General features: G+C 41.6%; 1 protein-coding gene across 1 annotated transcript; it reads left to right on the top strand.

The window, feature by feature from the left end:
• Positions 1-46,064: 46,064 nt before the first annotated feature.
• On the top strand, positions 46,065-51,023 carry btbd3b (BTB (POZ) domain containing 3b). Its single transcript, XM_034552260.1, has 4 exons — positions 46,065-46,372; positions 47,377-47,467; positions 49,204-49,322; positions 49,991-51,023. Exons 1-4 carry the CDS (start codon positions 46,065-46,067, stop codon positions 51,021-51,023), a joined length of 1,551 nt encoding a protein of 516 aa, XP_034408151.1.
• The last annotated feature ends 21,066 nt before the right edge of the window (positions 51,024-72,089 follow it).

Here is a 72,089-nt window from a genome sequence, read left to right as displayed (position 1 = left end):
TCAATAAACCATCAGACAAGGCATTTACACAGATTGTCATTTCTTCTGCAAAATAAGTCATTTCTACAAATAGGATCATTACAAGTTCCTGACAGGAACAGCACTTTGTAAGAGGATGAATGAGCTTGAGTTCATTTCAAAAGTCTATTCAGTGCAGGAAATGAGCAACTATTGTGTCGCCCTTTTTCTAATTTAGCTGCTGAGAAGGTTCCGGTTTCTGTCGACACTTCATTCTATGAAATTAAAGGCTCACTGCCCGGGTTCCTCAAATATTGGCAATCTGAACTGATGGTTGTCACAGGTGATTAATAAGTATACAGTATATTTGATCCCATTGTGTTTCCAGCTTTTGGTTAAAGCCATTCAAGGTGCTGATTATTTCTGATATTATCTCAAAGGTGGCCTTTGTGCCACTCTGATGCCAGACCTTCAGAAATAGCTTTCGGTGAGTGATGGAAGCAGAAGTGAAAAAGGAAGCGAGTGTGTGTCCCTTTCCTATTCAGTGACATATCAAATACAGATTGTGTGTTTTGTTTGTTGCCAGTCTTGAATGGGCTTTTCCCCGCGAGGTATATGCAGATATGCATGCAAACACACACATTAATCCAAAATATACACAGATGCATTTAATGACTATAGCATATAACATAATGCACCAATCAGACAGGTTGGTAGAGTGAGGTAGATAAACAAGCTCAAATTATTTCTCATTATCCATTTATTTTTAGATCTGGCCTAATTTATGTGAACAAAACAACGCCTATAGTTCAACCTCCTCTCATACTCTTGTGTACCACACACCCACAAACCCACACACACTCACGCACACACACATTTAATAGTGTTATATATATACGGCTAGATTATGAAAATGATCTGCATAACACAAATCATTTTTAATCATATCTTCAATACCACTGTTTTGCACTAATCAAAGCACTAATGACAGATAAAAGCATTCCTTATCGAGCTGACTGCCAATAACTGCAGGCAAACGGCAGGATCTTGCAAATACATTCACGTTTTCTTAAGGCATCGCTGACATGCCTGCAAACAACTCAACACTAAACCGAAGTGCACTGCTGATACAATGCCAAATGTTGACACTAATGAGGGATGATAAAGAATATGAATTAGACGGAAGACCTTTGCACCGGCTGCTTGGCTAAACACAGTGTAATATCATAACCAATTGTAACTCACTTAAAAGTCTTTTAGATATGGTGTTTGTTATAACCCTCTGAATCTTTCTTTACTTCTCCCTCAATAAAAGTTTTAGGAATACTCCCAGGTCCCATTTGTTTTATTTATGGCTATTTCCGAAAAAGTAAACACATTCCCATCTCATTCAGCCATGGCATGAATCTAATTAGAAGTTAAGCCTGTGCTCCCTCAGAAGGGTCACTGCCCGTCCAAAAGATAAGATTTATGTACCCTTAAATGGAGGTAATTTATTTGTGTTAAAACACTAGGTTGTCATTCAAATATGGCCCTCACTCTGCTCGCATAGTGGAAGCCAGCAGACAACTCAGAAGTGCCTCCAAGTCTTGGACTTCATAAATTCCTCCCATGAACTTTATAAACTACACATTTGTCATCTCATGACCTAATCAATCATCATCATGTACGCTTGTAACTTGGTTAGAAGGCGTTTACACTCTTCTAGATCATGATTCATGAAGATTATTTTTCCTGCATTGACCTACATGCCAACATGCATAAATGTTGGTCCACCATGTCAATACTTGCTTAACATGAAGTGATATGCAGTGAAGGAAGGAAAAGGACATTAAGCATATTTCCTGTAGAAACGACAACAACAAAAATCACTTTCCTTCCAAAGAATCAAACTGACAAAATGCAAGCAGACAAAGCAATCTTTTATAAAAAATGGTACCATGGTGTCAGAGGGAGTTTACATTAAATATTCTGATGCTTTGGGCCGCTGTCATGTCTCTAATGCTATTGACCTGTTGGCAAGCTTCACCTCCTAGTGCTAACACTTCAATGAAAACCTCATGAGGCCACGGTAAATTTGTCCCAAAGAAAAGATGTCCATGAGCAGTGCTGATCCGGGTGAGGCCCGTGACTATTGTTACCATCTGCTCACTATTTCCTCCTGCAAAGATGATAATTGAATCTGAAATCACTTTTTTCTCTCTTGCTTTGAGAGTGAGGGTCGTGTCTGTCACTGAAGTCTCCACCACAATAGTTTGAGCCCTTGTTTGTATTCTCTAAAGAGCTGTGTCCCCCTGGTTGTCTCTTGAAACATCTGCCTCTAACCCTCCAGATCAATATAGAGCATCTAATCACCTGCCACACTTAATTAAAACCCCATCACTGGCTTTAAGGGAGGCATCAAAGGGCACCGTACCAAAAGGGGGTCATGCAGATAAGACTTCAATGGTGTGCTCTGCAGGGCCTTTGCACAATAGAGGATGCTAAGAATCTTTAAGCTAGTTTGGTGAAAATAGGTCAGTGTTGGCAGCTGTGGGTAATGTGTCCCCGGCCTGGCCTGTGGTCCAGCATGCTGCTCCCCATATTTAACACCCTTTGTGCCATCCTCTCGGCACTAATCTGTCTTTTCACTGAGTGTTAAAATTAATTTGCTGTGATTTCTATGAGGGCACAGGCATCGTTAGGAAACCTCAAAGGGGCTACAAAATGGACAAGTTGCCAATAGCCGGCCTTTGTCCTTGGTCTGTCCCTTTCTAAATACCCATGACAGCAGCTTTGAAATGCCTGTCTGATGAGGCTCAGATGCTCTGGCTGTGGACATCACAGTGACCATACTTATCTGGCTGTGAAAAACATCTCATGACAAAGACAAACCCACAGCAGCAAACAATACCACAGACTGGATTCCAAAACTCAGTCAGAGAGTCCAGCCCACATTGCTCACTGATGTATTATGATACAGTAATTCATCGTTGTTGGCTCTGAAAGTACAGATAAAACATAATTTGATTTTACTTTATTACTTTAAAGCTATCTCAACAGAGCAAGTCCCGAAGGAGAACCGTATCACTTCAGAGCGCTTGGCATCTACACAAAACTGTGTTCCCCTGGGAAGACTGTAGACACAACTGTTTAGTTGAAGCTTCCCAGAGGTGCTCATAATGCCATTAATTGTGTGATGGGAGAGTTGGAGAGAGGGATAGCCGTGGAGAGCTCCGGAGGAAGCCACAACTTGTAAAGCAGGTTTGTGTGAGCTTGCTGCTGTGCTGTATGAGGTTGGAGCATCTCTGGCTCATATCTTCTGTCTTTTATTCTTTCTTCCTCTTTTGTCTTTCTTTATTTAATCTTTCACTCTGTGTTTATCTCTCTTACTCGCTCCTCCTCACACACACATACTGTCTCTCCCCGTCTCACCCCCGACCATGAAACAAGAACGGAGAATTAATGACACAAACATTTCTGACGTCTGCAGGAGTCTGGGCCCCCTTTTTTCTCTGTCGGACTCACTCTCACTCTATAAAAAAGATAAACCTATAAGCGAGAGACGGCAGAATCAGAGATGGAGAGAAAAAGAGAGCAAAAGAATAAAAAGTGAGAGGAGGCCAGTTGTGGTTGGGTGTGGTGGGAGAGTTTCTCCCATCAAACTAAACTTCCATCTCCCTCAAAGACATACTGAGATTCCAGCAAGCCAATCAGCCAATCTAAGACAAATGATTTTGTTGAGCTTTCCTGCCACACTGGGCGTGGGAACAGCACAGATTCTCATAAAAAAAAGAAAAAAGAGCCTGTAAATTATTTCCCTCCTGCTTCAAAGACCTGGACAACAAAAAAGGTTTGTGTTTATGTGCGGCGTTTCTGTGTTGTTGTCTTTGAGCTTGTCGGTCTCGGCTGGTTTCTACTGTGCATGTGCGAGTGTAAACACTATTTGGGATCTACAGCTGTCTGCTCACGTGCGACAGCCTGAGAGACAAAATACAAAAGGATGCCGTCTTTCATTCTCATAGATAAATAAAACTGTTCAAGGGTCATTTAAACCAGGGGGGTCCTGTTGCATTACGCTTTTTTTTGAGGCAGCGTTTTGATCAAAGTAGTTTGTAGGACCTCTTTCCTCTCCTTTTCCCCCACGCGCCACCCACCCACCCTCCCACATCCCACACTCCAACCCCCAAACCACGTCTGCCTTGCTGCTGCTAATCATTGGTGGTCTCCTGACTGCCAACAGTAATTGATTAGGGAGCACAGGACTAGCGAGGGGAGGAGGGGGGATTGAGGGGAAAGTTCAACCTAGAAGTTCTCAAGGTCACTGCCCCCCTCTCCCCACAAAACTCCTTTTCTCATGCTATTAGGTATCAGCCACGAGGGGAAACTGCAAATATTTGGCTCACTTGGTCCGACTTCCAAGAGGTTTGTTGGTGGTATGCACAAACAGGAAAATCTGTGTAAGCAACATGGATGCATCTGTTTAAGTGAAGCTTGGTTGTGAAAAGGCCCAATTTGTGATGTATTTATCTGTTGAATCGGGAACTCAACATCCCTGGTTGAAGGCGCTTATTTTTGTAGACCCCCCTGGCTGCTCTAAGAATGTCGCTGTGTCGTTTGGCACTCAGCGGTTGCTCAACATCCTTGACAATATAAAGTGGGTTGTGGATGTTATTCTGAAGCAATAACTCCCACCATTCCTCCTGGTTTCACAGGAAGAGGTGACATTCTTCCCCTCTGGAAAGTGACTCACGCTGCTGTCTTGTTTAGTAAATACAATTACAGACTAGTTGAAACATTCTCCTCTTCTGTAAATTAGAGCGGAGAAAAAAGCCTCTATTTCTTTCTCCTTGTGTGTGCCTGTGGGAGTTCTCTGTATGGACAAACAGGGTTATGTTCACCAGAGAGCCCACCAATGACTATGGACCCAGAGTCTTGACGCCCATGGAAACATGACTGTCACAGGAAATGTTCAACATGTTTCACTGTGCTGCAACTGAGCAAGAGGTGAGGGTGTTTTAGAGAGGAGCACCTCCCAGAGCTAAAGGCTGGTGTTGATGTTGGCTCCAAGGCCGTCTGGGGCCTGTCCAGAATCGACCACTCTCTGGTAGTGGGACCAGTGAAAACACACACAGAGCGTGCTCAGATACTCACAGATCTTTGTCTGGACATGTAGACTAACTCACAAGGTTCAATGAGGTCCGCTGATGTCACTTCACAAAGGCACAGAGAAAGTCAAACAAACCGAGAGTCGAAGGTAAGACAAATAATTGGAAACGTTTTTAAAATTCACATCGTCACTCAGAGAGTAGAGACTGGTGGGTTTCCATGTCTGCCATAGTCATCTCTCACACAGATGGCCCCAGGCTGAGACAGCTGTGAAACATTCATTTTTTGTCTGTCTGTCACTTACGCTGTCTCTCAACATTTATCACAGGGAAATCATTTTGTGATTTAAATCTGCCAGTAAAGGTCACGGATTTTTAGATAATTTCAAACATATCCTGTATAAAGGAGATGGAACATTAAGCCTACATATATCTTTTCGTTCCCCTACTGCTTATGTATATTCAAACAACATGTAAAAAGGATTATGACCAAACTTGATATTCTTGCAAATTCCAGATCAAGATATCATGAAAGTCGGCCTCACTGGGCTGCGAATGAAAAGCACTTGTGTGGTTTAACTTTATCCAGACTTGTGAATACCAAAGGAGGTCTTTCTAAGAAGTGGTGGGTTCTGGTTTATGTCCGTCAGTGTTGTGCATCTGCTCTCTACTGCCCCCCTTTGTTGGGCATGTAGTATTGACCAGGGTTATGTCACAGACCTGGACTTTCAAATACCCCTTTTACAGAGCTGTACAATGTTTTAACCATGCACACTTGTTCTCAACACTGCAGAATCAAATACTCTACATAAATAATTGATATTTTCTCTTTTAAAAGCTTCACTCCAAACAAATGTTTTCAAGTGGAGTGTCATGTCACCCTCACTGTATGTAGCTCTCAACTTGTGAGTGTCTTGGCCTCTTAGCTTTGCTGTGTCACGCTGACTGCTGAGCTAAAGTGAGCCCAAATAGTTCCTTATCTGCCACTAATTGCGAGGCAATGCTGTTCACTTCCTATCACCTTTTCTCCCGGTGCAAACAATCCTGTGGGTCTCTGAGTGACATGGGTATTTTTGACCCATGTCACTCAGAGACCTACAGGATTCATTCCACTACAAAGAGCTCTGCACTTAGTCAGTCAATAGTCAGCTGGCCTTTGTGACTGGCAAGAACTTTGCTACCTGAAAAGAAAAGTAGAAAAGTAGAATTAACTAGTTGTTCTTCTATCTGCTGCCAGTGAGCAGAGATTATTCTACTGCACGCCAACACATTGTTTAGCCGGATTTAAGAATAGTTACTGTGTCTGAGGTCAGCTTTTATTTGGGAAAAAATAGTCAGTGTAGTTAAAACCTCAATTAGGACAACCTTTGTGGTAGATTTTAATTTAAACATAGAGCTGAGTTTTCCATATGAATGTGGGTAATATATTGCAGTGGCACTTACTTTTATGACAGAAGAAATATATGTAGAAGAACAAAAAAAAGCTATATTTTACACAGTGTAGGCATTTAAACATCAGCCTTTTGGCAATAACTAAATGTGTTATTGGCTGATGATGGGGGTATAAATGAATGAAACTGAGGAAAGTAATGTTAGAGTTAAAGTAAGAAACAATGGCAGCTCCCTTTCACTCCAACAAGGGAGCGGTGGAGTGACTATTCCCATCAATCTACTTTCACTTTATGGGCATTACAAAAACACACGGATATCATCTTTTCATACAAGCTCTCAGTGTGGGTGGTGTGGCAAAAGGGTTTTAAGCTGATGCTGGATGACTTATCATGTAGCAGAGAACAGGACCGGGCCTGTGGAATGAAGGAAATGTTATCTGATGCCATAGGGGTTGTATGAGCCAAGCATCCGCCATCCCATATTCTCACCGGTTTCTATACATGCTGTAAGTCCCCAACAGATGACCCCCATGGAAATTGAACACTGACTTGTAATAAAATAATCACATGCCACGACACATGCACAATCATGCATGGATACGAGCACCAATATGAAGAACAGCGTAATCACACAAATGTAATTCTTGTTGTTATCTACATTACATACAGTTTATGTCAAGATTCTATTTTGGCAGGGTGTTGCTATCATATTAGAGCCCTTTGAAGTTAGAGCTGTATCCACAATGATGCTGCTTTACATATCAAAGCCTGCTGATGAAGCCCGGCATTCATTTCAAGTGTTCACCTGACCCGGAGCATGAACTGTTCTATTTATTTCAGTCCTCTCCTCAGCAACACGTGTTGCAGCTGAGTGTTTGTGTTGTGTCCGGATGCTGTGGCTTCTATCACGGGGCAGTGTTTTATTTCAGAGGTGTAGATGGTTGTTCATCTTCTGCAGTCTGCGAAGGTTTATCTGATTAAAGTGCAGAATGGTGCGTTTAGCAGTATAGCCAGGGTATTGTCAGGCAGCCACCGCTATGGAAGGTGTAAATGCGGGGAAACAGCGGTCTCGTAGGCGCCCATGGAGAAAGAACACTCAGCGTCTTTCTCGCAGGCTGCTCTGCTGCTCATGTTTGCGCGGCGAGGAGAGGGATCCTCTGCAGCAGCAGGCAGAGAAGATTAATGGGGACTCTCTACAGCCACACTTGGATCAACGGGGATCAGGTGAGAGGGAGGCTATCCAGATAACGGTAGAGGATCTGGGGATAGTTAACACCAGCTTCAGCCTGTTCGAGGAGGACCCCCTGACCTCGAGCAACAGCAAGGCCTGCTCAGCCGGCTCTGTGTCTGCCTGCATGAAGGCTCTGAAAAAGAAACGACTGAGGCCTCTGTCTTCACTGCCCATAGAGACCCAGGGAAAACTGGCCATCACTTCTACCAGTGGAGAAGATGATGAAGAAGAGGAGGACGACACGTTAATGTCTGAGAGTGGCACCGATACCACGCCAGCTCCTGGAAGCCTCCTGACACTGCCCGTCATTAATCTGATCCCACCCACACCATCTGATGTCGTTGACGACGATCAGTTCTTTGACATTAATTCAGAAGAAAGTGTGGCAAATACATCTGGCAGCGATGGAAGCTTTGGTGCTGGCGACCAGGAGAGCTATGAGGAAAAGATGGAGAGTGCTGAGGCAAAGGAGTCAACGGAGGAATTCACACTGGCTGAGAAAAAGGTCAGGTCAGCTGAGCCTGAAGAGGGCCCACGTGAAGAGTCTGGAGAAGAAAGAGAGGCTGGGACAACCAAAGAGGAAACAAAGCCCACACTCTTACGCTGTGCCTACCAGGTGGCTCCTCTCCCTAAGTACCCTCAGAACAGTGAGTGTAACAGTGATAACATCTCCACTGCTGTTTCATGGAAACTTGTTTTGCTTTCTTACTGGGAGATAGATGAGACGATTAATGTTGATTTAGTTTCTGCAATAACGAGGTTCCTCCATGAGGTTTGGCCTAGCTTAGCAAAAAACAATAGAAGCAGCTTAAGTTTTGTCATATCTCCCCTCCAACAACTCCAAAGCTGCCCTGTTTACTGGTTGTGTGTTTAACTTGTGTGGAAATAGATAATGAGACGTTGTGGTTTAAGCTGTGCCCAGTGACTGCATACAACGACTGAAACGTGTTCACCTATGAACCTACCCTACATTTGAACTACACCCACTGAATAACATCCCTGTGATTATAATTAGACATATTACTTCGACAAAGCTGTTGCATGGTATGATTTCTTTTATATAAGGAGGCTGCTAAGATTAGATTTTAACAGTAGGCTTTTTTTCCCCACAGAAGCATTTTTACATTTATACTCAGTAAGACAGTTCAGGTGTAAATAATGAAACTAATGATGATTTGGTATCATAAAGTCAACGTATAGTCCTTGTATAGTACATACTGGCTCACTGTCACACTAGCATGGCTTACTGGGACACTTGAATACAACTGAGCTATTGTTAATACTCATAACACCTGTGCTTTTCCTACTATGACAAGTCCAAATGTCTGGTTTGAAACAGGCCTAATTATTGATGGAACGCATAAAGATAAAGTTGACGCTGTTCTACTTCTCTAACTTTAGATAAAAGAAATATATTAAGTATATTTCTCAAAATGTTGGAATGTTTCTTTCAAAGGAAATTGTTGTCACAAAGGTTGTTGTGGTCTCTTTCTCTGTCATAGGCACTGGGATAAATACTTAGTCATTTACTGAGCACAACTTGGGTGAGCATTTGTGTTTAAACCTTAGTTTCCATTTAGGCAAACTCTAGGTGAGAGGTAAATGGCACCAGATGATGGTTCGCTCCATCCAGTTGTTGAGCTTATGTGTTGCCTCTTCGTTTTGATCTCAGTTCCCCATTCAGGTGAAATGGCAGTCATTATGTGACATGGCTACAGTACCTTGAACGCCTCCTTTGGGAGTTGCAGAAGTTCCCCTTTGTTGGAATCCCTTTTTAGCCATTGTGTGTGTATTCCCAGTGCGTGGCTGGGCAGGCGGTTCCCAGGTTTTGGGTTCCTGTGACTCAGCATGCTCTCCTCCCTCACTCGTCTCTCAAAGAGCTTCATTTCTTTTCAAACCAGAGGAGGACAATAATACTTGAAACGATAAGCATCGCTTTTGCCTATCCGTTACATAAATGTGCTGAAAAGTTCTGACTCTAAAGCTTTGCTTTGTCATTAAACCCTGTGCATGTCTGTGTGCGGCTGGTTGTCAAACGCTGTCAGGCACCAAACCTAGATTGCTCAGTGTGTTTGTGTGTGTCCATGCAAGGATGCACTGTTTGCTTGTATTAACCGGTCAAGGGTGAGATAACTCACTCATGCGTTGCCTCGTCCTGAGTGAGCCAGTTCAGACTGGGAATGATGTCCATCTCTCGGTTACTGGTGATTTCACCCTTCATGGCAACACCAGGCTGTGTCCCTGAGCCTGCCCAAAATGTCCTGTCCTTTCTTTTGATTGGGCTTTTCCTGGACTACAGCATGAAGTCTGAACAGGGCTGTGGTAGGGTGGGTGTACTGCTACCCTCCATTAACGTTCTCAGACAACTCTGCATCTTGTGTACCTTCTCCCATGCCTGGTGAGAAAAAGTCCCAGAGCGAGACTGGAAATGATTGTCTCAGGATCTCATAGACACTGTCGTGTATGAGGTCAGCTAGAGGAGGGTGCTCCTACGTGTCATCACATTGGGCCAAGCCCCATCGCATTTTTCACTTGGCGGTTCTAGTCGTTTTGCAAGGTGAGTGTGCTGAATTTGCTTCGCAGTAGACCAGACTCTATGATCCTCCACAGAGTGACTCACAGGCCAGCCAGGTGATGAAGAGAGTGCCAGCTCACTGCCCCCCTCCTTGTACTCCACTGTCTCTCCAGGAACCAGACAAGATTCCACTGCTGACACACATAAACCAATTACACTGTCTTATCTGATTCTGACTTCATCTAAACTCCCTTCCATGTCAAACCAGCCTTTCAGAAAGAAAGCCCCTGAAATGAAAAACATGTGTTTAAGAAATTAGACCACATTTTTCTGTTGGGTACACTATTTGAAAAGACTTCTGTTTTAATCGTCAGAGGGGTTTGTTAGGCTTCAACAACTTAAAGTAGTTACAACTTAGAGCTGCAAACATTCCAACATCTATCACATCACACCGTTGTGTTGCCTGAGAAAGCCAGGGCCGAGCTTGGATGCCATATTCTCAGCCCCATTCGTCTTGCTTGTTATGATAGCGGAAAAAAATATATCCGCTCGCTGACCAAGTGACATTTGGAAAATGTAATAATATGGTCTTTCTGTGGGAAAGAACTTGGGTTGTTGTCAGAGAAGTATGTCGTCAACCAGATTGACATTAGTGTGCGTGACGGGTTGCCAAGCAACCCCATGTAGCTGTGTCCAGTATCAGCACCATGTAATGCACTGGACCTGGTGACCTGCACACCAGAAAAGGGCAGAGAAGGACTAAAACTTAAGAATAGAGTGGCTTAAAAGGGTGAAAAAAAAGGACATAATGAAAGAGTTTCTCTCCCATTCAGTGAGTAAATAAGACAGGACTAACTGGGATCGATTCATTTTTTTGACTTACTGTTAATATTACCATGCAGATGAACTGAGCAACAGAGATGTGAACTGCTCCGACATGCTGAGAGCTGAACCCTGCCTGCTTCCTTGCGCTGCCAACATGGACACATTTACTCACCAAAGGGTATGAAGGTCATGCAAAGACCATTTTATTTTACCCAAATGCTTTTTAATATGATCTATTCTATACTGTAAGACCTATACATGCACCTATAATGTGCCTTTAATTTCCTGGGAAAAAAAGTGTTATTATCTGATTCATACTATGACTGCATATTATGACTTGAAAACTTCTTACTGACTGTGAATTGATTAGATGAGGCTGGATTATCAGTCTGATGTTTACTGAAACCTGTGTTACGTGACAGAGGCTCATAACGCGCTCCTGCAGTCTTGAGGACACTCTGACCAGAAGCGCCACTTTCCACACTTTAACCCAGACCACAGACCACCAGGAAGAGGAGGGGTCGCTACGACAACGACGCATAACCGTTGGTGAGTCTGGTAATATTATTTTACGGACAAACAAGATTGCTTTACGTAACACGACTGATGTATGATTAAAAAAATAACACATGTTTTTTTTTTTACGCCTTTCATGCAGCATCATATATGCCTCAGTCTAAGGATCAGAATGGAAACTTCCCTGAGAAGGTACTGTAAACCATCAAAGCAGGGCCTTCAGGGTGGCATCAGCACACAGCCCAGAGCCGCCACAATTACAGAATATGCTCTGTTTATATTTCCCAGCTCCCTTGATCTGTCAAAGCAATGACTCTGCAAATAGTCTTAGGATATTCATCTTTGCATCCAGGATTTGCCAAGCAAGATTGCTCATATCCTTAGCAATCCATGCGTTAGCTGTAACACAAAACGGAACGTTTTGAAGAAAATTGCTCACGTCCTGCATTTACTATCTCCATGCATTATCAACTGTTTTATTTGTTTAAAAGATTTTCTAAAAAAGATGAAATCGCTGAGACAAGGCAAAGCACCCACCTCAATGTATCTAATCACTCCACAGTCACCTTGTAAAGCCGTTAATGGCAGCAGGGAACACTGAACACTAAACAGAGAATCTGCGACTAAGGCAACAATTACATGGAAACATGTGTTTAGGTAAACACTTCTTTGTCCTTTCCAAACAATATTTTACAGTTAAAAACACAGAAACGTGTTTATTTGCTGCATGAAACACGGATATCCAACAGTCATGGTTACTTTGAATGAGTCAGCAACAGAAAATGGCCAAGTGCCTTGGAAGTTAACCATGCTTTGTGTTGCATCCTACTAAATACGTTTTCACATGCAGCCGTTTGAGTCAGAATCATCTCTGTGCGTCATGAGCCTCCCTCTTTGCTTTTACCAGCCTTTGCTTATCTTTTGGATTGACAAAATACAAACTAAAAAGCCCTTATACTGTACAGTACGTAACTATATTGCATCTCAAAACAAATGCTGGAAGAGTATGTTGTTTGTTTGTATATAGTATGCATGACATTATGTACAGGTCCTTTTTTTGTAGTGCGGTGTTAACAAAAGTATTTCTCACTTGTCACTTGATGTATGATGTGGAATAAGCAGCAGGTATGTAACCTCTCCTCCTCCTCAGGACATGGACAAGAGACAGCTCCCCACATGTCTTGGGGAGCTGAACACAGATGAAGTCTGCCAGTGGTTTACCAGTATTGGACTGCAGAAATGTCTTCCTTTCATCAGAGGTAAAGCACATTTTTCTGACAGTGTTCTCTCCCAGCCCTTTGGTGACATAACAAATGCAGACATTGCCAATTTAATTAATCTATACCACAGATAAAATTAAAAGTTAGTTTTATGAATGTCAATAACTTGACAGCAAAAGAAGACAAGGTTGATTTAAGATTGAACCTGGCCTAAAATATTAGTTATTTGTGTGATTGAGTTTCCTTGGCAATTTACAATTTCCACATTTTCCCTTGAAAAAAGGAAATAGGATTCAGGTATGCAAAGACTTGTCGTTTGCCTTCTTCATGTTTGTCTTTTACAAATATGTATTGTGGATTACAGTTTAGTGACCGCCGTACATCTCTATTTCAGTATGTAGGTGTGTGACTAAAAGTTTCTGTTTCAGAAGTGAAACTGTGTGGAGAGGACATAGCGTCGGTGGATGTGAACACTCTGGACATCCTCCATATCGTCACGCTGGAGGAGAGGGAGCAGCTACTGTCGGCCATTTATAAGGAACTGCACCCTTCCAGCACCATCACCCAGAGACTCGACTCTCTGCTTGGTACACTTTATTACTTCATGACAAATAGACCTTCACCTGCACAGCTGCCAACTGAAACGTTCACTGACGTTTCTTTTTTCTGCAGAATCCTTAGGCCCGAACAATGTTGAGACAATCACTGCGACATTAGCATCAATGAGCAGATCTAAGTCCTCTCCTCATGTGAGCTGCCTGAGCATGAATCGGCGTTCCCTCAAGCTCAGGTACTGCCACTCATATATACAATTAAAACAACTAAAACTATCTTTATTTTAATCTCTGGGCCTTTTTCCCTCAAAAGAAACAATAGCTACATGGCACCGAGGAATTCTCAGCTGATAGAGATTACTATTAATGGTGAGTAACTGATTGTTAATAGTTTAAATGCATGCAAGGTATTAATACATGAATACCTTGTACATTAAAAGCATACAAGCAGATATAAATATTCAACTGTGGTCACATATAGACACATAATTCGGTGTGCAGCATAGTGTGAGAATAAATCAGGCCCCCATACTATACTACTTTCCGATTGCTGTGTCATGTCGTGTTGCAGCATCAGAGCGGATAGTTCATCTCCGAACCCCAAAGGAAACAACAGTGGGAAAAATCATGGATTCATGCATCAAAATGTTGGGAACGACAGAAGATAAGAGCCTCTTCACACTGAGAGAGAAGCAAGGTGCTCCATCATATGGTCTTTATCTTAACAAAAAACAAACAGAAACAGACACATGTCTTCACTGTACATGTGTTTCGGTTTTAAGGTTCATCAGAGGACCTCCCACCAGATCAGCAGATTGGCAGCCTACTGACAGCGACATCAGATAATAGACAATTGGAGCTGCACTTGTGTAAAACGGTAACAATGATCATTTATACATAAGGTACCATGCTTTACCTGACATATATCATTTAACAAGACACCTTTCTGGGGCTTTTGCATCAAAGAAGAGGTCATCAGGTACCTTATCGCGAATAAATCCAGGAGTCCACAGCTCTAATGAGAACAGCAACATCAACAAAAATGTCCAGGTGAAGCAGCCAGCTAAAGAAGAGAGGATCAGAGAGCTAAACCAACAGGTGGACTCGCTCCAAAATGTCATCCTTCAGGTCAATATCTGTCTTCCACTACATGTATGAAAGCATGGAACAGAAAACTGCATGTAATGCTGCCATAACTGTGGTGAATAATGTTGTGATCTTGAACTGATCTTTTGAACACAAAGGTCCAGGAGCTCCACCACGGCCTGGTGGCATTTTGCTCAGAGATAAAGAACATGGACGGAGATGTGAATGTAGACAGGCTGAGCTCCGCTGAGCTGAAGGAGAGGCTGGAGCTGGTTCAAAGCCGTCTGAACGACAAGAGGCAGAGCCTGCAGAGCCTCAGAGACAACATTAACAACTCCACTGCACACAAGAAGAAGTAGGTGGACTGCCTCTGTTCATTTGTAGCTTGTTCAACACGCTTTCACCTTTCAAATACATAAACAGCAGTTAGATGAGAGACTACAAAATGCCCAATGATTTGAATGTACTGTAAAATTGACCATATGTCAAAATGTCTTGTTTGTGTTACTTGTTTGTGTTTGACTACCATCCACTGAAATATTCGACAGTATATGTGATGTTACTGGAAACCAAAAAGTAGGACAAGTTAATGAATAAGCAAATACAAAGTTAAGTTAGTAAATCATCTTTTGGGACTTTTAGGGGACTTTTTTGGTTTGTTTTACCAAATCACATGAGAAGTCCTATCTGCAGGTCTCCACAATGTCCATTTGTTAAGTTGATTTAACTCTTGGAAAATTAACATAACCGCAATTACATTTAAATCGTGTATGTCTATGTATAAAGCTGACCTTGAATGAAATGTGGTCTTTTTGCCATTCAGACAGTTGGACGTTCGTCTCTTGGAAAAGATGAAGCTGAACTGCCAAGTGTTTAAGGAGGAAATTTCCATGGTACATCTCAACCGGCAGCTCACTCACCTCCAAAATGCTTTGCAAGAAAGCCATGTTAAGGTACTACTGAAGAAAGATGACAACACCTTTCATGGATTATTTACACCACTGCAGAATTTAACCAACAGCTGATGGTCTGGAGCTCAGTCAATGGAGTTGAAACAATAGCATGTGAAACACACCAATATGTGGGAAAGCTGTATGGTCGGAGTCAAAGAATGTTTTGTTTGCTAAAAAAAAACATTGAACGCTCAAGCATTTGTGGTATGAGATACTAAAATCAAGCTTTTGCTGAAGAAAGTCACTCAATTTTTGCACAATATCTAACTTGTGCACTATACATCTATATTGCTGGCACAGAGGATACATTAATCCACAGGACATATGAAGTTCATATATTTGTTATTTAATTGTCCAACAGCAGAATTAGCACAAACTAGGAAAGGTGGTAACATCATGCGGTAGGTCATTATTTGACTCTATTATGTCCATCATCTTTGATCTTCTCTTCCCAGTTCTCCTGAGTGACAACACAATGCTCCATTCAGTCTACTCTGTTTCGTTAAGTTGTGCAGTTGAGAGTGGCTATACAAGGCTGAGGAATTTTCTTTGGATGAACGTGCACTTTTTCTGAGAAAATGATGTTTAGCGCTGACATCCGAGAGCCTGTGACCATACCAACAATGGAATGTGTGTGACAAAAGCCACTGGGAGAGTGCAATGGAGAACTGGGCCAGCATGTGTAAAACTATCTCCATCTATCCCCGGAGGAGCCTACTTCTTTTTTAATGTGGCTCTTTTATCCCGTTGGAGAAGCCCTAACGAGGTGCCATGAAAGGACACACGCGGCTTCGGCTTTGAAAGGTGCCCCGTGTCACGTTGCCGCCCCGGGGCCACGCTTTTTTAGGTGCTGAGTTTGTGGGAAAAGCAGCAGCGCTAATGTTTATCATATGACCTAATCAGAGTTAACACACAGGTCAGAGCTGAGGAGCAGCCTGGGAACTGATGGAGCTGCTTCTCTAATAAGGAGCAGACCGCCCCATGTTTGGTCTCGCAGGCTGCCCTGCATTACAGACAATGAGGAAATATTTCATCATTGGCAGTCTAATCTCCAGGATCTATTGCAACTGGAGAGCATCAATAAAACAGCCGAGAGGGAAGGAGAAAGAGAAACAAAGGGTGAGAGGGAAGGGAGGAGGGGAAGGACAACAAATGAATGAAATGATTTTAAATAAGCAGTTTAGCTTAGACAACTTAAAAACTTCGGACGGACTATATTAAAGAGGGGAAATTGAAAGGATTACTGTTATGCCCACACTTTAATCTCACATGTCTATTGAGTTCTGAGAAAACTCTCGCCACCTCTTTGCCATGGCATGCCGCTGAGTTTAAGAAATGGAGAGGATGCTTCCAGTGTTTGAGTCATGATACCAGTTGTGGTTGGTCAATAGGGTCAGATTGTCTCCCATTACTCTGGCCTCCATTTTCTACACCAAGGTTGATCTGTTAGAGCAGCCATGGTGTTCAGAACTGTCAGAGGACCATTTCCCAAACAAAGTTTGTTCACAGATCAAGTTGCAGCTTCCTATGATGGAGGCAAATTATTTTACTAAGGAAATTAGCAACTTAAGATATTTCTTTTCTCGCAGAGTGACCTTTATGATCTTTGTGAGCCCTGTTTAATTGGCTACTAGGAGTCCATGGGTTGTGCCTGGTGTGGATATGGGATTCATGCCCTGTGTCTGGCCAAGGTAGGTTAGGATTTGATCTGATCTTGTGGATAAACAAAAAGAATATGAAGAGAAAATTGCTTGGCCTCTTAGCGTGTGTCCAACGTTGAGGCAAACTAAAAGGAAAAATGATGCGCATTAGAGTGTGCCTCTCAAGGGGCTTCGGCTGCGTTTCCGTGGATATATCCTGTCTGGCCCACTTGTCTGAGGAGAGCAAAGCCTTAGCTTTGACCCCTGACCCTGGCAAGGCGGCATCTATTGCTGCAAGGCATTCACATGCCGTTCAGGGGGAGGGGGAGTATGCCAAGAGGCTGGATAAGGGGACATTGGAATTTAGTGGTCAGACTCACAAGTTATTTCTGATCCCTGCTAGCTACTTGTGGTGGTGTGATCTCTTCCAAAGCTAATCATTACATCTTGTGGTCTTTTGGCTTTGATGTAGCTTCAGTCATATCTCTCGTGGACCCCCATGTAGTGGTATCTGTAATCTTTTTCCAATAAATAATGTTTATCTCAAGAAAATTATAGTTTAATGTTTAAGAGGCAAAGAAACCCACACCTTTGAAAGTTTTAACGATTATATGACTCATTAGTGGTGTGCTAATGAAAACAATACAAGAGGCTGCACTGTAACTCTCTCTCTCGTTCTGCTTTTTAGAGTACCTTAAAGGAACAGTTCGACAATTTGGCAAACACACCTATTCGTTTTCTGGCTGAGAGTTATGTGATAAAGGCTGGAAACACAGGGGAATCAGCGAGCCTGGCTCGGTCCAAAGGCCAAACATCTGCTTACCTCCACCTTTAACATAAACATGTTACTTTTTTTGATTTTTATGATTCATACCAGAAATTACAAAAGATGTTGATGTTTGCCATTGAGGCTTCATGGCAAACTCTCAGTGATGAGAAGACTCCGGGAAGTCACTGCGCTTGGCCAAGTCCAGCACATAACTCACTGTAAAATCTCAATGTCATTTTTACATTTTTCGTACTAAATATACAAACAAGAAAAGCTTTCATTTCACTCCATAAAATGGACACTTGTTAACCCTCGTCTATAAACCCCTAGAGCAAGCTAGACTTTGAGATAGGGCTGTACCAAATGTCTTTTTTCCCCGCATATTTTTAAGCTTTAATAGGGTTTTCAAATGAAGCACTGAATGTCTGTCGTAATATTTTGTGATGATATCAACCTAAAGAACATATTAATGTGTCATTGTGGTTATATACATGTGATGAATGGTGCTGTTAGCCCCTAGACCGCTCCATTAAGCTACAGGTGTGTGCAGGACAGTAGACAGTTTTTGCCTGCAGTAAAAATGTTGTTTATGAGCAACATGGCATATAAAAATGTATTGAAGCAGAATATGTTGTGAGATAAGAACATTGAGAATTTTGGAAATGATTACATCTAATCTTTTTTCAATAAATGTAGACTTAATTGAGACAATTACAGAGTACATCTTTGCTATTGGGAGAGCCGATTTGTTTACTGTTCTGTCGTGAAAGAAATTCTGAAGTCAATCATTAGTTCTGCATCCCATTTTCCCCCAGTCACACTGCATATTTTGATTAATGTTTCATGCTAGGATAAGTTAACCCTCTCCTGATTATAGATATAACAGGGACATTGATCTTCTCATCTAACTCTCAGCTAAAACAATGAATCGGTGTATTTCCCAAAATGCTGAACTATTTACTTTGCTTTTATATACTATGAAAATACTACTTTTAGTGTCAAACTCTGTTTCCATGCATTTGTGAAAGTTTTCGTTGCTGTTTCTACATTCAGGAGAAACATCGGAATAAAAGTTTGGCCGTTGGAAGCCTGAGCCAGCTGGTGTCACTGCAGTCTCCTGCCATGTTGCTGGTTGTGCAAGAGAACCATAACCCTGATGGCCAGTATGGATTCTCGTTTCGCTACAGAGAAGGCAGCGGACTGGTGGTGGTCGAGGTGGACAACTCTCACCTCTCTGTGGATGACAGGTAACACACAGGCACATACAAACAAAACCAGGTCATTTATCCAGCCTTAATGACCAATACTTGGTAAGTGTTCACAGAGGCCACCTAGATAGTGAGAGCATTCAGCATGTCACTCATCCCACCCATTTCTTTCATCGCTCTATTGTTCTGTGCTTGGTAGCTATGGAAACCCATCAGATACTGGCCTCAAAGCAAGCACATACTGTAATGTAATAGTTGGATGCAGAAGAGAGTGAAAAGAAGCAGATTCAATATCTTCATATAATTAAGCAATTACTGCATTACAAGCACATGCTGATAAAACACAGCACTCTCAAACAGTCCAGTGCAGTTGACATTCCTCTTTGAGACAATCCCGCCAAAAGAAATAGAAATCTGCATGACGGTGCAGAGACCGAACCCCCAAGCTGAAGAAAGTCTTTGATCCTCACTGTGCGTGTTCACTCACCGTAGGATCTTTGCCAATGCTCTTCACACAGCTAATCAAAAAGACACAGTGTTGCTGTTTCCCTGTCAGTGTAAACACAAACTAATGAAGGGATTTTTTAAAATTAGCTCTGTGTAAAGGTGAGGTCTTCAATATTTCATGCACAGTGATTTGAGATATCTTTGATGTTGTTTGTTGCTTGTTAAATGAGCATTACATAGATCCTGCCTTTACCTGCAGAGAGAGTCCCGCTTTGAAAGAGGTCAAGAGAAAATTTTCCTGTCAGCTTCTTTATGATGTCATAAAATATATATATATATATATATTTTACAATCACTGTTTGTACATTGCTTGTTTGACTTTTTGTCATTTTGCATGTGTGTGTGTGTGTAATTGAACTGGTAGACTGGTGGAGGTGAATGGTGTGCCGGTGGTCAACTCTACACAGGAAGAGCTGACCGACATCCTGCTGCAGAGACCCAGCGCTACTATTGTTGTCCTTCGCCAGCCCCCGCCCACCCCCACCTGCCAGCCGCACCCTCTGGTCCTGCAGCGCATTGTCAACCCTGATCCCGTGCCAACAATCAACCCAGAAGGGGGTGTGGTCACCATGGAAACCCCTCCACAACGGAAGGTGATGGCTATTTGATGATACGATGAAGAGAAAAAAGACAACTACAGAGGCCGAGGGAAACAGTGTTGATGAGGATGAACCAAAGCGTTGCTGATATCTGTCTGTGGAATGACCCATATAGTGAATTGCCATGTCATCTTTTGTTAGTTATTTAAATGTCTATGTATTGAAATATTCTTCATAGATTATAGTTTTAGTTTGGAATATCAAATAGTTATATAGCTGCGTTGTTATGGGATGTTTTCTCTACTAAGCCTCCCACGTGAACATTGTTCTTGGTAGATACCAACTGTTTTAATGTGCGTGCAGAACACTGCCTATGAAAAAAAAAGTGGAAAGACACATCCGAGAGCTTTGTATCCTGATTTCTCTTTGAGGATTAGACACTAGGGTGGTCTGGAACAGTGTTCAGAGCAGAAGATTTCTTAAAACATGAGTCACGTCTCTTTTTTATATGTTGTAATGTAGTCCACTGTGCTGTAGAAATAAACCCTTGGGCCCGGAAATGCCTCATTTCTCAGCCTTGTTCTCCCTCGTTAAGTGGCAGTGGATCATGCAAGTCCGACAGAGAGACAGCACAAACGCTACCCAGCCCTGACTCAGACCCCTGGGGTCCAAAGAGCCTCAGAGGAGAAGTGATGAGACCAGTTTCAGCCAGTTGATGAGAAAGGTCACAGGTCAGACACCAAAACATTTGTGCATTAATACTTTTGCAATCAAAGGTAAATGAGCTCCTGATGATGAGAGGCATGGTATTTTATAGTTACGAAACAGGCCCACGGGGAGGGAGGTGTATGATACTGGCAAGCTGGAGATTTGAGAGTTGAAGACATGCAAAATTGAACCCATTCACCCATTGACACGGATAAATCATAACAACATACCTCGGGAAGCGGAACAATATAGTGACCACAAAACAATGCAATGTGCAGGGTGTAGGTGCACGTAGAGCCGGAGAGAGAGACGGAGGTAGATAGAGAGGTAGAGACGGTTTGTCGACCGACAATGATGATGATACTGATTGTCAAAATATCCACGGAGCAGGGTCTGAGGTCAATCGGTTCTGTTCTACCCTTCAGCACCGAGAGACACGGAGATACATTCATAGCTTGGTAAAGTAGAGCCCCACATGAGACAGTGGCCAGAGGAGAGAATGTGTTATGGCTGCCTTTATGGAAATAAATTAACACTGGAGAAAATGAGACACAATCCTATAAACACTGCTGCTGGCAAGAGTAGAAAGACACCGTGGTATTCCCAGTGACCAGCACACCACACATCACACTCACAGGCTTTGATACTCCAGCTATAAACCCTCTGCAAGTTGTCAATCTAAGACGCAGAGGAAATCCACCGTGGGTGAGTAATTGAAGTGACACCATGAAACCTTCAAACCGTTTTCAAAGACGCTGTCACGTCAAGAGGAAGAAACGCAGGACCCAACACTCTACTGTATGCTTGTCAGGAACATCTGCAGCGAGTTTGAATTGTACGGTGGCCTCGTCCTGCATTACCAAGGCGCCTCAGGTTGACCCAGGCTGTACCTGACACGTCGTGGCACAGAGCAACCTCCACTGCATCTGGTTTGCCTTAAGAGCCCCGGTAGAGCTCCATCCAGCATACACTGATAAGCTGTGGGCCGAGCCCGGTGTGGCTGGATTTCTCTCTTTCGCCCAGCGAGCCCCAGCTTCTCACCCCTCAACCCCCCTTCCCTCCCACCTCCTTCAACTCTCTAACCACCCCATGACATTTAAGGGTGCCTGGCATCCGTTTGAAGTGGGAGAGGGGGCATTAGCTCTGGTTTCCTGCCCAAATCCCACACAAGCCAATAAAATGCATGCAGGTCTGCAGCGAACCAAAGGAATTCCTGTCCACTAACCATTAAACAAAGAAGACTGGCATTGGCCCTATATAATACCGTACAGCATAAAGAAAGGATTGTTGCTTAATGCAGACAATTGTATCTTCCTTATCATAATCCCTCTGTGCGTTTGTGACTGTCTCACTGCTCCATGACACTCTTAATTACAGTTAATGAAGCAGTTAGCGAGATGTTAATTAGACAATACTCATTATCTATTCATGTAAATCATCTCACTTTTTCATGTAACTTTGGGCAGTAAACCCTTCTGCAGTTAAGCCCTACACCTTCTAGCCTCTTATATTTCAGTAATCACTCAGCGGCAGCGAGAGCCAGGAAGGTCAGAGTCAAATCCCAGGGGCTTCTGATTTCATTTTGCTGAGGTGGAAATGGGACTTCTGCCTTTTCCTCTGGCAAATCTCACACTAAGTAGCTGCACTAGGTACTTGAGAAACTCTCCGGAGATATTTACCCTCTCTTGGTCAACATGGTTGTGTTATTTGACCTTTGTCCTGGTATATTCTCACTGCATTCACTGCCAGCCCACACAAGCTGGGGAAGTACTGCCATCTATTGGCTGTCCCACAAACTCCACACCATTGCCTTAAATTGGTGCAAAGATGAGAATGCCTCTTTGATTATGAAGTGATTATGATTAGATCTTATTATTCATACAGAGCTTGAGATGTATAACAATTATCTTCCATGTGGGGATGAATGCCCAAGGTTCGAAAAATCCCATGCTTCGAACTGTAATCAGTAATGTTATCCCGTGGCAGAAATTCTGATTAATATGCAAAACCCAAAGTCCAGGTGTCCAAACACTGTAACTTTGATTTATGCCTACCAAGGATTTGCAACGCTGTTTAACATCCTTTATATCTTCCACTTTATTAAATTAGGAAAAGTACAACGTGTTGGTCTGTACATCATGTACAGAATAATCTGATTACTCTTAGTTAAGTAGAGTTTTGTGTATCTAACAGTTAAATACAATACTTATACAGATATGTATTTATGTGTTTCATTGTAATTTGTGTGATGGTATTCATTTAGAAACTGGATCTATTGCGGTACTGAAAACGAGTGACTACGTTAAGATTTAATATATCAAATATTTAAGTAGATCCCATTCTAACAGGCATTCTGTGGATTAAAAAAGTGTTATTGTCTGTGATGTGTTTTATACTAGATGTACTATTTGTAATGAGGTGGTTATTAATGCAATTACATTATTTCCCCCCAACCCTGTAATACACAAGGTTGATATGTAAATGCCATTTTTTTTTATTCAGCAGGTTATTTACTACATCACACAGTGAGATTAAAAATAAAGTAGGGAGAACATGCGTGATTGATGACTACACTTGGAGGTTAACGTGGGTTTAACTACCCCAAATGAATGTGTATAGGCTGGAGATGACGTGGGGCTACTTTTCAAAAGGGGCTGAGAGACATTTTAACACTCTCCAAGCTGCTCAATTATAAAGCTAATGAAAAGGCCATTAGGATTAAGTCTAAGGTGTGTCTTATGAGATAAATATGTTGGAGAAATTGCTTTGAATAGCCTTGCCAGCAGGCAGCGATTGAGAAAGGTCAGCACAAGGTATTAGTCATTTACCAATCCATTCTCTGTGAAATATTGAGAGCATAATGGCCCATGTCTCTGTCCAATATAATGTTTAATTAAAGAAAGATGAATATCGTGATTAGATCTTTGTGGAACACAATAAGTGAAGAATGGCTGGGGTTTGAATTGTGTGTTAGAAAAAAACTGCAGACTACAAAGGAAGACATATTCATAAGGAAGAGGAAGAAATCAAATGAGAAAGTGAGGTGGATAATACATCAAAAGAGTTTTAAGCCTCTGATGATCCCTGGATTTCTCCTTTTTTTTGTAGCTGGTGTTGGGTTATTTGTATAATAACAAGAAAAATCTCCCCACACTCTGAACAACAAGTACTTCATTTGTAAACCTCCGAGCAATTTCTGGCACTAGGAAATAGTCTGGCATTACTTCTGTGCTGTGAGGAGTAGGCTTGTCTCGGAAGGAGGCGGAGAGGCAGCAAAAGAGAAAGTCCACCATGGGGGAAAGAAATAGCTCAAATCATATTCTGTAGGAGTAAATACTGTAATCTGCAGCATATTTCAGACTTTGGATGAATAAATGGAAAAGTAGTTAAATGATGCATGCCTACATTTGTATCTATTCCATGGACAAATACAAAAGAGCTACTTCCTTTGATGTATACCGTTAATCATTTGGGACAGTAATCATCTTTGGAAGTCCTTTCTAACCACACACCTCTCGCCCATGAGCCGCCTGCCATTTCACTCTAGATGGCAGTAACAGTCTCAGTATTCTAATGCTCCTAGAAGCCTCGCAGTGAAACCAAACACTTGCAGAAAAGGATCCTTCTCAAGCATCCACATTTGAGAGCCTGCCAGCCAAAGCCTCAGCTCGGGCTGATTATTTGCTCCTCGATGGTTTGGAAAGTAGGCCAAGGCACCACTAATTCTGATTTGCACAAAAGGTTTGACGCAAACAACAGACATCAAATGTTGAAGAAAAGGATGTTCCGTTTGATGCCATGTTGGGAATCAGGAAAGGAACTCATGTGCAGTACAAAGGCTCGACATTGTTTTGCTCAACTAATTTATCTTACAGACATTGCCGCCTAATGGACCAGCAATCACATTGAATGCTGTTTGCCTTCTGATTCAAGAACATATTCAGTCGCAAACATAGTATATGCCAAAGACTTATGTGGCTCCTACACACAGCAGAAGGTGTTAAGTTGTGTTAAGTTGTCTCCATAAAAGTATATGGAGAGGGATACTTGTTGTTTCAACACAACATTTGAAACGATACATAAAAAGCATGATTTGCTGCTTTTACATGAACATATGAAAGTTTGGATTATCAAGCTCTGGTTGTTTCAAACGGATACTACAACCCATTTGGTGCTGACACACAACTCACACAAACTCAACACACATTGAAACAAACAATATGTAGAAGCAGATTACATGTCACAGTCAGCACATACACTCCATGCATGCCTATACACTACACACTGAGGCACAAACATGCACACACCTACACACACACACCTACACACACACACACCTACACTACACACACGCACGCACGCACACACACACACCCACACACACACACACACACACACACACACACGCACACACACAGATAAAAGGGTTTATGGGAGTGGTTGATTGAGAGTGAACAGGCCAAAGGAGATGGAAGAAGCACACCAGGGGGAATGATGAGAGGAAATGATGCGCATGATGACTGCTGAATGGTCGGCCAGTGGGACAGACCTTGTCAGACTGTCTGCTAAAGGGGTGGAAGACAGAGAGAGATGACATGAAAAAAAGATAAAGCTTGAGAGAGCAGGAGAAAAATGATGATCAATGTCAAAATACTATTATCCTGTGACAATCAAGGTTTTCCTTGTCTTGTTCTTCATAACCACTGCACTTCTCTGCGGTTGTCTCTCTCTGCCACGCAGCTAAAGTCGACCAATGGATGATTACTAACTTGACGGGTTCACAGACAGAAAAGCGGGCCAGAAGCATGTTTTATTCAGCTCTTATTACATAAATTCTGTGTTGCAGTTCCGATTCCTCCTTTGCACGAGTATTTCTGTAGCCCAGAAAAGTCTTGGGCTGCCGGTGCTGTATTGAGCATCGTTTGCTCCTCTTGTCTTCAAGCTTTTCATCTGCCGAGCGGGCCCTCACACAGAAACAATGATGACCCAGTTCTGAGTTTGTCTCTGTCTTACAGCCAGTTCTCTTCTGTCCTAATCATAGTCCCTCAGCTCCAAGAGCTGCAGCGCTACCAAGACAGGGGAGAGAGACAGAGAGAGAGAAAGAGAAGGAGAGAGGGAGGAGAAGACAAGGAGAGATAAAAAGGGAGAGCGAGGCAGAAAGAAAGAAAGAAAGTCAGCATGCGAGAGCGGAAGGAGACGGAGAGCTAATCTCTTAGGAGGACGAAGAGAAAGCATGACAAAATATAAGGATGGATGAATAGATCTGTTCACAGATAGAAATATAAAAAGAGTGAGAGACAGAGAAGGTTAAACCATAGCACCTTCACTGATTCATTCCCTACAGAGAGCACATCTAAAGGCAGGATTGATTCCATGACAGGTTGTGGAAGTGAAATATGGTCCTGATGCACCGCACGCGCTCCTTCATCTGCACAGATGTCTCTGGAGATACAGGAAATCAGGTCATCCTGCTCATCATCAGGTGTGACTATACATTTGCTAGCAGGGTTAAGGAGCCCTGTTGTGCTTATGTAATTTATAACATGGGACCATACTTTCCCAGTGGCATACCTGGATATTAAACAAGCATATCCAGCTATATGCACAATTGAAAAAAAAAATAAAGATGTTGCAGTGACATAAAAAGTCAAAAGATTATAAACCAGTAAACCAACTGATTGAAATCACTGGATTAGATTTCTTGGAAGCGCTTGGTGTGAAAAGGCATCTGCAGAGAGCTAATTTCAGTTTCGTATCCCGATAATCTGCTCAGTTGGTACATATACTGTAGTTTCACTGACAACCTGACCAGAGCCAAACAATGATGGAGATACATAGGAACACATGCTGTGATGTAATGTAGTGTAACAAGGTGTTGAAAAGATATGTGTGTGACAGCATTTCAGCTGTTTTTGGTGTTCCGACTTTATCTGCTTTCTTGGCCAACCATCACAAGCAATGTAACATTTGAATGTCTATTTCAGCGCAGTTCAGCGCAGTGCTCACTACACATCAAACACACTGAGTGCAATGAGGGCAAAACAGCGTCACCAATCTGTGAACCAAATGGCCGAGCTCGGCTTACAGCACAAAAACACTGAATCCGTCAGCCTGTTTGTGTCCACACCAGCATGCGTTATGTTCACTTGTTCAACTGACTTTAGCAGTTTAGATAACAGGCATTCGACTGCCCTGCTGTTATTACTGACACGTGAACACGCCGGTGCTCTAATGCAGAGTGAATACAGGGGCAACACTGGGTTTAGGTGTGCAGACATGTTGCATACAGTGAGGATGGTTAACGTTAAAGAGATGATATCATCAATGAAATATCCACATAATAAGATACTGTGTTTGTGCATGACTGCACTGCACTGTAGAACCTAGGAGAGGATTTCCAGGCTAAACAAGATTTTCTTTTTTTTAAAAGAGGGAAAAAGAAATAACATTCTGTGACTGCAGCTTCCTGTTGATATCACTCAGGTTCTACAGTCAGTGATGCAAATGGACAAGAGAATAAACACTAGATACATTGTGCATCCAGCATGAAAACAACTCCCTCTCCCAGACACCCATATTATTGGGGTTAGTACCAGCTGGGAACTGCGGGGATGGATTTGACCTTGCCATTCTCCCCATATCTGGCACAGTATCAAGTTGAAGAGTGATATTAGATGATAAAATCGGTGTTTAATGGAGAAAAAAAAGAAAGAAAGTGAGACACTCAATTTGAGAATGCAAGATGTCCCCTCGCACAGCTGTTCTACAGACATTTAACATTACGATAACAGACAGGATCGTTAAAGGAGACGTGAACCATACATTGCCACACTGTATCCTGTGTGTCTGGGGGAGGGGATGAGTGAACGAGATAGATGGTCAAGAGTTCCAAAGCTGGAGAGACACAGAGTTGGCATTTTGCTGGTAACAAGCTGTTTTGGGGGAGGGGGATTCCTTGCCTGGCAGTGTCTGCCTCTTGGAGTAGAGGGACCACATCTCAATGGCTCCTAAGCTCTCTGTATACTGCCAAGACATGTATCCTTGAGGGAGCGGGGCTTGGAGTTGAAAGTCACACAAGGACGGAGAATTATTGTAATTTGTGATATTGGGCTATACAAAAATAAAATAAACTGAAAAATAAACTGAATAGAATTAGTAGGGCCAACCAGAAGTTTCCAGCTCCAAGTACATCTGCAAAACAATTTGAAAGCTATGTTTATATGGGTTGATTATGCTTCACCTTAATAACAAATCAATAATAAATGATACTTTTAGTGATGAAGATAAAAGTGAAATTACGACAACATGTGATTTATAGCAATACACATAGAATTGACAGTCTTTAGATGCACGCTTTGATAGGCTCATAAATATAGACATCTGTGCTATGTTTGTGTTTCGATTTCCACCCTGTGATGTATATCTCTGACGTGAAGAGATGAATTACACCCTCAGCTCATTTCCTCCTCCTTCCCAACCTTTACACAAGGTGACCTTGCGTGTAACATCATTTACAACTGAATGACATGTTTGCTGTTCATGGGGCTGCCAAGCCGCATCAACAGTGCGAGTGCAGTGGAACAATGCTCAGCCGGTCTGTAGAACCGAATGGTACAATTTAATGTCTTTGCCACCATATGCCTTCCATCTGCTTTGCTTACACTGATCCTTTCTCTCTGCAATGAGACTGCAGACAGTTATGGCATGTGTGAACTGGTGGATAAACAAAGCACAGATGAGATTTCGCTGTGAACAACAACCTCCAACTCATCTTGCTGTAAATTGTGAGCTGAACTATCACAGAGCAGAATGACAGAATGTGGATTCAGTGCTGAAACAGAAGCCCAGTGCTCCCTGATGATCCCTAGCTTTTGAATACCACCCTATACCTTCAGTACAAGTGTAAGATGCAACCGCTGAGCCCTGACAGGACCTCCTCGACTAAATCAATGACAGTATTCGCCACACCTCGTCACCCTGTCCCCATTCTCCACCAACCAGTGGCTGATGATGTTAAATATTGATTTGCATGACCATCCATAACACTACGCCTTGGCTTAGCTGTCAAGTTCATTTAGAGGAAGCCTTTTTAATGGCCCTTTGAGCAGAGCAGAGGTGCAAAAGGAAGGGGGGCAAAAGTCCCTCAGGGGAGAAAGCACACAAGAAGGCAAAAAAACATAATGCTGCTTTGAGATTCTCATAATGTATCATCAGGTTTAGAGTCAACACTACACTAGCTGCAGTGGAGTAAGAATCTACACAATATCTATATTTAGGGTATAAACCTGCAGTTATCCATGCGAAGGGAATACGTGGCTTGGTGCATCAAATGAGCTTGTACACTATATTTCCCAATTAGTCATTTCAGCATGGATACACTCTTCTGCTTCATATAAACAGCCAACAGCCTCGCCTGAACTTAGACACACAAACAAACAGAGATACACGCCTAAATGGATACACGCAGGCACATACACGCAGAGAGGGAGAAACACTGGTTTACGAGTTGCTTCAGAGACAGGATGGCCTTTGCAGAAAACACCAGGGTTAAAGAGTGAGGGTCAGTGTTACGTCCCGGTTTCAGTGGTCTATAGACATGGGTTCTGGCTGAAAACTATTGCCACACGAGACCATGGGAGAGATGACAAGGTGACCTTTTCATGCACTGATGCTAACGCCTTGACTTAAAACCCCTTTACTTCCCCTTCAAACAGCCAGGGTGTTTAGGTTTCGCCCAGGCTCCACAACTCAGCCTGGGAAAGTTTCACACAAATAAGTTGCTGTTGATGGGTCTCTCTCTCTCTCTCTCTCTCTCTCTCTCTCTCTCTTTCTCTCTCTGAATTTTAGAGGCTGCTTCAGTCAGACAGCGACAGTTCATCATGAAGCGAATGAAACCAGTGGCCTTTATTCTCACCGCAATGGTCCCTGACATTGACTGAATGGCAGAGTGAAGAAGAAACCTACAGAGACAACACAGGGGTTCAGACAGGGTGGTGAGAGGAGCATAAAGAGAGGCAGGAAAAAAAGAAGACAGACTAATGACTATGAAGGAGAAAAGCCGCATCCCCGTCAGTAAGACAAAGACTCCAAAAACCACCTTGTGTCAATGTCCCAGCACCAGAAAATCACACAACTACATTAAAGCAAAGGCCTTGTCGCTGCAATTCTGAAGTGTGCACGGGGAGTTGAGTCACAATATACACTTGAACTGGGAGAGGCCAGTTCAAACGCAGCCATGCTGGGACAGATAGTGCAGGCAGCATCCTGGGATAGACTGATTATGGGCAGAGAGCAAAGGCGGGGAATGAGTAAGACAGGATTGGTCTCCATGAGACTCTCGCTGTGAAATCCTGAAGCCTTTATTGTTATAATGTCATTAGCTCATCCTGTGTCCCACTTCTGACGATTTGCATCATCTTCCCTAAATCCCTGTTTATTTATTTATTTGCATGGAAAATATAGGTCAGGCATTCATACAATTCATACATTTTTAATAGTTTTGCAGCTTTAATTCAAATGTCTGCAAGCCGCCCCTGTGAGCCAATCCGCCGCAGACGCTGAGTATGAATTAAACACAAACAACACACACAATGCGCAGCAGTGCAGGGTGTCTTTTCTAAAGCCTGAAGTATTGTGAAATACCCCTGCTGATACCCTGTGGCATGATTGAAAAGCATGCTCTTCTCAAAGTGCATGCTATGATATTCAAGGTGAAGAGAGGACAGAAATCGCTGCTTCTGACTGTGGCTGATTAACAAACGGAGGATTCTAACTCCACGGTGGACATGTTGTTTTTAGTGTGAGTCACTTTGAGGGACTTTGTCTGCATCTTCAATAACAGTCATCATATCTGTGATTATATGAGTCCACCATGGGCACTTCCTAAGGCAAGGGGTGTGCTTATATTGTTTGTCTCAGCCATAAAATATGGCCAAAAAGCAAAATGCACAAACCAATGAATGTTGTATAATAACAGTGTGTGCTGTCAGAGCAACACATCTTTTGTATTTTAGTGGAAGGAAAGGAGCAGGATAGATATTGTTAGTTCCACTGGTTCATTTGACATCCATTTAAATCTGATCAAACATGTTTGAGAACAGGGGGGAAATTGTCTTCACTTTTAAACAAGGTTACTTCTGGGATGCAACTGAGCAATAACTTTCTCTTGGATGACATAACAGGAGATAGAAAAAAAAAGAAATGTGAAGAAGATGTTAAGAACTATTTGATTTTTCATTCATTAATTTTCTCAGCTCAGCGGTTTGCCAAATGACACAGCATTTCAATTACCACCATTTTCCTTTTCCCTTCAATGTCTGCCAAATTAAACAGATTCCTGTTTGTTGCTTTTGATCTCAATGGACTTGAATTGCATCTGTTTAAAAACTGTCTTTTTTCATTGATTATATCTAACTGCAAATAAAGGGATGAAAATTCTGTAATGCATGATTTAAAGCCAAATGTGAAATACAGTTTGCATGTTAACAATCTAAAAGGTTCTCCAGCATTTTTGTCCAGTGAGGGCAAAACCACTTGATTTAGACAACCTCCATCTGACTTAAATGTAAGTTGTTAGCTATGCTTGATAAGAGACAGATAGACAAGTTCCTCAGCTGAGTGGAGCTATAGTATTATATCTTGATTGTATTAAATGAGTAAAATCAATAAGCCTGCCGGACCTGAAAAAACACATTTTTATTTCACGCTCTGCCTAAAAATGAAATTGCCAAGAGAACCGAATTTAACCATGGTTAAGTTAAGACATTAGAAATGGTTACTTTCTCCGTGTGGCCACGCCAATACCCTCTTCACAGCAGCCAGCTCGAGTCTCCGATGCACACAAGAGGACAAGTATGATCACAAAACGTCAGAATTGTAATTGATTACTTCAGCATTGCAATTTCCTACAATAATAAGTTATGTACCAGAGTCAGGAGGCGTCAATAAAGTGATGAAGACAATATGCATTCAATTAGACTGACCTACAAGAAAGAAAAGAACCATCCACTCCTCAGTAAATGTAACAATATTTGTTCTTTTTTAGTCCCACTGGCTCTAAAATGATGGTGTTGACCAGTTGCTCCATCTCATCCCAGCATAAGCAGCAGGTCAAATCTCTCTTGTTTAACACATAATAGACCTAATCTCCTTGAAGGAGTTTATAATGGTGCATGCCATTGTAAAATCAAAATGTAACAGAAATAGTTGTGTGTAAAGAATATAAAAACAAAGATTAAAGGAGAAGTTCAAAAGGTGGCAACTTTCTCTGCTCCACACATATAAACAAACACTGCCTAAATGTTGGTCTAAGAAAGTTACAGCAATTTCCAGATGGAGGTAACAACATCACTGTTCTTCAATTTGTTTTGCCCTACGAGTATGAGAACAAAAAAAAAACTAAAAAGGTTTTCTCCATTTTTCATACACCCAACAATTTTCTTGTTGTATCATGAAGATGTATTACGGCGTCCCGGGACTCATCCTTAACCGAATGGTTGACACATGTATCTACAGCTCATTTCAGAGACATGAGTGAATGTATCAAACAACAAACAACAGTGATGTCTGTATCATGCTCTCATAACAAAAATGTACTCATATGTGATACTAAGTATATAGCATTAAGTTAGTGGAGCACTGTGTACATCTGCAGCTCTGACCCAGTGGCAGCCTCTAACAGAGAAACAGCAGTCAGAGATAGCGCTGACTGTCCTGGTTGAATGATGTAGTTATGTAGGTATTTGGTGTCACACATTGCCCCAGCTGCATGGTGGGGTAACATCCCAGCTGCTGTAACGGTAAAATAAGGTTTAGCCAGATGGGTTCACAATTTATCGGGTTTGAGTATCATTGTCATTCTTTTTCTTTTCCGTTCATCTCAGCCATCAAAGCGCTCGGACTCCTTCGTCGGCCCTGTTACATCCACAGAGCCTCCCGCAGAAAGTTTGTTTACTCCTGGCCTGATCGCTCCACACTTTCCATCCCCTCCCTCTGGTCGGCCGAGCGCATCGCTGCAGCTCGTCATCACAACAACAGTCCCCAAGAGCGAGATGGTGGCACGAAATTAGGAACTGTTACAGCTCCCCCACCACCCTCTACTCTTCCTGCTGACTCCACTCCCCAAAACCGGACTGGTACACCTTTTATTACCTCCAAGATGTCGTCCTTTTATGCAGTTCTTTGGTTCCCCTATTTTAGTTTGTCCGTTCTGTAATTTTCTATTCCTCTATTGTGTTCATTGACTATATGGCATTGTCTCCTTTGCCTCATGTATTTTCTGAAATGTTTACTTGTATTGATGTTATGTTTTTACCTTGCTTCTATGTAGAACACTTTGTAAACCCTGTTTTTAAAGGTGCTATATACATAAATGTATTAGTAATATAAGTATTTTATCATAAGTTAGTGGGAGCAGCTGGAGAGGACACATCAGGAAAAGGGAGAGATTGCACTGATGAGGCACAACACAGATGCATTGTGGAGTCACGCCTCTGAGTAGCTGTGCTGTCAGTCTGAAATTAGAACGGCGTCATCTCGTCAAGTTCTGTCACTGGAGAACTTCTTTCAAGTCCCTTGTGGAACCGGAAAAGTATCCAAAGTGATTGGGAGAAAAGGGGTTGTTTCATTTATCATCATTTTGAGTTATAATATGCAATATAAAAAAGTAAGTAAACACATGCAATGTCAAATTTGATTCCTATTATGGTCTGAGGAGGGTGTAAGTGTGGGGATTACTGTAAAAGGCGCTGTGGGATGCAAAGAAGAGTGTTAACATTTGAGCTATTTTCCAGGCCTTTACACAACTATAACTGTCAGATTGTTATAATTTAAATGTATTAATGTATATGTATGTTTAAAGTGATCACGTCATGGACTTAAACACAGTATATCAGACACTGCTTTGATCGAAATAATAATTATTCAGTCATGCCACATGTTGTGGGTTGACCTGTACCTCATAAAGTATTCTTTATATCTAACATGAATTACTATCTCTCAGATTTACAATTTTACATTCATAAACCATAAGTACAGATCTCATTCCATGACATAACTGGAATAGACAATGATGTATTTCATTTGGTGATTTTGTCCCCATGTGTGACTGTGCGGGCATGTATGCCTATGTGTATGTGTGTGATCGTCTAAGTGAGTGCTGCAGTAAAGCAGCAGAGCTGACAAGCGCACCATCGGCCCTCTGTGGCACATCAGGGACAGCTGGATGTTGTCAGGCAGCAATAACGCTGATGGAAATGGGCTGATTGCAGCTCACAGGCCCCTCCCTCTTATATATCAGCTTCACAGCACTCAGGGGTGGAATACAGCAGCGACATGCTGCACCACACCTACTGTACAGTACAAGAAAGCCTGCAGCAACAGGATGTGCAAATGTTGGTTTTATTCTCCTGGCAGATGGATGGGAGATACAACTTCAAGGTAGTTTTAGAGGTCTCATCTGTTTCCATTTAGTGTGCATTAAAGTGCTTTTGTAGTTTGATGTGTTTGGCACGTTCTAAATTTGTTAAGACAACAAAAACAAACAAACATTTATGACATATTCTATAAAAAAAGTAAATGATAATCTTTTTTTATTTCATCCTGTATGGTATATGCATATTACAGATTAAATTACATATATTCTTTCTATGGGAATTACACCCTTTAAACTGGAAAAAAAGATCTATTCAGTTTATCCTGAAGGATTTAATCTATGACATAAGAAATACAAAGGATTGAACCATTTTATAGTGTGACAAAGATTCTCTTATTATAATTATGTGCAGTCTTTTCTCTGGGAATGTTGGATGTGAGCTGCCAGGCATTCACACCACCCACATAGGCTGCACCACTGTCAGAATAATCTGAAATTAGAAAGCAAAACTGCATCTCCAAAAGCATTCTAATTAGTCAGCCATGGCTCCTTTTTCCAAAAGAACTTAAAGGAATAGATTGTTTGGAGCCACAGTGGCATAAGCTTTGATTGATTTGAGCACTTCTGAGAATATGAAGGTTTTTTTTAACCACAAAAATGATGTAAATCAACAGATATGGCTAGAATTGCACCCATTATGCATATTACAAAAATGAGCCATGAGGATAATAAGCGATGGAAGGTATTGCAAACACACTCTGTTTGTAAAGTCGTGTACTTTGATGTTCATAAGACTACACACATTAGGTACAAAGCAAGAAAATGAAAATCTTCATGGCAACATACAACAACATTTCTGAAACAGAGAAGGGGGTTATAATTTAATATTAATAACAACAACAAAAAAGCATTGCAGTGGTACTACTATAAAGAGCATGTGTAATTATATCTGTCAGGTACATTTATTAGAAATTCAAAATCAAGCAAAGTACAAACATAAATCAATTCAAGAAAATGTACAACAAAATAGTTTTGGAGAAGTAAGAGGATGGATGGGGCCTTATCTCTCAGGATTCTGAAGCTTGTTGTTGATGTTGTCTTTTCATGGTCATTATTTTTAGTGCATATGTGACAAACATTATGTTTGTTATCTAAATCATAGAAAGGGGTAGGACGTTTTAAGTGTAATATAATAAATATTAATTATTTTCTTTTTTATTTGCTGTCTTTTTGTTTAGTTTATTCATCCGGTGTAGCTAAATCTTTTTTCAGCCAGGACCATAAGAGGGTTTTAATGAGCATCAGTGCAGCCACACATACCTCAGTGAGATGCATACATCATTAACAATAATAGATGAAAATTATTCAACTTGCAAAGTATAAAAGACGGTGAAAAACTGTTTGCATTTGGGTTAGATCCCTATCTCACTTTCAATTGCATCAGAAAAAAATATCTTAATTAGAACAGGCCATAATACACCATTCAATGCTGACCTTTTGAAAAGTTTTACTCAAATTAATTGTGCTGAGAAATTACCTGATGCCTTGGGGCTTGAGAAAATAAATAGACTATTTCAGCTGGCAACCTATTTGGCACTGTGCATATGTTTGATTTGCATGCACGTAAAGGTTAGTCTATAATTGTCCATCGTGACATCCCTGGTGGTTTGGCTTCTTAGGTCGGAAAACAATAAGCAGATTCGGGCAAAACGCCAGGAAATATGAGACTTCCCCAGAAAAACTATGAGTATTAGTCCAAATGTTTACATTCATCTGTACAAGGGCCTCTTGTGGCTGAGCAAATTGTGGTCCCTCAGATTTACAGTTGACACCAATATTTCCCTAACCTTACCAAAAGGTTTTGATGCTGAAACTCGACCCGACTGTTCGACCATCGAGGTGACAGTTCAGAAAACATATGATCTCATGTGTCACAATTCATAGGAATCCTTTTTGAAGCGCCGACATGGGTTTTGTTAGACACTGACAAAAGTTGTCGTCCTGGGACTCCAGCGGGAAAAGCTCACCTGCGTCATTTTGGAAGATGATGACAAATGACCTATTCTAACAATTAATCTGGTGGACTTGTTGGGGAATGTTCTCCATCTGGTCAACTGGCCCTCAGGACTGTGTAAGTGGCTTTTATAACCTCTGTGTCTAATCCTCCTTCAATTCCTCCTACAACTGTTTTGCTTACATACATTCCACTTTCTCCTGGGCCATTAGGGCTGACATCTCTGGTTTAACATCGTCTTTTATTTGAGTGAATAAGCTGGTAATAAAATGAATGACACTTACTTGAACCAGTCACTTATCCTGTGTTATACTATGACATTGTCACATGTGGCATTGTTCTCAAGGGTAGAGTCTTTTTGTCTCAAATAAGCCTTATTTTTTTCATTGCCAGGAGCAACAAACCAAAGGCTGTCTTAAAGATAACAGCATGGGTGGCTTGATGGAAAGCCATCAGCGAAACTTTACAATCTTCCACGGCAATCTCTGCACAGGTTTAGCGCTTCAGTTGTTGAATTCCAGTGAATATAACACACTGGCCAGCTGCCAGAGAATATTTTTGATGACAACTAAAAACACCACGAAACAAACAGAAACATGAATTGAAAATACAGCCAAATAAAACAAACCATTCTACATTAAGGTAAATATTTATTATCAACATCTGAATGAAATGCTTTTTAATGGTGCCACTACATTATCCTGATTAGCGTCATTTTGTTTGTTAATACAGTAGGGAAAGGTCATATGTTGCCCCCGTGGGTCTGGGTGCGGCTTTAGAGAAATCATGAGAAATTAGCTGTGAGAAGGTTAAACCATCCACTCCCATCCCAGCAGTAGGTAATTAGTAAATCTAGGTGGTCATGGCACACACTAGATTCAAATTGCTATGAAAAATGTAAATGTTAATGCTGTGTCAGAGATTAAACTGAGGAAGGAGAAGGGGGGAGGTCTGGGGTAGAAGAGGATTAAGAATCATCTTTGAAGGTCTTTTCCTATGTGCTCCACAGAACCAGATCTCACGTTCTGCTTTTCCATGGCTTTCTAGGGGGACCGTTTTCACTCAGTTCAGAAAACCCAATCTCCTCTCTGACCTTCTCTTGGCCAGTGGTTTCTGGTGATTAACACACACACACACACACACACACACACACACACACACACACACACACACACACACACACTCAATATGGAACATTGGGGTCCCCTGACAGCATCCACATTGCAACAACCTACAGCATCTGACCACAGTGCCATAGCATCTTAAGGGCAGCATCTTTCTGTAAATCCTGGATCTAAACTATGTAGTAATCTAGCCAAACATCTAGTAAAATAGCATGTTGATATCTTCTTTCTCTTGTTTATTGTATTTGTACATGTTATTGATTTGTCTCTGTCTCCGTCCCTCTTTGTACGAATGGTATGATCAGGCAGCTAAGCACATCATTACTGTTATCCCACTGCTATTCTCCTCCTGCTTTATTAAGATAGGAAGGAGACGCCCCCTCCTCCATCGTCTAAAGGACCCTCATTACAAACTCTCTCTCTCTTTGTTTTCTCCTGCCTGGTCAGCACTCTGCTCCTCTGGGTCTCCTTTGGCGCAGCTTGAACACATAAGGAGTCTGTTTAGATGCTCATATACATATTTATCACAATCCAAGACAGTACAAGTCCTATGGTAATATGCGGTTTGAAAATGTGTAAGCTGAAGATACAGGAAGGTGTGCACCGTGTCTGGGATTCTTGTGTAAATACAGCAGTTCCTGCATCTGCATGGGCTGCAGACATGTTGATGCAAATCACATCACAGGAAGAACCATATGGTCAGCCTTTCCAGCATCCGTGGGACTCGTGCCAACACTGAAACAGCTTTGTCAACACCTTGCTTTCCATATTTTAGTTGTAGCAGAGCATCATGTAGCTCTGCAGGAATAGGCGGCCATGTAGCTCTGAGAATATGCAGCTTTTTGCTCCTAAAGATCACAGATTTGATATGAAAAGCAGCTTCTGTCTGCTTGATGTTCTGCTCATCAGTTAAATCTGTGATGTTTTGGTTGGAAAGGAAAAATGTAAACTCGGTCACTGACTGCTATTTTACGTTTAGCAACTGATCTTGTGCTGCAGGTGAGTTTATCTGCATCCGATGATGGACTAGAAGTTTGTAAAACCTGAAGCTGAACCAGTTGAAGCCCTGTGAGGAAGTGTGTGTGTTTTGTTTTACCTGTTTTGTGGGGACACTAGTCTAATTACACATTCACATTGTGGGGATTTTTATATTTCTATATGGGGACAATTACAACTCATTACATTTTAGAATGAAGACTTGGTTTCAGGTTAGGTTAAGATTAGATGTAGGTTAAGCTTTGGGTCAGGGTTGGGATGAGGCAGGTAGAGGTTATGGGTAGGGGAAATCTCCAGGTAAATTAATGTAAGTCAATGTGATGGCCCCCGAAGTCATGAAACCCTTTATGTGTGTGTGTGTGTGTGTGTGTGTGTGTGTTGACAAGCATATGCAGAGCTAGCATACAGTATGAGCAGGGAGGTTGTGATGGGTTTCCAGTGTTCCCATAAAAAAGACAAAAGCAAGCAGATGTGTTCAATAATTTGATAGTAACCATAGGGACCTAGTGATTGCACTGATTGAAACATGATTAAGGCGTAACCATAGAGAGAAGGAAGGGAGATGTGGTGAATAATTTACTCTTAACAACAAGACTGTCATGGAGTTAACTGCTTAAATTCAAGGCTATGGAGAGCTAAATGTTGGATGTGAGGAGCATCAGTGAGTGAGGGTTGAACCCATCATTACTTATTCACTACCTTAAAATAATCTCAATAGCTCTTTTTCAAAACTGTTTTAAATGCTTCAAAAGAGAAAATGGGGTTTGAGTGACAGCTTATGAAGTAAGACTGAAGTCCTACAGGACTTCCACTTGAGGCAGCTGATCTTTCCCCATCTGAGTGGCAAAACACTCCACATGTACACGTGCATTCAGTCATATGAGGCCAAAAGAGACACTACGCCTGGATTTCTGTCTTTTAAAGTAATTTCTTGGTACTCCCCAGACTTTGCTTTATTAAAAGCTGAATATTTTAAATCATCTCTCATCCTGAGTTTGAAAATAACCCTGTAGCTGCACCAGCACCCCATAGTTCAGGACTATCATCTCAACAAAACATTAAGCGTTTCCACTGCAGAGTGATCTATGTAAAGGAGATACACATGTGTCCAGACTGAATTAGTATTGCAGGATAATCAATGTTGGTTACGTTATTTAGTGCATTCCAAGTCAGTGATTTTAATGAACAATATGGGCTCATAAAATAGTAGTTTATTACTCTCATAAATTAGTAAAGAAGTATATCCTTCCAGTCAAACCCCAGAGTAAGTCTGCTGCCAAAAGTGTTTGTAATTTATGAATTAAATATTGATCTGGTTGGTTGTAGAATAAGAAACAGGATAAGACAAATCCTAGTATGTCCTGTGTGGGAGACACAATATGTAATAATCACAAATTATCCTGGTCTTCATAAGACGTGAGCTCACTGAAAAGCACCACTAAAAGTTCACACTGCTTGAGTTTTCTAGAAGCAATAAATGCCGTTGAGAGAGGAGGGCTTTTGCAGTGAAAAGCTTGCAATCTTGAAACACCTTAAAATCACACACACAACCTTCCTAACTCTGTAAAAATGATTATCTATCTGATATGATTATACATAGTTTAATATTAAAATAATAAATCATGCAGCAGGTAAAATAAATCTTCAAAATTAACTTAGTCAGTTGATTGTTTTGTTATATTTTGCACTGCCACTGCCACCCCTCGAATCATGCAACTAGTAACAGTTATTAGTACAAGAACCCAACAGCACGACACAGAGACAGATAGACTTCAGTTTATTCAAGTTCAGGAAGGGTCAACACCGGGAGAGCAGTCATAAAGGCAAACAAGTCCAAAGGGCAGCAATCGTGAATAACACTGGAGAGCTCGGCAGTAACACACAGGACTATCTGGCAGGGAACAAGTGCAAGTGGAAGGGCTTAAATAGTGAGGGACTGATGAGGGGATGTGCTGCAGGTGAGATGGGCGTGGAGAACCAGGGGAGGAGAATACGAGCTGATGTAGGCAGAGTGGGAGGATCTGAAATGACAGGGGAGTTATGGGAGTTAGCAGACAGGCAGGAGGGGTGAAAACAATCTATGATGTGGTGAAATAAGTGGCATTACTATTGTAAGTAATATGTTACTACATGCTAATGTCTGCAGCTTACATTGGGGAAAACACTTTTTAATCCATTCCTTACACTTCTGCTCCAACATAGACTGGGTGCAGCTCCTCTTTGTCAGACCCTTTTAAGTTTCCCAGTAAATGGTGTAACCTTCCAGTATAATTGTGCAGTTCATAGGTGAAGTAGCAATTAGGTGGTAAAAGTAGCAAAACAGACTTTGTTAAAATAACTCTCCCTCTACGGTCTACACTATCACAAAATAACTGGGAGTCCTTAAGGGAGGCACCAAACTATTAACTTGCACCACAGCTGGATTCTCACAATTTCAATCACAGGATGACAAAATGTATCAATTTCAATCAGGAGAGATAAGTCAGATGAAGAAAAGATAATTGTTTATTATTAACAGATGATATGTGATGATAAAGTTTTGACAGAGTCTTTGGTGCGGGGAGTCTATAGGGAGATTTCTAATCGAGGGGCATCTGCCCGAGCAGCAAGATAAATCCCCCCGTGGAGTCCAGACACTGGTGGTGGCGGCTGATGAGGCTGATAGAATGATGAGTTGATGAAGCTGACGGATCTGCGAAAACTGGGCGGAGATGGGGAGGTGGAGGGGTGCGTAACAGCAACATGAACGTACTGAAGGTATAGAGACAGTCATATTTAAAAGCAGCAGGATGATAGGCTAGCAATGTTATTGCTTCGTTGATTTTAACGGCTACCATCATGATTGACAGCCCGAGCAATGACAGCAAGTAAATTATGAGTGAGATGCGTAAGAAGTGAATGGCTGACGTATGAGAAATAAACTACGGGCTTAGGCATGAGGGAGTATATCTAGTCTTCCTGACCGAACTTACGCTAGAGCTTCATTTGGTCAGGCTTCAAGTAATGTGTTTGTTTGTACCTGGTAATTTGGGCCAATCAGCGTCCTGTGAGGAGCTACAGGCGGCGTTTAGGTGTGTGCTACAACACAGAGAGGCAGCTTAGCGTAGACGCTGCACTAGGATCAGTTATATTAAACTGGAGAGTATTTTTTCATTGAAAGAAGAGCAAAGAGCTCCACTGAAGGCTTTTCTTAATGGAAAAGATGTTTTCGCTCTTCTCCTGACTGACTTCGGCAAGAGTTTGATTTACAAACTGGCTCCCATGGTTGATTGGTTGAAGTTAGCTTGACAGATTGTTCATCCAATCACCTGCCAAGTATTTTTTTGAAAGTGCCTGCCCTTTTCCAAACAATTTCCAATGAACCATCTGGTGCACCAGGTTAACCAAACCACAATCAATCAAATATACCAACCACGGGGCATAATATGCCATACCTCATACTACGCCCAAGACATTTAATCACACTGGAAATGATGGCTATCAACTTTTATATGACAGCAGAGAGAGGGGGCGATGAGTGAGCATTGGTAGAAAGTGTGTGGGAATCAGGGTGTGAGTACGTGGTGGGGCGGGGTTATAAAGTCTATACAATCATTATTGTGTCCACGCACTCAGCAGGAAACACACACACATGCATGGCTACAAGATTAGATATATCAGACAGATAGATTTGGAAAGAGAGGTTAAAAGAGGCTATGTTAAAATGGTTGCTTTTGTGCATGTAATCCAGAGAAGTTGGTGGCTCTTGCAGCCCGCCTACAGTATCCGGCTCCTCTGTGCTTTCGAGACAAGTGAAATTACCCCCATACATCTTGTGACTGTGACATATTGATTGTGAGCTGAAGGGGAGGCTATCATCTCGTCTATGGTGTTGTTGTCTTCTCTGGTCAGTTAAAGTGTGTTAGTCCATGTTTGAAAAAAGACCTGCTGTTTTTTTCTAATTCAATTTTCTTTCAAATTCACACTAAATCTGAGACAATTGGCTGAATGAGTGGACCTTGTGAATAAGCTGAACAAAGAAAAATGAGGAGAAAGACTGCAGTGTCAGAAAGAGAGTTTGGATGCACCACAAGTTTCCGTTTCATAAACGCACAATAACTTGCATATGGACACTTGCCACATACACACTCACATGAATACACACACACAAGCTTCCCACTGTTCTTGTGCATGACTGCAGGCTCTCTCTCTCTCAGACCCCACTGACTAACGGTCCTCTTTTTCAGGAGCTCTGAGCCCCGTCTCTGGGCAGATGCCATTACTTCCGCCCCTTCCACCTGTCAGGTGCCTTTGCCTGCTTTACTGGTGGCGTTACTGGCAGGCGGCTGTGGGAGTGAACACTGGACGAGATGCTGGATCCTGTCCCTGCCTCTGTGTGCCAGGCCTGCCACACAGTTCATTTCACAGCCTCCTCTCTACTCAGCCAAGCCTCTCAGCAGGTGTCTCTCTGCAGAAGAGTTCTGCCACTACACACACTTACTGCTGCATCTCTGTGCTCAAACTCAGAACGGCAAGCAGTCACTTCTACACCAGAACAAAAGACCTCGGTGTTTAGTGGGCTTTGGAGAAATTTGCCGGAGATCTTTCTTCCAAATTCCATTGGGATCGCACATTTTGCGATCACTAAGAGGGCTTTTATGCAAAAAAACTACCCAGTCCTTTCATTTTTGTTTTAATTACAAATTGATGTCTTGCACTGCTGTTAGCACATTCCAGTCATTATACAGCCAGCTGCTGCCTGAAGGTCACTGGTGCATAATTTGTATTTTGATGAGAATATACTGTAGGTAATATAATTGTTAGGTATACATCCAGTTATTGCAAGCTTGAAATATGATTTGTAATCTTTTTGGACAGGATACTCACTTCAGGGAAGCTTCTTGAGCTTGTAAAAAAAATTGTAAAAAACAAGCATGTGCTGGTGTGAAAAACAGCAGAGATTAACAGACAGAGCAACTTTATTTACTCAAGTATTCTCATTGAGGAACCTGATTATTTCTACTTTTTCCAGCTTGTGTGTATTTCTCACCGGCTGCAGTTGAAGATGAAGGTGTCTCAGTACAACTACTTTGAAGATTATGGTTTGCACACAGTAATGTCATCAAAAAGCAATCAACAAAGGCACAGCTGGACTTATGCTGCTTTTGAACTTCACCTTTTGGCGTTAATACAGAGAGGAGGCTGGAGCACTGCCAGGCACTGAAATACGAGGGAAATGATTAAACTTGCCTATAATAATAATAAAATTATCTGATATCTTAGAACATGTTCACAGTTATAGTGCAATTATCTCAAAATAATAAAAGATTGACAGTTGAGACATGTTGAGCACCATATCAAAATGGTAAATATACATTTATTACATTTGTGTGCGCACTTATGCCAGTGTTGCTGTTAATTTCGACAATATGTTAGCGTCACGGATTAACTACAGAGTAAAGGTCTTTGTCAACCACAATGCTGATTGCCGTGCTACTACAGTCGGGCTAATGTTTTCCCTTGTCCGTAAAAATGTGTGATTATGTGATGACAAAGTGCGAGACAAAGGTGATGCTGACGCTGTGACAACACCACCATTACTTCCTCCTCTCACTCGTCACTCTGAACGTGTGAATAACACGATTACATTTTCCGCTGATGAATGGAGAGGAAATGCAATTAAAGAAAGCTGGAATCCATTTGGGGTGAAATAAAACGACATCCTATTTATCATATAGGCTGCTAGACACGGATAATAGATAAACCACAAAACCGGTGGTTCAACATGTGTATTCTGTCTCCAGTTATCAAGGTTGCTTCTTAAACAATACATGTGTGTGCTAAGTATGACACTGGATTTATTTGTCTTCCTAATTCAAAAGATGCAGGATATTATGAGACATTATGAGACATTATGAGACATATTTTTATGTCTGTATTGTCCGTATACTACATGTGTCCTACTATTGCTTGTGGATATGGTTACCAAGGTAACATCTCTAGTGGCCTGCAATTTGAGAGTATGGTGCCTTGTAATGTTGGCTCCATGTTACCATAGCAAATGTCTCTGTTCCCAGCACACACTGTGGAGGGAGCTTAATGGGCTCATGCTCATCAGCACTGCAAACACTGAGACATAATCAGAGTTTATGAACAGTCAATATTGGGACAGTGGATCCAGGTAGACATTCTCAATTGAAATTTATCCATCTCATCCTGTTCTTTTTGTCACTTCATTTTGTATTCTTACAAATATAATGTGATATAAAAAGGCAAATGAACTACTATAAATAGTAGTAATGGTGCTACTGAAGACAAACCTATTATTAATGCAAGGTACATAAGCGCAGTAGAATTACCAAAGCGCTATTTATAAAACAAATAAAACATAACATTATTATGAAATCGAATATGCCAGCATTTCATAACATTTTAAACCACCACCACCAAAAAGCTAAATCATCTCAGCACTTTAAATAGAATACCAACTGTGCACAAGCCCAACTAGACAAGAAGAGCAAAGGAACTTTATGAATTATACATAGTGCAAAGAGTGCATTACATTTATATCCCCATGTACTCTCCTGAAGAGATGACTTAACAAGAAAGCTTAAGCACAAGCACATACTGAGCTGGGAATATGAGCAGTTAGTTTTTCATAAGAAAGTCAATGGTATTTCACAGCAATTTCACATATTTAAAATGCATGAACTGGACATTAATTCCAATCTAAAATATTTAAAGGTACAGGAATATTAGCACACTGCAATATGCCACATGATAGAATTCGAGTAGTAGAAGACATTTTAACATGAACGTTTTGCTTAATCGTATGTGCACTTCTACTTCTATTTAAGAAGGTTCCTTTGGAAAAGCTGTTAAGAGGTCATAAGTCCAATTAAAGCAGCAAAGTCGACTGTTTGTACACATTGATGACAGGAGCTCATTAAAAAAAATAAGTATGACTGTCAGAGGATGAATGAATTAAGCAAATTCTGCCCTTAGAAAGAGCATGTACATTTGCATTGCCCTTTTGAAATACAACATGGACTCTTTATTTCCTGTAGCGCAAACAGCAGGCCGCGGCTACAGGTAAAGCAAACACAGAACGCAAAACTGGGGACAAATATATCATTCTGATGAGGCATGGCTGTCACTTTAATTGAGACGTTGACTATTGCATATTTGAGTCTGTGCTGCACTAGGCTGCATAAGCCAATCATAAATGATGTGCGCTACCATTGGCTGAGCCACGGAGAGAGCCGTGCACTGTGCTGTGGGGGGTGAGAAGGGGGGGCTCTCCATCTCCTCTGCGCTCTCCCATTCAACCTTCGTAGTCAGCAGAACGAGTGGCTGAGCGGAGCTGCACAGCATCTACGGCTACAGCATCCTGCAGAGGACTCCCTGAAGGAGAGAGAGGAGCAAAGAGAGAAAAGGGTAGATCCACAGATGAGGAGAGTCTGAAAGAAGAAGAGACGCACAGATGGAGTAAAAGTGGGAAATGAAAGGAATTGAGTAAACACCGCTGCCTGCCTGAGGACCACTGCAGCTGTACTAAATCTGGGGCTGTCAGGCCAGCCCTCAGCGAAGCACTGAGTGAGGCAAGGGAGCAGAGGAGAAAAAGAAGTGATTTAAAGAGCTGATCTCATCACTCTGGACAAGCAGGGATGGGAACCTCTCAGTCAGCAGATCAAACTTCACGCAGGAAAAGTGCCTTTGGATCACCAGTCTCTTCAGAGGAGTAAAAAACAGGAGCGAAATAAGAGAGTTGTCCTGTTAGTTACAGAAAGGTGAACCTGTGATCGCTACACTATTGAGGACAGCTCAAGTCTCTCTGCATGCAATCCCACTGCTCGGCAGTTGAACACACTCATGGTCGATGCCAAGGGAAGGAACATGAAATGTCTGACTTTCTTCTTAATGCTCCCTGAGTCAGTGAAAAGCAAGTCAAGTAAGAGTGCCAAGAAAGGGAATGCCAGTGGCAGCTCTAAGCTGCCCCCTGTCTGTTATGAGATAATCACTCTGAGGAGCAAGAAGAAGAAGATGGCAGCGGATATTTTTCCCACCAAAAAGCCAGCGTCCACCAACACAGTGCAACAGTACCAGCAGCAGAACCTCAACAACAACAACACCATACAGAACTGTAACTGGCAAGGACTCTACTCCACTATCAGAGAAAGGTAAGTACTGCCAGCAAGTCTCTTTATGGCTCAGAAAGCATTACAGTTTCCATCAACAGTACATTCAGGGTAGAAAAATCACACATTTTAACTAAACATTTCTCACGAACTACAAAAGATAAAAAGGTTCCTCTTCATTTGAATTGCAAGTTTTCTGAACAGAACCTCCATTAAATGTATAAAGCTGTACCCCAAAACACTTATACGGTAATTCTTCTTGTATACTTTTTACTACATACTGTGTGTATGTGTGTGTGTGTGTGTGTGTGTGTGTGTGTGGGTGTTCCCCTGCCCTGCCCTGACTCTGCTGGGGGGTATCTCTGTTTACATCCCCTCCTGCTCCTGCAGACTGTGCCGCTCGGACATAACAGAGGGCGGACAGGCCCCGGGCGTTTGATATCCACAACAGGCAGAGGCTGCGCTGTACTAAAAGCTAAATATTTACCTTGGCCCATCAGTAAAAGACACCAGCTGTCCAGAGCAAAATGTGCGCTTTCCGACCTGTCTTTGTTGTCGCTCCAGAGTTCATGGGGCTGTTTACCCACCCCGGTGACATGTTCCACTATTCAATAATATATGAACGCAGCTTTATTGTTGGTCCCATTCTTTCACAGTGGGGATTTTCCATTCAGTTCATTGTCTTGTTTGTCTGTTTTTATGTAGAGTTTAAGTGTATTATAATGAGACTTTTGAATCAATGAATTGTCTTTAGCCTTGCCTGAAGCAGTTGGAATACTTTATACAATGATACAACTCTTGTTTTAAAGGTAGCAACAAAGAAAATGTTCTATTGTTGCCTGAACTTCTGCCAAAGGCTAATGGGTATATGTTTTATCACTCACATAAAATACATATAGATGAGTTTATGTGCATTCATTTCACCATATCTCAGAAATGTGTGTTTTCTCCTCTTATCTTCTCTTCTAAAACAAAAGTACAGGGTAGAATATGTCCAATTAATTTTCTCCTGTTTTTCTGTTGTGATTGCTTCCTTCCCTTTTCAGAAACTCCGTAATGTTCAACAATGAGCTGATGGCAGATGTTCACTTTGTGGTGGGTCAGCCTGGAAGGACCCAGCGGCTGCCGGGACACAGAGTAAGAATTTCATCAACCAGTAATGTCTCGGTAGCAGTGGAGAAAATTAGCAAACAACGCAGTGTTCTTCATCTCATATCAGCATAAGAATGATCTTCCTCGTTGGCAGCGGTAATGGAAGTTAAATCCTTTGTGCTCCACGCTCACTTCCGCACCATGTGTCTTTTCTAGACAGTCCTCAATTATTTATGTAAATGAGGCAGACGGGGAGAAGCAGAGACTGAGGGAAGGAGGAAGGGATCTCCTCTTCAGCAGTCATCTCCCAGAGATGGAATGCCTTTGTCTCCGCTTTAGCTCAGCTTTCCAGACACAGCGCTGCAATTACTCAACTTTTCATTAAACACACCCAACAGCACAGTCACTGTGAGAAGGCATAGAGTCATTCGTATTCAACTCTGCATCTCACTTCTTAGAAATACATGTGTACTCGTTTACTTGATTAGCTTTTACATTCTGTAGTGGAAGTACAACGAGTGCACTAGAAGTAGCCCGTATTCTCATAATTAGGCCCATATTCACTTTATGCCTGTTGTAATGCTTCTTTCTTTACCCCACCATATTGCTCATTTTTTCCAAGGTGTTAACATAAAGTACATGATTAAGGTTTATGGTTGCCTTGACCACGTGCCTCGTCTAAAAGCACATCATTCGCTCCACCCATTTGAATATGTTTATAACGTTCACGTTAAATCCGAATAATTTTGCACCCATGAATTTGGCTCGGCTATCCATTCCACATCCACCGTCAGATGAGCACTGCGTGGGTCATCTTTTTTGTTATTTATATGAGGCCCACCTGTATAATCTATGATTGGAAGCTACAGTGCACTTCCTCTGTGCCTTTATAGAAAGCAGTTATGAAAGGACATTGAGGATGACTTAACTGCACTTTATGCTGAGACATTATACCAATGGGGTATAATGACGTTCATCGCAGCAATCTTTATTGTGTCCATTTGGCAGAAACTCAGATATGCCTTATGTGGCACTAATCTTAGTCTAATATGTAGTATTTATATACTCATCCTTCAATGAATTTCAGTGTGTAACAACAACAACAGCATTGTTTTTCAAAAACCTTTATTTGCAATGTTTATTTTGGATTGGGTTCACTGCAATTTTAGGTGAAAGTCTCTTTCAGAGTGTCTTTTTTGAGAAAATGTATTCCACCCACATACACACCAACACATACTTGTGCAGCACACACTCACACACAGCACAGAAATGCACACACTAATACATGAATGTATAATAAGAATTCATAGTCTTGTATACAGTGCTTTTCACTGGAATTATTAGTAGCATTGTGTTGCATCTGATTTCATCATAAGTTCAAACAAGTCATTAATTTCAGTTGATTGAACTTTTGCTGCACTCGGTTCAGTTGTGTTATTCAGATTTCCTCTTTTTTCAATCTTGTTCATTAGAAATCTGTCTCCCTGTCCTCAGGGGAATAGTAACTGGCTGAGCTACGCTCATTATGTGAGAAACTCAACAGGTTTAGTCTATTCACTGATTGGAATGAGGCATTGTTCAATATCCATGAAGACATTTGTGTATTTACTGTATGTAAAGAGTAACATGTGAACTAATTGGATTTAGTACAATTCACATTCCTCCTCTTACCGGATGTCACTGCAGGTCATGTGGTTTCGAGTGAAATCATAGACGTACTACAGCATGTTTTCATCTCTCTTTTCACTCTGTCATTTGGTTTTCTCTTCTTCTTCCAACAGTATGTGTTGGCTGTGGGCAGCTCAGTGTTCCACGCCATGTTTTATGGTGAACTGGCTGAGAACAATGATGAAATCCATATTCCAGATGTGGAACCAGCAGCATTTCTGGCAATGCTGAAGTAAGGATTCTCTTACTTCTACCAGCTCCGTTCTTGTGTGTGTCCTACAACGTCCTTCTTACACAAATAGTGTCATTGTTATGTATAACTGCTATTTCAATTAGCATGTTGGTTGAAAAAAAACAAGGTTTGATGAAACCAGTTTACGCTGCTCTCTGGCACATCTTGGACAAACCTGTTTTCCACGTTCCCTGCCAGATATCTTACATCCATTTATTTATTCGTGTTATAATCTATATCTGTCTATTTGGATTTGATTCATTGTATTCTACTTTCTATTCCTCACAATGGATCACTTCCTCAATCCTCCTTGGTGTTCCTCCATCACGTTTATTTCTGAGTTGTGTGTGCCCTGTCCTTGCATGTGAGCTACAGTAGGTAGGTGGTGAGGATGTAGGAGGAATACTATTTTGTTGGCCCGTTTGATTAGTTTGCACAATGATTTCACTCTGTTTAGAATCTCATGTCATTGTTTTCCAATATGGATATGAACAGATATGGCCATGCTATTGCTTACAATAATGTAATATGAGTCAACTCTAACCATTCATTCAACATAATACTTCTTAACAAACTTCTTAACAAACTATGTGATATTGCATGTACTTTATGTGGTGTTTGATCTGATTTCTTTAAAGCTAAGAAAGTCACATTTTGTATGTCAACAGGTACATCTACTGTGACGAGATCGACCTGAGTGCTGACACAGTGTTGGCCACTCTTTATGCTGCCAAGAAGTACATTGTCCCTCATCTGGCACGTGCATGTGTCAACTTCCTTGAAACCAGCCTGAGTGCCAAGAATGCCTGTGTGTTACTCTCGCAGAGCTGCCTGTTCGAGGAGCCAGAGCTGACACAGCGCTGCTGGGAGGTGATTGATGCCCAGGCAGAGCTGGCGTTACGCTCGGAGGGCTTCTGCGACATCGACACCCAGACCCTGGAGAGTATCCTACAGCGAGAGACACTTAATGCTAAAGAGATAGTGGTATTTGAGGCGGCGCTCAGCTGGGCTGAGGCTGAATGCCAGAGACAGGACCTCACCTCGTCGACTGACAACAGGCGTAAGGTTTTGGGCAAGGCTGTGTACCTGATACGTATCCCTACGATGGCTCTCGATGATTTTGCCAACGGAGCGGCCCAGTCGGGTGTGTTGACGCTTAACGAGACTAATGACATCTTCCTGTGGTACACAGCAGCCAAGAAGCCTGAGATGCAGTTTGTCAGCATGCCTAGGAAGGGCCTGACACCCCAGCGCTGCCACAGATTCCAGTCATGTGCATACCGAAGCAATCAGTGGCGCTATCGGGGCCGCTGTGACAGCATACAGTTTGCAGTGGATAAAAGAGTTTTTATCGCAGGGTTTGGACTGTATGGATCTAGCTGTGGCTCAGCAGAGTACAGTGCCAAGATTGAGTTGAAACGCCAAGGAGTACTGCTGGGACAACACCTCAGCAAATACTTCTCTGATGGTTCCAGCAACACTTTCCCAGTATGTTTTGAGTATCCAGTACAGATCGAGCCTGACACCTTCTACACTGCCAGTGTGGTTCTGGATGGGAATGAGCTCAGCTACTTTGGACAGGAAGGGATGACAGAGGTGCAGTGTGGGAAAGTGACATTTCAGTTCCAGTGCTCCTCGGACAGCACTAACGGCACTGGGGTGCAGGGGGGACAGATTCCTGAGCTCATCTTTTACGCTTGACAACCCCTGTGCCACTTGACTGACTTTCAGTGCATTAAAGAACATTAGAAACGTATCACTTTGTGCATAGTGTCACTTTCTGGTATTTATTTTTGTCACAATCGTGCAAACAAAACAAAAAAACGTTCCGACCTGTGATAAGGTCTTGTGTGGTTTTGATTTCAGTAAATGCTCCACTTGAGTAGGACCAGGTAAATGTCTCAAGATGTTGGATCATCCAAATACGGGGGTGAACAAAAGACCTAAAGGATCAGAAATATCTTGCACTAGATGTGCAGGTATATATGCATATATGTAAATTCTGAAATGTATATGATGCCACAATTGTGGCCAACGCAGGTCACAAAGATATCTTATATGATGAATATGCTACAGTATGTTTATTATTTCTATACATACATAGAATGCACATACAGTATATAGCAGCAATATTTCACATTCTATATTCTTCAATGAGCGTGTCATGCCATGACTCAGTCTGGACCATCAGCATTACAAAAGAAGTGAAAGAAGGCTGTATGACACTCAATACCTGACATAGGCATTTGTATTTGAGTGGTTTCAATTGAATCTGCAGCTTTTTGAAACTTTTAATCTAGTAACGGGGCACGAAGAAAGGGTTTCAGGGGTCTTAGATTAGGGAGCACTCGATATAATGAAACACATAACCCATACAGCATCTGTCTTTGTAGCATGTTGAACTACACTCACCTCACTCCAGTGAGGTTTCATTTAGATCAGTGTCATTATGTTTACAGTGAAATTCTACTTAAAGGGATCACCATGCACCACTCCATTGCAGAATGAATGGTTTCTTTGGTTTAATCTGTCTGCATTGCAGTATTTACAGCATGGGCAGAACGGTTCCAGTTCAGCTTACATGTGTACTACTAATCGTTGGGATGCCTTGGTTTTGTTTACAGCAAAAAGATCCATGGAATCTGAGTTAGAAACCCTTTACCTGATGGACTTTTACTTCTCTTTGTTAAAAACTCTGAACTGCTGAGCACTCCCTCGCAATGTGATCCCATACAGTATCAGTATTTGCATACTGTATATGCTACAGAATTACACTGTTGTCAGTTTGTAAAAAAATTGTTATTTTGCTTTACTCGCTATTTTAAAGGAGGCAGATTCTTTTGATTTACTGTGCTATGGAATTTTTTTTCTGGTGTGGGATAAAAATCCACAGGCTTGTCTGCTGATGACAATAGATGGGCAAACTGGTGTTCACGTCCTGTGTTTACGTGCTACATTGCCGGGAGACCAAGGAATGTGTATGATTGTTGATGATTCAAATAAACAAAACGAGTGGTACATATTTGTCATTCATCCTATCTGTAAAAAGAGATAACGTCACATACTTTGTCTTACATTTGCAGATGGGGACAGATGATGCCCTTCAGCCCTGCATTGGCTTACAATGCCAAGGAGGGCTGTTTGTTGATTGATGATCCCTGTCTTCATGCCACTTGTACATCCTGCTTTTTGTCTGTCAAACTCCAACTCTATTATGCATCCTACTGAACTACACAACATCATACCTCCCCCTTTTAATATACATTTCAAAACTTGGTGATTGACTCTACGGATCTAGAATTCCTTACAGACTGCAGTCATAACGAATGGTTCCTTGGCATGGCCGTCACATGTTTCAAGAGATAGTGATAGCATTGTATTACAATCTTGAATACCTAGAAATTCTCACATGTTTGATTCCCAGCATACCACATTCTTTGACCCATGCTCGATCTTGAAGTGTCTGTATGCTGATAAAAACAAGGCCGGCAAGTCACAGAAGAGGATTTCTACTCCTTTCATAGCTTTGAAACACTCTTTGATGGTTCATTTGTGTTGGAGATGAAGTAAAACATTATAATCATAGATACAATTGGTCAAACACTGACAAAACAATGGATATTACTGATACAGTATGCTGCAAAACTCCAAAATAAGTTGAGTCATTTACCGAATCCTAGCTCTTTGTGAACTGGTAATCACTCCGGGGAGCGTATGGCAGGTACTTGATTACCCAGACACTCAATAACACTGAGACCAAGTTTGACATCGCCAAAGAGCATGAAGGCCTTGATGAATTGAACTCAATATGTTGGGCGACCTGTTGCTTCAGTGCGATTTTTCATGATTGTGGCGCTAATGTTGTAAGCAAGATCATTAATTGCATCGGAGGCGGTCGGGGGAATAAAATGTGCCACGAGTCTGAAGCAGGCCCGCTTTCAACAGACACTGAGAGACACACATAGTTTCTTTTTGCAAACGTAGCTGGTCTATGACGACACAATTACAATTCAGGTACAGTTTAGATACAGTGAAACAGCCCAAACAGGGGTTAATTTGTAATAAATATGTGTGTCACCTCACCAAACAAAGACCATTCCTTGTTTAGTTTTCCCGGAACAATTGCCACTGAAGCCTACAGACCCAACATTGTTTGGTGTTGCTCACTGTCAGCTCAGAAGGCAGGAGTGCTGCCAGAGTCTACCAGCTCACAGCCACAACTGTGATGGAAACAGTTCTGGTCTGCATGGAGAAAAAACAACTGTTGGATCAATAGCTAGACTTCAATCAGTTACGTTGGTGGCTCTTATCCCTTGCTATCCCTTGCTATTACATGGTAATAGCAAGTAATACATGGTAATAGCAAGTGATATAAATCTATCATAGACTCATTATGTGAGTCATTATGTGTTTGGCTATATTTGGTGAAAACAAAGTATTTTTTATTCCATGAGAGGTGACAATTATTTTGATTTTATGATTGAAATGCAATTAAATCCTACGAGGCTACAAATCAAATGCATGGTTAGGCATATCATTATAGTTAGTTTGTCAGTTAAGGAAAAAATACAAGAAACAATGTATTACTGGCAAGGAAGTCAGTGTGCTGGTTATACAATATTTTCATCCAAATGCTAAAGTAAACTCACATTTACAGTGCTGACATCCTGTTTGATTTTACCACTGAAGTTTTGTTGATGTATAATTCAGATATATAATTCAGATTGAAGAGGAAGATGACATGAAATATTCATCATTAATCGGAAATGTGACTGTGAATCTTGGACGAAACATAAGACAAGCTTTGGAATGAACATCCGGTTCAGTTAGGGAAGGGGAAAAGGGAAAACAGAGTTGTTGGATACTTACACACACTGGGCACATATTGGCTAGGATAGTCTTATTGAGGGTTTAATTACTGTTCAATACACATTAATTAAGGATGAAAAGATTCAGTCCGACTTGGGGGAGTACTGTGGATCAACATTCTTAATGCCCTCTATAAGAACAATTGCTCCAAGTGTAGATAAGTCTTGGGAAGAGGATCAAAAGGTGCTTCGGTATCTCAGGAGGGATGGTGATGTTTCCTTAATCTGGTTATCACTCTGCAAAAACAATCACTTCACTGACTACTGGGCTTATTTGAGGTACGGGGTTAAACAGGATAGAAATGTCTCCTAAATTCACCTAACTGAAGAAAAAAAAAACACACAAGGAAAACGAAAATAGCGAGAGGAACCCCATACGGTTGTTTTATCAAACATCAGTTTGTTCACTGCAGGCAATCGTATATCCGCTCCTCAACATTCTGATAATTTCCATCCGAGCAAAATGTCATTGAATTAATAATGGCCAAAAGGGGAGGGAAATAAAGCGGTGGGTTTTAATGAATTCATCAAAGAAAATAATTTAAAAATCAGTTTTTTTAATTCAACAAATCTCAAAGGAAATCTCAAAGCCCTCTTCCCCTACCTCCCCTTAAACCATATGCTTTCTCTAAAGGTCTCTATGCAGCATTGTGCACGGCTGCATTTAAAGAGAAAAAACTGTCAAGTAAGTGTTATGGGAGCATCTCGCAAGGGCTGCTGAAGGTTACAATGAATTTCTGTAATGCTGACAGATGTAAAGGTATCTGAGCTTCCCAGTACCCTTATTGCGCTCAACTCAGCCTACAGGCAGCCAGTCAAGCAGGAACAAGGCAGGAGGTCAGAGGAGAATGGAAAGGGGAAGACAGAGGTAAGTGTGGTCTGACTAGTATTCAGGTGAAGAACTCATTCCCTCGATAATTATCACATAGATCATTAGTGGATTAGTGGACAGTATTAGTGGCAATTAATCACGCGTGAGAATGGCAAAAGGTCACAAAGTTCAGATGCAAGGTGTGGGGGGGGGGGGGGGGGGGGGGGGGGGGGGGGTTGAGAAGAAGACCGGAGTTTGACTGATGATAGCCACCCTTCACGTCTTTGTTATCCTCATTCAAAACCCAGCGGTGCGAAAGACCTGCAAAATGTAAGGGATATTATTCCAAATAATCTCCCATCTCAGAGCTGTTGCCTCCAGTTAGGTGCGGTTGGGATGCACTGCAGGATGGAGCCTGGTATCATGTGTCTCATTTATCTATTTATATATTCATTGCTACCAGGCACAGCTAAATCGTTTCAACAGGCTAGGGCATTGAAAGGCCAGCTTTTATGTTAGATTAGCCTGTTTATAGCGATGTCGCTCAGCTCCAGATGGATCAATATGGCTGGGATTTCTGGAGGTAAGAGCTCCGTGTATCAGGTGAATTATGATTGCTGAAAAGAGTGGAAATACGTTTTTGGTGGACAATGGGAGCTGCTGAGACTATTCAAAACAGCCAGAAAATACAGACAACATCGTGACAGAGTATCGGGCACATAGTGGAAGTAAATAATATTACCTTCCAATAGTGCAGAGGTAAATACCCTGTTTACATAATTGCGTGTTTGTCATATGAAATACGATCCCAGAAGGTATATGAATGCCGCACTCAAGCAAAAAGTAGTTATTTCACTCGCACTGAAAGATGAATTTGTTGGTGATGCATTATGCTAATCGAGCTATTTATTCCCACAACCACGGTATCGTATACCTGTCACCCACAGCCATTACGGCGAGGCTTGATCAGAACCTTGAATGTTGGCAGCTTCCCACTGAGAGCGGCGATGAGGGCTGAGCATGCTACTTTTTGTATGTACTCTAGAGCCTCTGTTCATGCTGAAGCTTGTCCTCTAAGGCAGCTCCGTGGCTTTGATAGTATGGAGTGAGAGGGCCCTTCTCTCCCCAGGGTCTGATATAATGAGGGTGAGCTTACTAAACATGATCTGTGGCTCTCTCAAATCAGATACTTGAAACAGCCTGAGCCTGAAACAGTACAAGAAACAGCACTGATTCATTTGTACACATGCTCTCGCTCCCTCTCGCTGTCTCTGTGAGCTGTACGAGCGAGGGCTAATGTGTTTTAATGTGTTGTAGAGAGCGATCCGGAGATGGGGAAAGAGCACAGAGAGGCACAGGAGTCGAGCTTTGTGAGCACTCATTCAGAACACAAACATAGAAAATCAAGCTTTGCAGTTTAATTATTTCCTATAAGCACAAAGGATGTGACAGATTTTTAATGATTGTGAATTGCATTTGTAAATATGAAAAGGAATGTACTGTATAGTCCATGCAAGTTATAATGCTTTAACTGTGTCATTTCTCATATTCAGCCCATATCTACTTTAGGATCTTATCACTTGGCAGCGGGGAGTCTGGTAATTCACAAAGACATTATCCTGAGAATGAGGCATTTCTTTTGTCAAAAAATCCCCTGGACTAGGAGTCAGTCCGATTTAACAGTGCTGCATAGAGAAATGCATTTCCTGTCCCTGAATACACAATCACAAAGGGGAATTTTATTTGCTGAATGCCCATCTTTTCTTTATTTAACCTTAAAATGCCCAAACATCTGCTATTTTAGTCTGAATTATGGCAAGGAGTATAATAACATCTACAGTGGAGTGATATTGCAGCAGAGTTCTTTGAAGCCCAACTGAGCTCTACCAGCCTGCTTTTGTGGCCTAATTTAGGAAGTGGGCCGCTATCTCCTGTTCCTCTGCCCTTTTTCATGTCCTGCTTACCAAAGGGAAAAGCCAGCCACTGTATCTCAAAGTCCATGCAATTAGCATCGTTCAGAAACGCATTACCTTGGCGATTCTGTCCTAATGTATACTTTAAAAGCGGGAGTCATTATAACTTTGAAGCAGATATTGTATGTTCAATCAAAGAGGGATTGAGAGTAATACGCCTGCACTTGCAGCAGCCCAGCATTTCCATAATCCGTCGTCATAAACATCACTGCAGCTGCCCGATCCCGGTCTAATTGTCAAGCTGATGATGAATCTGATGTCTTTTCTCATCTTACCATAAACTGAGATAATTAGCTACAGCCCGAGAGAGACAGTTGTAAAGTTTCTTAGTGTGAGAAGTTATTTTTCTATGTTGATTCAGATAAAGAAAAATGTCAGGCAAGGTAACGTCAAAGGATTGCACTTTAGCCGTAAACTGTAAAACAGATATCTTGTCTAATTGGCAGGTCAATGTTCTGAACCTTTAAATAATTTGAGAGATTATAGGATCTGCCATCATTGCTCATCTGACCTAACTAAAACTATTTCTGCGGATACTTCTTTGAGTCGAGCCCCAAACTATTTCCTCACTGCCCTCAATAATGGCCTCAATTTAAGCTTCACCGTGCCTTACCTTCCCCTTATTTTCGTTTCCCTTTGAGATACCAAAGCTTTTCTCGCTCTGAGCTGCTGGAAATAATCGCAGGACATGAGATGAATAAAAGTGTTTTTTGTGAAACTTTTCCTAGTTTGACTTGGTGTGTTTTTTGTATTCTTGTGCGTATTATACATGTTTTGTGGTGAAGAAAGCCAGGTGACAGCTCTGATAAATAAAGCTGCTTATACTGTAGGTCCTATGAAAATACTGAAATTATGTATGAACGATAGATAAAGAGAGCATCAGACCTTTATTTGAAGCACTCGTCTCAAACAGACCCACTGTCTGCATGACTGTGAGTAATGTGTGTTTATACTGGCAGGCAATCATGAATATATAGGCTGACCATCATATATTCATTCAGCGGAGGTGGACTCTACGCTTCATGTCTGTTTTCACATGTAAAGGAGGAAGAACACTATATTTCATTGTCAATGTGTAGTCTGATGTCATGTCAGTGGTATTTCCGCTGAGCCTGTGATGCTGCCATGTTTATCTACTAGATAGTAGTAGCCATGAGAGGAAGAAAAATAACAATGTGTAATCATGTTTGTCCACCATAACATAAAAGTGCTACGATATTGAAAAATGTAGCTTTCAACCATAAAGGGATTCATTTGTATCTGTTAAATATTTTATGATTTACTGACCACCTGAGAGCAAAACAGGATGAATCCTTTGGATTGTCAGATAACTTGCAGAAGATCTTGGTCACGCCAAGGAAACAAAAAGTAAACCGAGAGATGTAATAGCAATCAACCATGTGTTGCATCTAATTCCGAGTCTATTCTATGTGCTATCAATTATTATGTTGTCATCCAGACCAGAACTAAAGCAAGCAGAGCGCGAACAGAACAGCATCCAATGCTCAACTACTGTACGACTGTTTGCAGTTCTTGCAGAATTAGCATTTGTGAATAAAGGTGGAACAATAGAGACTAGTTAAATATGCTCAAAATGTGCAAGGTCGGGAAATGTGCATCGACACCGTAAGCATTATACTATGTGAATAATTAATATCTTTCATCAAGTACCACTGGGTTCAGTAAGAGCACAGAGTTTGTAGTTTCTGCTTTCACGGAATACAAGCAAACTGAATGAGTTTGAATACAGGTTTAGCTCCATTAGCATCTCCCTGCCCACAGGTCTATTGAACAGAAGAGACGCATGTAATATCAAAAGGCCATGTACGTCAGCTCAACAAGATTTGAGTGGAGGGGATCTTCCTCCAGTGTGCAGTGCTGCACCTCTAGCAGCACTCATGACCATGGGGTGGAGGAGGGGCAGCTGGAATTCCATTTCTCAATGATGAAATTCTTTTCATCATGCCTCTTTTGCATAACAAAGGTGCATCAAATGCATTATATATGGCAAAGTGTAACAGAACCACCACAAGAACGCTGTTTTTCCGACGCAGTCTTCTTTTTCCAGGAAATATAGCAAAATGCTTCTGCACGATTTCGGCCATCGGCTTTGAGAGGTTAGAAATCTCACCATCTACCACAACCTCAACATGACAAGTGTGCATGAGTCACTAACCATTTGTTTAATATGATTAGAGTGACAAATCCAATGAGTACAATACGCAAGTATTGCAGACGGTTCGCTATTTCTTATTCATACATATTTGATTAAATTAGTTACATTTGCTTTAAAGTCTCATGAGCCAATGGCTTGTTTCTTCCGACCCCACACAGTTCAGGGAGGCACAGAGACGGACATATAGGTCTGTCATATTTCATCAGAGGGTTTTTTACGCTGATAAAAGGGATGGGATGAAACAAAGGACCATTACAGCTGAGGATCCATGCCAGGTGTCACTCTAATTTAATCGAGGCACTAAAGACAGAGAAGCGGCCTGAGGCAGGCCTCTCAATAACAGGCTTGACTGCAGATGACAGTGGCACAGCAACCTGTGATTGGAGGAACAGACAGGAGGCTTTAGGGCACCTCATCCCGCACAAATGATAAGACTCGGTGGATCGCAAAGTTTAAAGATACAAAATAAGAAACCGTTTGATTAAAAGTAACTGATCTGCACTTGAAAAAAATGTGTTATTCCCTCTGATAGCCGCGCCACAGCTTCTAGCATGATAAACATTTCAGATGTGTGAGGTATAGCTTGAAAACCAAGGCCTAAAATATGTGGTAAGATTACAGGTTGAACGTATGATTTGAAAGTGCAAAGTATAGTTTAAAAACTTACAAATAGGATTCAAACATTTGGAAATAAGATTTGAATGTCTTTACATGTTTGCAGTGAAATGTGTTCAGTGTAACAAATCTGTTTCACCGGTTTTGCATATATATATATATATATATATAAAAAATTCCTTTCAGATATTCAACATTCCCTTTTCAAAGAATAAAATCTGCTCTTTCAGCTTTGCATTCTGGGATTTCTGAAATTTCTTTACCAGAGAAAACCATTTGAAACTGAAAAAAAGGCAGCGTCGAAAGCCATCGGCAGAAGCTTATGGTTTCTCAACCAATCATGTATCTTCTGACAGAATATAAGGCAATCAGCTGACAGGAAACCATGTAAACGATGAACTCCCGGCCAGGCTGGTCTGGCGTTTTTGGCGTAGCTCTGTTGTCAACCCAGTGTCAACTCATTTCCCCCGTCGAAACGTTCAGAAATCCCAGAATGCAAAACGGACAACAAAAAAAAAAAAACGTTCAGTTTAGTTTACACTTAGTTTCACCCTTTCAAATCCTATTTTAAACATTTAAAATATGATGGTAATTTAACCTCATACTCAATGAAAACTGCAGCTAAATACATTGAAAAAAGGTTGACTGATCTTAAAAAATTACCGCACACTAGTGGGAATGAATGTAGACGCAGGCAGACACATTACATAAATTATGCTTAAGCAGTGCTCTCCGAGTCATTCACATATTCAATACAGCACTTCAGGACCTCAAGCAGATTTGCTGGATTAGAGGTTGTAAACCTGGTTAGATCGATAAATTGATCCCCCCCCCCCCTCACTGAGAGAGCTGCATTCAATTTCCCAACGATTAGACGCACCTGAAGGTTAATATGGCGCTTTGTTAATCTGTTGTGTCTTGTCTAAAACTAACTCTCTCCGTTTTCTTTTTTTCCCACCACATATGCTGGTGTGCTACAAAATCTGTTTTTGCTGAAAATCTCTGGCAGGGCGCTATCCATACTGGCTCGTGTAAATTAGGTTAGGCACCACTATGACCTTGTAACCACACAATCTCCTCCCAAGACCGCAGTATGTTTTTAATAGGTCTGCCTATTATACCCAGTAGCAATTGTGTTTCCATCCATCCCTGCTGGCTGATTGCATATTCTGAGGATGTTGCAGGACTTATGGCCGTGTAAGAATGACATTTCTCTCATGGGATCTGGGGGATATTTCTCTGGTGTAGCATACATTGGGCTTGGAGAAGTAGAAATGACAGCAACATTACATGGTTGAAATGAAACCCCCATCATGTTATCCATTTTTATTCATAAGGTGCAATGACATGCCTCTCATTGGTTTCTGTGTGTGAATGCAGAGTGGTGGAGGGGATTTTGTTGCAATTCTCAGTTATAAATCATGGACAAATAAGAATTATGGGGTCAACAAAAATATAAAGTGATAGTGTATCCGTGGCTGTGTAGCACACATGGCTAGATACAAGGCTGACACGTGTTATATTACAACAGCCACCGCCAGCCCAATGAATTCATACATCCTAATCTCTGCTGGAAGTGAGCGGCAGAGCGAGGAAGGGGCTGATACTGACCAAGTAGGAAGGAGGAGATTAGGTACAGAGGTTTCTGCTGCCGTCTGCTATTTTAGGGGGAAACTAATGGCGACCGAACACGGAAACAATGACTCCAGATCCAGTAAAAGTAGCTGAAGGAGACATGGGGGGGGGGTCCTGTCTTCAACGCCTTTCCAGGTGATAATGGAAGATAATGGTTGTAGTTACTGTCACAAATGCTTTTCTCTACATTTCTTGCTCGAGTTGCATTATCACCATAAAGCCAAGCACTCCTAACTTTTCCATCAAAGAGCCTTTTTCCATCAAAGGTGATATTTTAAGCAGTCGGGACTATTAAAGTGTAATTCTCTCTCTGGGCACAGTGAAAGGGTTTCACACGGCAGCTGTGCAATCATCTAGAGCTTCCATGCTAGTCGTACATAAGGGAAATAATGAAGAAATGAGGCCTGATGGAAAAGCTATCAATTGTCTGTTCTTAAAATCCTCTGTTGTACAGTTACGTTACTGTGGTGTACTCTGTCATTCTGCAAAAAAATGCATCTTCCGTGGTCAACCATTTTGAGACTGCTTACCTCACACAGAATACTAGTAGAGCTAGTATTCATAATGTATTTTCCCCAGAACATTAACCTCTACTGCGATCAGTGTGAAAAGGTGACAGTAAATCCAACTCACCAGTGCACTCTCACTGCCAGGTTTCCGTCATTTTCACCTTCACCATCCTCCCCTCAGCAGCGTCATATTGTCACCTCAGCTATCGCTGATTCTACAAAACTGAGAAATGGGATAAGAGTGTGAGGCTGGTTTTAGTATGTATGTGTGCGTGTGCGTGTGTGTGTGTGTGTGTGTGTGCGTGTGTTAATCCCCAAGGTGTGTTTATTGCAGTGGTTACAAACTCAGATGTCTCTAATCAGTCAATATTTCAATAAGATTGATATTACTGCTTTGCCATTTAAAGGCCGCTGTCCTCACTAATGAGGTACAGACTTCAATGATTCATACAACCTAGTGTCAACCCTGCATGAATGCATGACATCTATATGTTCCCTCGGGGCTACTGGTTGGCACCTTATCTATCTAGCTTTAGTTGAGGTCATAGAGCCATTTTTAAGGAGCATAGTATATGTGAGGGGTCCCCTCACTGTAGCATACACCATGTTTGTCCATGCGCATTAGTAAGTGCAAAGGTAAGCTCTCTTACTGTCACTGAAATGAGAATACAGCAAAAATCCCTCACCTTCACTTTTACTCTATCCTGTAGAACTGCTAATTTAAACCATTAATTTAAACTCACACTGTTCTCAGAATCATTCCATTTTCTCCTCCTTCACTCACCCTCCTGCTTTCCCCCGTGGTGGCGGATGGAGAAGCAGTCGGGGGCACTGCCTCAGTAATTGGAGAAGCCTTCTAAAACATGCAGATGAAACAGGGAGAGACAGAGAGGAGCAAAAGTGGAAAAGGAAAACGGACCAGATTCCTAATGATCCACCCTTTTTCCCCCCAATTTCTTCTTGCAGGCTCCTTCCACTTCTCATGCTGGCCTCGGCATAATTAGGCGCAGTGTACAGGGCTGAACAGGGATTGATGCTCACATGAAGGCCTGAGCGAGGAGGGGGTTCAGAGGAAAGCTGGGGCTTTGATGAGAGGGTTAGGAGCACTGTCAGCACACTCACTCTTACACGTGTAACAATGAAACACCCTGTCAGATGACACACAAGCTGACTTACAACAAACTTGGACAATGTGGATACTAAACTTGCAACATGGGCAGAATATGGTCTGAAATATCAAATGCATGGTTGCATTAAAGAGACCTTAAGGTAATCAAAGGCCAGTGCAGTTGCAAAATGGGGGAAAGGAGAGGCAGCCCCAAATAGCATAGAGACATCTGAAATATGACTTGCAATGAAAGAGAGGCAATCTCAATGATGTGACATTCATTTCCTTTCAGGTGGTGAGAGGAGGAGATAGGCTGTCTGCTTTTTAATATATCAAACAGTGTCAGAGGCACTGGTAGTACACAGCAGAGGCAAGTACACGGGGAGATATACTGCAGTCTACTGCATTTTTTTAAATACTCTATCATTGTTATAAAACTGTGGCTATTTGCATAAACATATAGTAGGATTTTTATAAATATCACATTGCATCTCTTTGAGTGTGTTTTGCTGTTTGCGTATTGGTCTCAATTTGTACAAAGTCTCCTGCATATTAGAGTTAATGTTAAATTCAGGATGTACATTTTCGATATGATACTGCATTGTTTTGTCTTATGAAGAAAAAAAAATGTTGTTCTGTTTTCTCAACCAATGTCACAGTTCTTTCCTGCCCCATTTGTATCATGTTTATTTCAAACCCTTTAATGCTACAGATGTTTTAACAGTCATATTCTGGTTTATTTCTCTCCAGGCAATTTCATCTTTAACAAACACACACCTCTTTGCAATAGCTAAGTCCCACTGAAATGATGAGAGCGCAAGCTCTGCGGAGCATTCTTCCCATGGTTAAGCCACCAACCGCAGCTAAAGGAGGCTCAGCTCTGCCCCTCCTGCAGGACGCCGGGCTGCTCTTATCGCCCCACCACGAGGCCGTAGAGGGGTAATAGGATTGTGACTCACAGAGAAAGTGCCATGCTCACCAAGCAGGGGAGGGCTGAGGCGCAAGTGTGAGCGGCTGTCCGGCATCATGAAAGCAGAGGAGCAGGCGGGGAGGATGTGTTCTCCTCGCTCCATAAATAACCCTGCTAAATTGCAGGCTTTTGGAGGGTCAGTGGGACACTGGTCTGCCAGTGTATATCTGGAGGCCTGAATATAACCTGTAATCCTGCAGCCCAGAAAACGAACAGCACAGCAGTTCCGGCAAAATGTCTTTTCTGCAAAATGGAGGCCCGATCGTTTATGAGCTTGGAGAGAGAAAGAGACAGAAAAAGAAAGAAGAGTGAGAGAGTGAGAGAGGGAGAGAGAGAGAGAGGCTGTCGCGGTGATTTTATAGTTTGTAGTCAGTGTCTGAGTGGTAGACTCCTTCCTTGACTGGCTTAGTCCCAGCAGCAGCACAGCCTTCACTTTGTACTCGAAGGAGGAAGATGAAAGCAGCACTGGGTCAAAAAGTGAAGGGGGGCGGGCAGATGTGTGGCGCTTTATTTGACTGTCAACCGGATCACTTTGGTTTCTGATGCCGGCTGGGTGTGACTGTTCACATTCAGTGAGGACTCTTGGGGTTAAGCAAGCATTCAAAGAATAAATACTGACTTCAGAAGTTGCACTGATCCTCTGTGATGATTCTAAATCAGAAATCGGGGGCGCTGAAGCGAAACAAAGATACTCCCGTTCAACCCTCTACAGTGCGTTCAGTGCTGAAGGCAAAACCATTCCACCTGCAGGCAGTTAGATGAGTAGGTGTGTGTCTTAGTTACACACCTACCACCCTCCGCTCATGAGAAGGGCAGTAAAAGGCCCTGCAGGTGGTGGAAGACTGAAACGTTCGTGCTGGTTGTTTTGATAGAATATAAGTGGCCTGAGGCAGTGGGCAGCAGATAGAGGGCTGCAGTGAAGAGTTAGGGTTATTATTGAGAGGTGGGCATGGTGGATCACTCCTATAGCTGCACAAGGCATGGGCTTGATAACCGTTTCAGATTGCTGAGATAGTAGTCCTGCCCTCTAGGACTGATTATTATATCTAGAGCACTGAGCAACAGACAGCATAGAGCATGCTAAGAAATATAACCTCCACTAATATTAAAGGTGCCACACTTTGCATTTGTAATACAATTATTGCAATTAAATGATTTTGTTCACTCTGTTCTTTCTGTACCAGATTCGTATGGCGCATGCAAGTAGTGGCGAAGTCTTAGGAACACATGCAGGTGAGTTTTTAATTATGTTAAAGTGCCCTGTCCTTTTGAATGCGACATTACGCCATAAGCTGTCACATTGTCTGTCTTATTTAGTTTGATTGATGATACGGTTTATTGCTCACACTCTAATCAGGGTAGTTTTATTCATTTCACACACGCCAGAGGATGGCAACTTACTACACTCGGAATGCTGAAGCTCTGGCTCGTCCTATGCGTGTGGATAAAGGACCATTCTTTTATTTTTTGGATAACTGTACAAAATACATCTCTCTCACTCAGTGTACTGTGGACTGCTAATGGAGGGCAGGATTAGAGTTTAACGTGATATGGAGCTGCAGAGGAATGTTGGCTCCATACACACCTCCTTGTTAGATCAGGAGGTGGACGAAGGAGAGATGAAAGGGAAACTTTTCCCATTTTCAAATGGCTCCATCATGCAGATGAACAGTGCCAAGCCTCCCTCCATTGCTTGCGCCCAAACTTGCACCCAAACTTGCGGCCAAACTCTCCGACTCAGGGGGCTTTACAATCTGTACACATACGACACCCCTGTCCCAGGACCTCACATCGGATCAGGAAAAACTTCCAAAAAAACAGAAAAAACAGGGGAAAAAGGGAATAAACCTTCAGGAGAGCAACAGAGGAGGATCCCTCTCCCCGGATGGACAGAAGCAATAGATGTCATGTGTACAGAATGAACAATGTGACAGAGTTACAACACATTCAATGAATATGACAGAAATTATGAATAATGAGTAGTAGGTATGGACCACGATCCAGATTTCCACAATGACATGAAAATTCATCCATAAGTAGAGAGAGAAGAGGAGATAGGTGCTCAGTGTATCCAAAAACGTCCCCCAGTAGCCTATAGGCCTATAGCACTATATCTAGGGGCTGGACCAGGGAAAACCTGATTCAGCCCTAACTATAAGCACTATTAAAGAGAAAAGTCTTAAGTCTACTCTTAAATGAGGTGACTGTGTCTGCCTCCCGGACTGAAAGTGGAAGCTGGTTCCATACAAGAGGAGCTTGATAGCTGAATGCTCTATGGTTAGAGAAGCAGTGAAGCTGTAACAGACAATACCAACTGACCAACACACACTGCACTATTAAACCAACTGATCAAGAAAATAAACCTAATCAAACGTTAATTACAGATTGTTGGATTTCATGATTGATCAGAGATTTGTGAAGCCTGAGTATTTAGGTGAAATAAGCTCCAGAGTCACAGCAGGGCTAGTAATAGCAGGTAGGATGGGTCAGTGAACAAGTTTATTGGAAATGAGGACTTATGTCTCCCGAGCCAGTGAAAACTGTGGCTTGTTTCACTATTTACTCATGATTCACCCATTCCTACTGGTCATTTCGCATCATCCGGCTCAGCTGCTGTACTGCTATAGACAGTATATAAGAAGTCATGTGTGTACAGATTGTAAATATTGATGATTTTGGGCTATACAAAGCATACTCTTTTATGCTCTATTGCAGCGGTCCTCAACCTTTTTTGCGCCACGGACTGGTTTCAAGTAAGACAATATTTTCCCGGATCGGCCTTAAATATGACGAAATAAAATGAAAACAACTATAAAGTACATACAAAATACTACTCACCATTACGCTGAATTATCGCTACATATAATGCAGAGCATGTGCGTGAAAATCACCTGTAGCGATAAACCCAGATTTTAAGTAGGACTCCTGATATTGTCTTTTAAATGCAGCTTTCTTTTTCTTGGAAGTCGTAGACTCTTCTGTCTCTTCATTGGGCCTTTCCCTTTTCCAAAGACGTTTGCTTTATACTAATGTTTGCTAGCTTGTGTGCTTAATGAATTAATAAAAAAATAAATGTAATTCATTCTTTCTGTGCAGCCTGGTACGGAAGGACCCACTGACCGGTACCGGTCCACGGCCCGGTGATAGGGGACCACTGGTCTATTGGACTAAATGGATGATCATTTCTTAAATTAACATAATACGGTATTGAAGAAGACTTGACATTATAAATTGAGGACATAAACTCATGTTTACAATGTTTTTGGAGATAATATAGTAGTAGGGTCATTTTCTCATACACTTCTATATTATCAGATTTCTTTTTGCAACCAGAGGAGTCACCCCTGCTGGTCAGTAGAGAGAATGCAAGTTTTAAGACACTTCCGCATTGGCTTCACTCGGCAGAACCGGAGTGCAGTGACACACAGCCAATTGAACATCAGAACAGTTTCTCTTATCTCTCCCTCGTCCTCCTCCTGATCTCACAAGAAGTGAGAGAGGTGTGTGTGGAGCCAACAGTCAGCCACATGGTTTTGGTTATGAAAACAAAGTTGTTGCCCCCTGCTATCCAAACACACATCTCTTCTTATCTCTATATTAGCTTTAACAATACAAAGATTGTGAAGTGTGGTTTCATATGATTGGTGTGGCTTGCTACTCCCCTAAAGCCTCAATTGATGGGATTATTTTTGTTGACACAGGATGAGTCATTCTACATTTGAAACCATTTTACAGAAAAGAAAGGGTTTTGATGCAAAAATACTTTTTTGACATATAGTTGGCATATAGGATGAGCTAAACAAACAATTAACATGGAGACATATGATTAATCACTGGAATATGTTCAGCACCTACAGAGATATTTGACAACTGAAGACTAAACTATGTGAATTACTTAATTAGTTACCTAAATCCAAAATCCTAATTAACAGAGCTTCGGGATCACCCTGACCTGAAGGTTTCTTTTTTATTCCTACATATTGTAGGTATGTAGTAATAATACACAGATTGGTCTAGATGAAGACCAATGGCCAGTATAAGCTACAATGAATCTCTTTCACTTCGCTACCAATATTCAGGGAGCTGGTTTCCAATAAAACCTCACATTCTCACAACTGTTCGCTTACCCTCTGGTCTGACTGCTTTCTCAATGCTGTTCTAACAACCTGCTGTGTTTCAGAGACAGATTTCAGTGTTACAATTAAGGTCCCACCCATACTGGTGAGAATGTTTCATTCAATTCAATTTTCAATTCAGTTTATTTTGTATAGCCCAATATCACAAATTACAAATTTGCCTCAGAGGGCTTTACAATCTGTACACATACGACATCCTTGTCCCAGGACCTCACATCAGATCAGGGAAAAACTCCCCAAAAATAACCTTTGACAGGGAAAAAAGGGAAGAAACCTTCAGGAGAGCAACAGAGGAGGATCCCTCTCCCCAGATGGACAGATGCATCTTTAATTTCACTAAATCCAGAATATCATTGAATTGATGTTTAGATATCAATAGTTAAAGATACAACTACACTCCTTAAATATTATTTTGAAAGCGAATTCTCCATCCAAAACCAGTTTTTTCATATAATCAAAATTCTACCCCTGTGCAAATTAGGTTTTAATGGCAATTACATGTGTAATGTGCATCACACCAACATGATGGAATTTCATTTTAACAAACCAGAGCTGTGCATCAAACTGTAATCAATCTAAAAATGCAGATGCATGAAATTATGGAAGCATTCGTGGCGAAATAAGATTGTCAGCCAATGTCACGTGTATCACAAAGGACGGGGCTTGTGTTTCCCCAGCATTTGCCGTATTCTAATTTATTTCTTGACAGGCTTGATGAGATAAAGTTACGAGTGGTAGGAGACGGCTGACAGGAATAGAAAGGGTCTTTTTTCCGGCTGCCTTTTGGTGGATATCAGGGCATGTGATCTGGCTGAGAGCATGCCTGCCACACTGAGAGGGTCAACTGCCCTCACAAAGCAACATAACACATTTTTGTCCGGTGACTGACACTAATTCACCACCCATATAGTTGCTGTTATTGTATAAATGTCTTATTGGGGGCAAAAAAGCCTTTCCTTTCTGAGGATGAAAGGAAAGAATAAATAATACACAAAGAACAAGCTGAATGGGAAATAACTGGGAGATGATAATCAATGGGACAATGGTAGAATAGATAATAATAGGAGATATAGCACTGTGTCTTGGTGACACTGATTCAGATGCAGTCTGAGAGCTCACAATGATTCACTGTTATCTACACACACACATGTAGCTGTGACACAATCTACAACACAGTGCAAGCAGAAAGTACTATGTTTATTATGACATATCAACAATCTAGCTACTGATGGAATTTATAGATTATATTTTCAGACCTTAAATAAGATAACATGTGGTAGCTTAAATAATATACATTCATTTGAATGTACCACATTAACAAGTTTTCCTGTATGAAATGTCCATTTGTAAATGATCTGTTCTGATTTTACACATCTTAGCAGGTGTGGATGGTCACTTGACAAGCTATAGTTGGTTTTGTCAAATAAGAATTTTGCACAAATATACATCTTCTCGATTATTAGATATGGATAAATTAATGAATACATTCTGTCTCTCAAATGTCTCCCACTTGTCACATGAAAGGTTGTTATCTCTTCCTCTTCTAAAGTTACTATTGTCTAATGTCTGAAGGATCCACGCCTGATCCATCAGGTTACAGTATGACTTTGATCAATTGGATATGTTGTCTTCATGGTGATGTTTCTCTTAATATACTGCATCTTATATTCATTCTCCTCTTCCTCATTCTGTTTTTCTTTTCTTGTCTGTCCCTCAGTTTCTCTTTTATCTCTTGTGTGCAAGAAGTAGACATACTGTACTTTGTCACTGGGTGAGCTTATGCTTCAAGACACACAATCCTGTTAGGAACTGGCACAGCTACGTGCATTTGATGCCAATCAAAATATTACAGTCTGTTCACCGATATAATGAGGAATGGACATAATGGAGCCCATAATCAGGCTTGTTTATATGTCTACCTGGTGTAGGACGTATTGGAACAATGCCACATTGGTTAAGCACCCAAATCTGTTCACCCTGCTTTACAGTTCATAGTGTCTGTGAGTGTCTAAGTGTGTGTGCGTGCGTGTGTGTGTATGTGTGTGCATGTGTGTGTGTGCATGTGTGTGTGTGTGTGTGTGTGTGTGTGTGTGTGTGTTATTCCTGTTTGAACCTCAGCAGCAAGAGTGCTATCGTGACAAAGTGATGGGCTTCACTAATATGAGCCAACCGTCTGATCAGGATTCAGCATGTGTTCTGCGTAGAGGAGACTGACGTCTGCTGGGGACCATCCATCAGAGCTAAATGGCAGATGGTGCCCTCTTTGGCCAGGCAGGAAGTGCACTAACACAATCCCTGCAGAAACACAGGGAGCACTCTACCTGCTGATAATCCACTTACGCACAGACAAAGCTGCTTTAATCTGCCCACTCTTTCCATGTGCACCCCCTCGCCACACGACAAGGCCAGGCATCCCGCTGGAGAATCACCATTGATCCACTGCACACATGTACACAGGCTGAGTACTGACAGGACATGTTAAAATTAATCCCTAATCTGTCTCATACGTGACAGGATCACGGACAATGAATACAAAAATAAACAGGAAAATCTGCAATTTAAGTATGCCTTAATGTGAAATTAATTATTATTTTCTGCATATTCCTTGCACGCATCTGATTCTGGTTCAAGCAAAGGCAGGACTTGGGTATAATACATATTGGGAACAAAACCCAGATTTAATTGTGCATGTGCTGAAGACCAAATATTAAACATCAGTTGAGAATTACATTTAACAAGATTCCACTGATCATCAGTGTGTTGTGCTAGGAAGCTGGAATGGCACTGTCATACGTACATAATAAAAAACACATGAACTATTAATTCATCAGACTCAGAGATCGATGTAAAGAATAGCTAAATGTAACTCAAATAATCTTCATTATGTTAAATGTTGGAACTGATGAACTGTGAATTATGAAATATTGTTCGTACAGTGCTTTTGAGTTGTATTTATTAAAAGGTATGTCTCAGAGAAACTCAGCACTTTAAGATTACTGAATGCACAGACACACACACGTAATACAAGCAACCACAAGCCAATGTGTAATAATTCAAACACCTTTTACATGTGTAGAATATTGCAATATATTATCTCTATCTTCTTTTGATTAATATAAATGGGAAAATTCAGCACCCGCACAGCGCATGTATCATGCACAAAACACATACACAACACTCCTGTTAAAAAACAGCCCACTGTACTGTGATGTATGTGCAAATAACGGTACAAACGACTCTTTTGGATGAGAAACTGAAATGAACAAAGGCTGAAACTTTATAGACAACTTCTAAGCTGTCCTAGAAATATAATGCATTAAAGAAATGAGTACAGATTCACATTTGGGTCCAGGATGCTAACTATAAAAGCCGTACATGGGAGCTGGACCCCGAGGTGCATCAAGCCAGGACCTGGAAGTCCCACATGGAGTCATTAGATAAGAACATGAAGTTTGATTGAGATCTTTTGCCAGGTTGTTCCCACTGATTGGGCTTCATTAAACAGCACAGACTTATTGAGGCTGAGCAGGGGGATGTTATGAGTATCATTCTGGCATCAGAAAGGTCCGCTGCACTGAAACTCTGCCCAGATCAAAAAGGATTTATAAGGAGGTTCCAGTGTTTCAGTATCCCGCGGTGCAGAGCTGTTCTTGCTTATGAACTCATCTGTTTAACAGTTTGAATAACGAGTTGTCCTCTTTTCTCAAGGCGTGAGCACTGGAGCTCTACAGGGAGGAGGTGTCAGAGCAGAATAAGAGGGAGAGAAGGAATGGACAATTAGTGTGGAGTGGTGGAACAGCTCCACAGCGAGGCAGAGGCGAAGGGGGGAGGGAGCCATGAAAGAGGCCAGGTGCAATATCGCATCCTTCCTGTCAGACGGCTTAAAAGGAGAGCAGAGGAAGAGCGTTTAGCTCCGAGGGACGCATGTGGAATGCTGACCACAGGTTGGAAGAATCGACTATTCAG

Source organism: Cyclopterus lumpus, chromosome 15 (assembly GCF_009769545.1).
Source record: "Cyclopterus lumpus isolate fCycLum1 chromosome 15, fCycLum1.pri, whole genome shotgun sequence".
Lineage (NCBI taxonomy): Eukaryota > Metazoa > Chordata > Actinopteri > Perciformes > Cyclopteridae > Cyclopterus > Cyclopterus lumpus.
Note: the sequence above shows the minus strand (reverse complement) of the source record. Positions and strands in the feature narration are given on the sequence as shown.

Coding starts and splice junctions, on each gene's coding strand:
- btbd3b (XM_034552260.1), top strand. CDS start 46,065: ATGGTCGATGCCAAGGGAAGGAACATGAAATGTCTGACTTTCTTCTTA. Junction 46,373..47,376: donor TACTCCACTATCAGAGAAAG/GTAAGTACTGCC, acceptor TTCCCTTTTCAG/AAACTCCGTAATGTTCAACA. Junction 47,468..49,203: donor AGCGGCTGCCGGGACACAGA/GTAAGAATTTCA, acceptor TTCTTCCAACAG/TATGTGTTGGCTGTGGGCAG.